This window comes from Mchenga conophoros, linkage group LG20, assembly GCF_057382185.1.
Source record: "Mchenga conophoros isolate Kocher_MC1m ecotype Shallow Benthic linkage group LG20, M_conophoros_male_GT1.1, whole genome shotgun sequence".
Classification (NCBI taxonomy): Eukaryota; Metazoa; Chordata; class Actinopteri; order Cichliformes; family Cichlidae; genus Mchenga; species Mchenga conophoros.
The window spans coordinates 24,519,348-24,591,436 of NC_140545.1; the positions used below are offsets into that span (position 1 = coordinate 24,519,348).

Here is a 72,089-nt window from a genome sequence, read left to right on the forward strand (position 1 = left end):
TTCAGTAGTGTGTACAACCAACTTTATTAACAATAATCTGAATCTTGTTCTCTGTGACTTTGTTCAGTCTCTTATGTTGTCATGAACACTTTTTGTCCCACTCTTCGTTATAGGGTCGCTTCAGTTGATTGAGTTTCGAGGGCTGTTTTTTATATGCAGCTCTCTTAATGTCCCACCAGAGTATTTCAATCAGGTTAGATCATTGTCTTGTTGCATCACCGAAGTTGGAGCAATCTTTTGCTGTCAGACCGATGGTCTCACATTTGACTCTAGAGTACTTTGCTATTGAATGAGTTCATGGTGGACTCAGTGACTGCAAGGTTCCCACATCACGTGGCTGCAAAACAAGCTCAAATCATCACCCTTCCATCTCTGTGCCTCGAAGGTGATACGCTGCATTTGATTTTCACCAAGTATGGTGCTGTGCATTTTGGCTAACCATCTTCACTTTGGTCTTGGTCATTTGTTCCACAGGTCTTGTGGTTTGTTCACATGCAACTTTACAAATCTAGAGCTTAGATTTCTTTAAATTACTTTTTAACCTTTATTAAATAGCACAGTGACGAGAGAGAGTGTGGGGGGAAGACATGTAGCAAGGGATTGCATTCAGTCATTGCTGCACTCATATGGTCACCTGCTTCTGAGCTAAACTGTTGCCTCTCCTTTTTTATTTTTAAAGAAGTCTATTTCTACTGGCAACCTTTCTGAATGAGCCAAGCTTCAGTCTTTTTTTTTTTTTTTTTTTTAAATGTACTGTCATGAACTTTAATATTTAACAAGCTACCTGAGGTCTGAGATGTAGGTCTTGGGTTTGTTGTCATCTTTCTGATCTTTGGGTGAATTTGTTGGGAGATTCACTTGCGGGAAGACTGGTAACTCACTTGAATGTTTCCACTTTTAAAACTCCTTCTCCATGTGTACACACCTGAATGCTCCAGACTTGCAAACTGCCAAAATATCTGCTTTTATAGAAGCGCTCACACTGATTATCACACTGGCTGATGATCAGCTAATCAGCTGCATCTGATAAGCAGCACTGGCTCCTGCTTAAACTGGAAGCAGCGAGGGTATAATTTATATTTTACAGAATACTTCTTCACTACTTTGGTTTTGTTAAACAATGTTTCAGCATAATATGGTTGTATTTACCTATGTAAAACATTAAGAGTTGAAGGAAGATGTATTTTCTTTTTATCGTGACTGTATATTTGATGTAATCAAAGTATTCAAACCATTTCCAACTCAATTATAGTTGTAGCTACTAAAATTCATATACTGAATCTTATAGGTCTATTGTAAAAAACGAATGTAGTTAATAGGCCAAATTTCAGACCTTTTTATGTTAGAAATTTATTTTTTTTGTTTATTAACTGGTCCTTGTTATATTGCTGAAGTGGCCAGTGTCAAAGTATTTCTGATTTACTCTGTGACTCGAACACTGACACGGCTCAGGCTGGATTATCACTGAAGTATTGATATTCATTTAAATGTGACCAGTGACAAGAAACTGCAGCACAATAATGCAAGAGATACATTTTAACTTTTTTCCAGGCGCTAGTGTAACAGGATTAACTGTAAAATGTCGAGCTCTATATAAAGTCTTGAGTCACCCCGTTTTTGGTTTTTTTTTTTGGTTTTTTTAGATTTTGTACAGTTCTAAGATGCCTGAAAGTCAAACTTTTGTGCTTGAGTCATGAATGAGTCATGGATCAGTGGCTTAACAAACAAATAAATGAAAGAAATTCCTTTAAAAATGGTCAAGTACAAGAACTGGACTGAAGATAAAGTAGCCAATATTTAAAAAAAATATGAAAGACCTTAAGAAAGCTTGGAGAACTCTTGCTCAATACCATTTCAAAAATGAAAAGAAATTCTGGCTCCTTGAAAGCAAAATATAGAGAAATGAAAGGAGGCCCCAAACTGCACAGTACTGTAGACTGAACCAAAACATTATAACCACTCAGCTCAAGTCATTACCTGGTTATAACGGCGCATTTGAAGGTCTGGAATATATTAGAAGGTAAATGAATGCTCGGTTCTCGTAGTTAACCTGTTGAATGTGCGAGAAATAAGACAGTGAACTTCTCATTTTCAGACTCCTCGGGTCGGGTCAGGACACTTGACCTGCTGTGGAAAGGCTTGTGGTGGTTATTATCTGACTGACAGTAACACTGCTGTGGAAGACACTTGATGGAACGTTTATTCAGCAGAGCTTTCCTTGCAAGGAAAGTTACTTTTTCTTTAGGAATGGTAGAATGGCTTAGTGAAACATCCTCTGAACTCAAAACCACTTTAACCAAAAAAAAATATTCCTGGTTGTTCATTGACATACACTTTATTTTCAGTATGAGACAACAACAACAAATTAACATGCAAGCCTCCCTATCTCTACATCATGTTATACAAATAATGGTTCTTTAGTTACAAAATATATAAATATTTAAGACCATATGTACAGGACATTTACATTACTACATCCATTATTAAAGTTTATTACTATATATACATCTAGTAGGTATTATTCTTTAATATTCTTATAGTTATTATTTGTGTTATCATTATTATTGTTAGTGTTATTAGTGGTAGTATTAATCAACTATAGGTAACTCTCAAAAAAACCAAAACAAAGCATGTTGCAGAAGAGAAAACGGGACCATACCTGACGTTACTGTGCCTGAATGGTCAAGGAGCAGAGGCTGTCTGGCGCTCTGTCCTTGGTGAAGCAATGGAGAGCCGGCTATGCAGAGCACAAGGTTTAAAAGACTATTTGTACAAGGTGATAACGGGGCTAGCGAGCCAACACTATATTCCAGCAGCATTTGGATTCCACTGAGGTAAACAATGACACAGCTTGGAATCTAGCACGTAGCTTGCACTATCCCAATACAATTTCTCGTTTGTCCACACAGAATAAGTTTACTGCCCAGGGCTTGGATCACTGAGCGGCGACGTGAACAGTCATGTCACTGTAGTTTGACCACTGGCCTTTTCCAGCTGGAATAGTTCAATCTCTCTGTAACATGGGGTTCACGCACAGACACGCACACATGCCATGTTATTTTACCTTGACCACAGTTTTTGTAGTTGTCAAATTCTTCAGTGCTTCCCGGTACCATCAGTTGATCTCCATCAGCGTAAACACTCCCGTTGTGTAAGCCAGCTGAGCTTCCTCTTAGGATTAGATCATTCTGTGTAGGTGTACACAAACACTACATGGTGTAGAGTTGTGTAAGCTCACAAGCACAAAAAATAGGCCTTTTTTTCCCTCCTCAACCCCACCACTCACACACAAAAGCACACACACACACACACACACACACACACACACACACACACAGAAACTCTCTATTCACTCTCACTTTCAGCTGTCTCACTCTCACCTTCCCACTCCCTCTGTTCCACCATCTCTGCTGCTTTACACCGTCTCCTTACCTTTCTCTCTTATATCTTTCACTCTCCTGCTCATCCCTCCCCAACTCCTTGCTCTATATCTACGAAATGATGCAGTTTTTGCTCTTCCTCCTCTGGCGGGTGTGCAGCTGGCCATGAATCGGTCCGTGAAGAGGTCCGTGATGGCCACCTATCCCAGAGGGACTGTAGCGATGGCGTCGCTCCTCGTTATTGATGTAGCACAGCTGCACGGGCCGAGGGATTGGTTCTCCCATAAAATAAGCCTCTTCTTCCTCAGACTCGGAGGAAGAGGAGCAGCTAGAGCACCAGGGGTCAGCAGCCTCCATGTACCCATCGCCCCAGCACGGCCCGCCCAGGCCGACAGGTTGCCAGCCAGCATTCTGCAGGGTAAGATCAGAAGTGGTGCGGGGACAGGGCCGGTGAAGCTGCTGCCTGTACCCGCCCGGGTCCAGCCCGAACAACTCCCGTGCAGCATGACCAGAGGGGAAACGATCATAATCCTCCTGAACGCGACGGTACGGCGGCTCCATCATTTGAGCAGGCCGGTCTGCCACCAGGTGCAAGGCGTTGTCAGAGCGAGAGCGGCGAGAGCGTTTGTGGTGGCGGCCACTGCGGTGCTGGCCGTTGCCGTTGTTCCCACGATGGTGTTTGCGGCGTCTGGGTTGTGGCTGCTGGTTCTGGGTCACAGATTCCTGCCCGCTTAAGCTTCGGCGGGGCATTCTGTCACTCATGGGAGCCATCCGCAGATTCCCACTGCTGCCCATCACCCCGACACGACCTTTACCATCAAAGCCGAGCGGCTGTGGGCCATCCCAGTACTGCAGTGGGTAGCCGACTCTCAGAGGGGTGTACATGTTGTTGTTGTTGTATGGGCGGGAGGAGGACAGCGATTCTGTGCTGTGGAACTGGACTGAGGAGCTGAGGGTACCCATGTTGCTCTTTTCAGACACATTTACACCTGAATCTTTACTCAGGTCAGGCATGGAAAACCTTGACAGATGCTCCTGACGCTTGCTGACTCCATCTAGAGAGTTACCTGTTACAAGAAAAAATAAAAAAATAAAATGTCATTTTTTTATATAATCTCATATAAATGACCTTAACTTTAGGCTTTTTAACCCCATACCTGTAGCATTAGACATAGTTAGGGAGTCCATGGATCCACGAGGGGTCTGTTCTAGAGGAGTGAGGGGCTCGTTAAAGCTCATGGCATTGATAGGGTTCCTCCTGGTCAGTGGGGGTCTTCCATTTCTCTGGAATCCATGCAGACTGATACTTCTCTTGTCAGAGAAACCCTGATTCTGGCTAGACATCTCATTGAAGCTCATCTGGGTGCGCAGCTTGTTGGGTCTGAACTCATCCTGGCTGTGCTGCATCCAGTTTTCATTAAAGGAGTAGCCTCTCAGGGCAGCCATAGGGGTCCTCTTGGCATTCCCTTGCTCCTTTCCCCAGGAATCAGGCCTCTTTCCTGGGTTGGCAGGACTCTGGGCTGGTGGATGAGCATTCGCATTAGGATTGTAACCTTGCCTAGCATTACACTGACCCAGCAGATGAATGGGTGTAGGGCTAGGGGAGGGATCCCGCTGAGGGCCTTCATAGGAAGGAGGGATGTAGGGGTCATCTCGGCTCATCCACACCTGGTTTAGGCTTGGGGCTCGACTTGGAGTGCGGCTAGGGGTGCGGTTAGGCGTCCTGCTTGGAGTCTGACTAGAAGTGAGGCTTAAGCGATCCATCTGACCAGAGAGGGGATCCATATCAGCAGAGAGACGGTCGGGCATCGATGGAGGAGCTGACTGGCGGGGTTCGGTGCTTCGCCTATCCTGCTCAGCATTCCTGCGCTCTTTCTTTCCGATCTTGGTGCTGTGGCGGGACTCACGTGAGCGAGCACTTTGGAAGGCAGAGTCTGAGGAGTCAGATTCCTCGGGATCCTTAATTGTTAAAATAAACAAAATATATATGTGCATAACTAGAAAACTCTTAAAAATGTATACTAATTAACAGCGGGTATATACATAACTAAATGAGGAGATGCTTCAGATGTATTTTCAGTTTCCTCACCTGTCCCGCACTGCAGGACCGTGAACAGAAAATCTGCCCCTGCTTTGGCAGGAAGGGGCGTCCAAGAAGGGAGCGCTTGCAACGGGCACAGCAAAAACATTCCTCAGTTGCATGCCAGTGCTGTCCATCATAAGTCATCTGACCTTGGTCAATGCCTTTAATAAGATGGGAACAAAAACATTTGACCATTTTTAGTATCGACACATGACGAAAAAACATCAAAAACTGATGTTAACCTTTAGCTATTAAGCAAATTTTTGTCAGATATGTTGATATGATACCTAATTTTTATCCGATATGCTGCAAGGCACTATTTACGTTATGAGCGAACAGAGCCCTTTGTCTCTTAAAGTAAAAATATTTATGATTTCATGCCCACAGATGATCACTCAGTTTGTAAGATAGCATGAATAAATTTCACCAGCACTACTCCCCAGCAAGAGGAAGCACTCATCTTTCACAGCTTCCATCTGGATACAACATGGGAGCACCCTCTGAAACACACTCTTTCACTGTTACTGAAGCTTGGGATGATAATAACTATCCGCATTTCACTGCACTGAACCCGCCTCTCCACAGCTGCGGCACACAAGGCTTCCAGAGCTGATAAGAGTCACGCTTACAATAAAGGGCTGTTGGAGTTTTTTTTTCCACGAAGCAAGTACAGGAATAGCATGTCTGTCACTCTTGATAGCAATTCATTTAGATATCAGAGGACTTGAAACAACAATGAAAGTTGTACCTATGTGTTCTCCACATGCGTCACAGTACTCTGCATAAAGGGACTCGAAGCAGTTGCAGCAGTGTGGTCGTCCATCCTTCATGATGTAGCGCTGCCCGCCAAGGGTGGTCTCACACTCGTAGCAACAGAAATGCTTCATGTGCCAGTGCCGGCCCTCCGCCTCAGTGCACTCATCAGCAAAGATGATCTATATGATTAACACATTACATTTATCAGCAAGCAGATAACACACAATATCTACATATGTTGCTATCCTGTATCTCAGGGTCCTGTATTTTATTCGTGTCACGTCCTAGAATAGGATCCTTTTTGACATACTACCCCTTAATAGGATCATCTACCTCCACATAAACTGACAGGTAGATTAGTAAACTGTTAGAAATTCCACCAAAGTGTGAGTGTTCTTAAGTGTAAAAGTCAGGCATATTTCAGCTGAATAAAAACGATGATCTAGGCATCCTTTGTGCTTGCATTTTATAATATTCATGTAATTATTTCACAAAATTACCTTATAAAGAAACTAACTTAAAAGGTATGTACGTGACATCAGATTTATATCTTCCAGTTAAAGATAATTAAACAGTTTAATCAAATAGAAATTCTCTTTCCAATACTTGCAGAGCACTGTGGCCTGACTTATTATTCAAGCCCGCTCACTATAAATTACAGCGGACTTTCCAAGACGTGGCAAAGACACTGAGACATCTTTTCCCTCCAGACTGATTCCAACCCCATCCAAGTCTGTGAGCATGAACCATTCAGCCATTTCCAACCCCAAAGGGCTCCAAGCCCAGACAGGCGCACCTCATCACAGGCACAGCAGCGGGGTTTCAGCCTCTCGGCATGGTGCCGGCCACAGTAGATCTTGCCATCCTGGTGGAAGTATATGAGGTCCACCAATACTTCCTCGCATGTGCCGCAGACAAAGCACTGAGGGTGCCAGCATTTTCCATGACCCGCCCTTGGTGCAAAAACTACAATGTCCCCTCCATTTATCTGACCCCCACACTGTAGGAGAGGAAAGGAAAAGAGAAGAAATAAAATTCAATGAAAAGAAACAAAATCAAATGAAAGGTACGAAAGAAAGTGAGAGAGTCAGGTAGTGTTGGAAGAAAAGGCAGACAAAGAAAGAATGAAAGCTGTAAGGTGTGAAAAGAGACAGTTTTGAATATTTTCAAGACTAACATGCTTTTATGAAGGAGAATTAAAGATATTTGCTACACAGACGATGGCCCAAGTCCGGAAAAAGTAGGTCATTATGTAAGGAATGAAAAGATGTTGGTTGCGTGGTTTACCTTGTCACAGGCGGCCCCATTGATAGTTAGGGGGAAAGGACGGACATTGCCTCGGCCCAGGTTATCTTTCTTCCGTTGATTGCTGAACAGCTTAAGCTCTCGTTTCTCCTCCTCGTCCAGTGCATTACAATATCGTACCTGAAACAACACGACTCATCATTAGAGCTGAAACACCACCTAACCTCTGGAAATCATAAGAGTAAAGAAAAGCCTTCATGTATTACTCAGAATTTTGTTGTGTAGTTTTACCTCATTGTCATGTGGTGGCAACTGGTGAAGCAATTGCTTGATGCGGTATTTCTCTCCAGGGCTGTTGATATAAGGAACCTTCTCCTCTGGTAAGCAGTTATAATACTGATGCACCTGAAACAGAAAATCAAACATGTGGTTTTGCTCTTGAGTGACCTCTCAATTTCAAAATGTGTTTCAGCACATTTGACAAAAGGTAAAGTAAATATTTTCTACCCCTTTTTCAGTGTGCTTAGTCTCAACTCACCCCGATATAAATATTCTACGCGTTTTGTTACAAAATCCTTGATTATGTTAGTTGCTAACCTCATCTGTCTGCTGTTTGGTGCTCATAACAACTTGGAAAGTCGGAGAAAATGTTTCTACATAATTTGCCAAGTTCTTTACATCACACACAAAAGCATGATGGATGAAGTAAAAACATCTGTGTGGAGGTTGAAAGTTTTGATTTATGACACAAATTTGCATATTGCACACAATTCTTTTTTATTTTAATTTGCACTAAAATATAAGGTTTTGTTGGATAAGGAGTTGTTTCAGAGTTTTTCTTTGGACATTGACTGCTTTTTTTTTTTACTCATTTCCAGTCCAGGTCTTGTACCTCACCATTTTAGGAGAAGTCTTTTTTGTTTGTAGAACAACTTAACACTGACCTATAAATCATTCAAGCTTAAAAAAGGGCACCCAATTCAAGGTACGAACCAGTGTTGTGTCTACACATAAAAGCAAGTTAGTGAATTGTATCATCGGGCATTTGCAGCCTGTTGCAAAAAACATCTTTAGTTAAATCTACAAAACATGCCAAAGATAACATTGTTCGACACATATTAATTGTATTTTTGCACCAACAACATGAATACCAGTTATTAGCCAAAAACTTGATCAGCATGGTGCGGTGTGTCCTTACAAAATTTGAGGAAACTGGACAAAAAAAAAACAAACACTATCCAAGAAGCTGATTAAACAAGAACTGGACTGAAAATCAGTGGCAACAGGTCTTATGGAGTGATGAATTTAAATTCAAAATTTTGCTTCAAAATGTCATCAATATCAAAAGATAGGCACCACAGTGGGCATCTACAGCCATCTTTAAAAACACAGTGGAGGTTCTGTCTTGCTTTGGGACTGCATTTTAGCCAGTGGTGCTGGGGATCTTGGCAAAACTAATGGATGAATGCAGAAAAGTACCATCCTATTTTGATCCAGCATGCAAAACAAATCTGGAAAGCATCTGGTTGGCAGCAGCTTCATTTTTCAGCATGACAATGACCCCAAACACACTGCCAAGTAATGGGTTAAAAACAAGACAAAAAATAAAACAACACAGAATGAAAAGCCTATCAGTCATGGATTGGCCTCACACACCTCAATATTATTCAAGCAGTGTGGGATGATCTTGACAGAGAATGGAGCAAAAAAGGCAGCCAATATTCAAAACAAGCTTTGAATGTCCTTCAAGAAGCCTGCTAAACTTCCCCTGCAGATTAAAGAAATTAAATGAAAGCTTGTCTAAGAGCGACTGTGTTGAAGAATAAAAGGTGTTGATACTGTATTTATGTTCTGTAAATTTATATACTGTAAAATTTACCGCATTGTTATCGAAAGAAACAATACAGTAGAGAAATGAGAAAGGAATTCCTATTCAGTGCAGCTCTGATAAGAGTAAACCACAATAGTAAAGGTGGGCAGAAAAAGAGCAAGAATAAAGCACTTATGTGATCCACTGTAAATATAAAAATATTAAATGGAAAGTACTGTACTCATTTTAAACTCCTGTTTCTGATCTTGAACTTTCATAGAGTACTTTGCATGAGTCAGTTCAAAATAATCTTTATTTAATTTAGACTTTTCCTTGATGGAACTCCTCAGTTCACTCTTCATCTAACAAACATTTTTAGTTCTGTTTCTAGTTCCTCAAAGACAACTTCCTTCTGCTCGGCTGGCACTCACAAATAGATGGTTTAAACAGCTGATGAGTTTGGGCTGCTGTGCTCACAGCTGGAACTGTGTGTCTGAGATGCCCATGTCGAGGATATCTACTCTTTTTCACATCATACAGAGGTAAGAGTAGAAACCGATCGTTTAGTCTGAAGCCTGGGGTTGTGGCTTTTATAGATTACAACAATGAATTTTAAATCGTGATTGATCTGTGAATTCTAATTATAAAATTATGATAGACAGAAGAAATAACTATAATTTCTTTAGTTATGTCAAATTTAAAGTATATTTTAAAGCTGGCCTATACAATAGCATCCAAATATCCACAATTTGTTCTTTATACAAAGATAAAAGTTGGCTGTTTTAAATAATCTACATTATTTCACTGATTCATGGAAAAATTTTTATGTCTTTCCCTTGGAAGTTGGTGTCTGGAATTGAAAGTGTTCAGCACATTGAGATGTGTGCTGCTGCTGCAGGCACAACCTTGAACAGCACCAGGTTCTTTAAATTTTCAGCAGCTAATATTCGCATTGCTTAAAGGAAATCTTAAACTTGCACTGCAATTATAATTCACGATGCAGTAGCACTTGCCATCCGTGCCCTGAACCCTCTTTTGTAATTAAATGCTAGCCGATGAAACAGAGAAAAAGCCTTGAACGGTGTTTGAGAAGTAAACACTGAAAGGATAGAAAGCAATCTTGTTACTTGTCTCGGATTTTCAACAAAACAGGCTTTCAACGCAAAGTGGTTCAGTGTTCAGTGCAGTGTAAAGATCTATTTTACTGAAGTTTCTGCTCATTCAATTTACTTAATCAGTAGGGTGGAGAGTGAGGGAGAAAGGTGGTTCTTCTCCGTGTTGCCCGTCACGCTCGCTCTTTACTCTGTGCTGAGGAGGGTGACGCCGACTCTTATGAGAGCCAAAATCATTTGCCTTGAACCACTTTTCTCTGAGAACTGTCTCTCAACTGTGCAACAGGTGGACTTTAAAATATTAAGCACATCGACGAATAAGAACTTTCTTCACTCTCTTCGAAATTTCTTTGTTAATCGGGAAGCAAAAATACTTTAAATCAGGGATAAAACTTCACATTCATTCAGTGTAAAGACATTTTCTACATGTTAAACGTAGAAATGCTGCTGGAGTAAATGAATGACGACTCTTTTGGCTCAAGTTGTAAGAAATACATGTGTAAAAATGACAGATGAAGCTACAGACTGTCCTGTAATTATAAAATGTAAAATTGATTTTTTTGGTGTTATTTAATTGTTTATTACTTATTTACTTTGGTGTGTAAATAGCCAGTAGGATGCTGTTTTTAGTAGGAAATGCTGAAATTTATGCCTTCAGTTATGTCTTTCCAAAGCCGCCCAGTGGGCCAAATTGAAGTCGTTGGCGGGCTGATTTTGGTCCTCGGGCCTTAGGTTTTACATACCTGCTTTAAATGGTTTAAATGTGATCCATTTCATGCAAATTTGTATAGGAATGCAGCTTATTTTCATTACTGGTTACCATGTTAGTCATCTTGTCCAGTCCAAAAACCACAGGTAAACAGGAACAAGTGACCTTGACAATAAATTTAAAATTGATAAACTAACTAATTAAACTAGCAGTTATTCAGCTCTGAATTTACTGGAATCTCTAGCCCACCAAATCCTTTCTTTTCTTTTTTTTTTCTTTTTTTAACTTGAAGCTCTTAAAGGAAGTTGTTTAGACAAAAAAAAAGCAAAAACATGTTACAACAAATATTGAAAAGATCTACTGTTAACAAAGTTCATTCCTCCCATCCAATCCTGATACAACAAAACATTTTTGAAACAGTAAATGTTTTCAGCTGGGGAATTTGAGTCCTGACAGCTTGATGAACTATGCTGCAAAATTGTGATTATCTTTTAAAATGCAAGTCTCTTTAATTGTACAGAGAGAAATCAGATGTGACGGGCTTAAAATTCATTACGTTCAAGTGTATTAAAAAAAGAAACGGGCAGCTTCAAATTGCCTGCACCTCCTGTTGGATGACAGAGGCTGCAGCCTCTTTCAGCATCCTGTCAAGATGGCTGACTGGAGAAAATGACTGTTATCAGCCCATCCTGTCATCTGTTAACAGAGTACTAGGAGGCCTGTTGCATTGGAGTCCTTCTCATACTAAATAAAGACAGAAGTGTTTATACCGAATATAGTTGAACACAACCGTGCTTATCTTATGTCAGAGCTGACAAAAACAACAGGCAAAAATAAAAAATGAGGAGGAAATATCTTCCTCTGGATTTACAGAGCCAATTGCATTAGCTTGGTCATGCATGCAATTAAAAGGCATTTAAACTGCAAATGAGTCCAGACAGAGAATTGCGAAACTGGTACGCATAAACATGCTGCCACACATTTCCAATTAGATTCATCCAAACATTCACTGACTCAAATTACTTCCAGTCCTCTGGGTTTAAATTTGCTAAGTTACAGTAAAAAACAGAGCAGACTGAGGCTTAGTGTGCCTAGAAGACCACATAGTCATCATGTTTACTCGATACTGATCAGTGAAACAGCCTTTTCAAAGTGAATCCTCCTATATATTTGAAATTCTTGTACTTTAAACTCATCAGAGAGCATTTCAACATTTCATCAAATCTTTTGCTGCTTCGCATCTGTTCTTCAGACAATGCAATCAACTAATCAGTGTGTGGTTGCTTTTCATGATTTCAGTCATGGTTGTCAGTCTGTCTGACTCTCAATTTGGTTTCTACACAAAGTCAGATTAACACTGACAGCTGTAAAATGTCCTTACAATTATTGCTCCCTGAAATGCTTGACAGCATAGCCTTAGTCTACTGTAAGTCATCCCTGCCCTTCTCCCCACTCTAACCCGTAAGAGACTACAGCACCATGAAGGGGATTTCAAACAATGATGATATGTTGTCGTGTTTTCAGATGAGTGAATTTTCCAGCTCGGGATTACTTCGATAGATACTTTATTATCCAAATAATTAAATTCTCTTGACCGACTTGGTTCAATTTGATACGGTCTGGCACTGTTGAACAACAACAGAGAATATCTAATGAAGTACTTATTCACGTCATAGTTTGTTTGTATCTGTAACTATATACCTGCTCAGGACTGAGGCCAGGGGGAACCCAAGCATATTCCTCCAGTGCACATCCAGAGTCATCATCAGAGGTGGAATTCCTCTGGAAATCGTACATCAGCTTGGTGATGGTCTTCTCCATCTCCAGAGACATGGCTGTCACAACATGCTCCACTACCCAAACCGCTTGAGTGGACACAGGTATTCCTGTGGAGGAAACAGGCAGGAGAATGAGGGCGAGGCAAAAAGAGATTGCAATAACAAAAAAACAAAACAAAAAAAGAAAGGAAAAGACAGATGATCTAGAGCAGCGGTCTCCAACCTTTTTTGCGCCACGGACCGGTTTATGCCCGACAATATTTTCACGGACCGGCCTTTAAGGTGTCGCAGATAAATACAACAAAATAAAACTAGTACCGGTACCGAAAAAAAGAAGATTTATTTATAAGACACGTGAAAAAACCGAGTTAACGATAAAAATGATAACAAAATAACGCTGAAAACCGATAAAAACCCTGAAAACCATACATTTCACACCTGAGCCTCAACTCTGGTGGCCCGGTACCAAACGACTCACGGACCGGTACCGGTCTGAGGCCCGGGGGTTTGGGACCGCTGATCTAGACAGATCAATCAAGGGATAGAAACTTTAGCATTGAAGGAACTGGTAGTGGTAATGTGTAGTGGTTTGCACGTTTGCCTAAGAATTCCCAGTTTTATTCCTGGTAGAAGACACAAATGGGGCATCCTTCTTGACGGGTAACAAAATCTGCCCAATCAAACATGTGGAGCTACCCGGCACGGTGACACTTTTTGAATAAAGAAGCAGCCATAAGTAATTTGTGGAGTTTGTGTGAAAAAATATTTGCTGTCTGTCTATCTCTTGTGTTTTTACAAATCAATACATCAGTCTGCAGCCACTACTAGCTCCTGATGGGTTTCACAGATTAAAGTTTTATTGTCACTGGGTGATTGTACTGCACAAACTAATTAAAATCCACTAAGAAGTCAAGGAGGCTGACGGTCACATCCAGGCCAAATTAATGTCACTTCACCCAAATCTGACCAATGCACCACGACCTATAGTACTGTCTGATTTTAAAGACTACTACTAGTCCAGCAACTGCTGTGAAAATAGAAAAGTGCTGACAAAACAAGAAAAAACAATATGACGTTGACCTTGAGCGCAGTCATCAGATGACCACTGTGTGAAAGTTTGACTAAATCCTGACCAGTGTTCTTGGATGAGCAACGATTCTTGCAAACTGTGGACAGATGACAGACACCTCGCTATTACATAAGCTCCTCGGGTCCCCAGCCAACAAGATACCCTTTTTTACAAAAATAAAAACATAAATGTAAACTTCACAGTGGATAAAGCTAGAAGCCCCACAAAGTAAGTAGAATTAATAGGAAGTCAGTGGGATCTTTGTACAGATCTTTTAGAGATAAAGTTTGGAGAGCCCCAAAGTCAGTGGGATTGATCTGCTGGGGGTCATGGCTGGCTCTGTGGGAGTCTTCAAATCTGGCAATCCATCCAATATATAAATATTTCAGTCTGTAAGCGGTGTACTGACCAACAGCTTAAAATTTTAATCAAGTCTGTGAAACACATTCAGAATAATTTATTCCAAAAAGAAATTTACAAATATCAAAGTTGCTCGCCAGTCCCAGGACTTTATTATCAGCAGACAGTGTTTCATCTGCATTTACTGTGTTACTCAGAGGTATGGACAACAGATCAGTTCAATCTTCTCCTCCTTCTTTCTGTTTGAGAGGAGAACAGCTGCACACATTACTGGCCCATGAATAATTAACAGCAGTAAAAATCGCCTCCACCAGCAAAGTATGAAAATGAAATGCAACTCATTTCGCAGGATATTTAGTGAGCCGGCAATGAGCACAGGATGGAGGTGTGTTTACATCTCATGGATTGTTATTTCAAAAGCTGATGAGTGGAGAGATATTACAATTAATTAATGCAAATTGGGAGAAACAATTGTTCTTTATAATGCTGTCTATGTCTCATATAAAAATGAGAAACCCATTGTGTTGCAATTAAATAGTGCTGTCTGACCAATGCGGACATGTACATAAAGATGAGACAGCAGATGACACATTTGTTCTGTGTCTGTAGGTCGTGCATCAAGGTCATAGCACTTGAGTGAGGAAAACAACACTAGATGATGGTCGCGGGAAAGCGTGAACAAGCCCTGACATTTGTGATTCAAAATGATTTTTCTCAAACTATGATACAGGTCTTCTCTGGCAATTTCAGAGAGCAACACCATTTCCTGCAGATTAGAAATCACATAAAAACACAGCTTAAGCAGTGGCCAAGGAACAGCAGACATTTCTACCGACTGAGCCAGTGAGTCAGCCTCCTTCCAAGCAGAGCTGAGTACTGTTTATCTCTCTAAGATGGGTGCTGCTGATTTCTTTGTGAAGAAAGATCGCAGGTATGTAACCTTGAGCCTCTAGCCTGGCCCGAGGCTGTTCGTCATTAGTGCACAGAGGCTGAGTAAGAGTGGGCCTGCTGGGTAACCTGCAGCCTGTTGCTCCAGACAGGCATCACTTCAAATGTGATGTCCACTGGCAATGTGAAATCAGATCAGTGATTCAGTGCTGAATTTTAACAAGATTCTGTCATTATTATTTATATGGTGACAAATTCTCTTGATACCATTGTTTCTATTGTCAATATTAAAGCGTCATTTGTACTCTAAGTCATATGAGATTATGATCAGTCTGATATGGCAGTCGATATATATCACATTGACTGCCATGTGTTGTTTCATTGTTTTTTATTATGGTTGTTTTCTTATTTAAGTGGCGCCCACAGTCACATATGGCGTCACTTGTTGCACATTACTTTTAAGGATCAGCTGGTCATTGGTGGATAGCCCAGGCTCTGGTTGCCTAGGTAACCCTCTAATGTGTTTAACAGAGCTGTTGAATGGAATGACTCATTCGAAGGCTCTGGTATTTAGTACCCTGTCATATGTCAATCATCGGTATCCTGTGTGTTCAAAAGTCTATCTCAGGACCCCCACATTTTGCACTGCCAGCATTTTTTTACCCACTGACTTTCTGTGATCTTTGGTCACCACGTCACTGCAAAATTGCTTTCTTTGTGTGACTGCAGCTTTATCAAAAGGCAAGTAGACTGATTTGTACATATAGCCAGCAGCTGGGGGGAAGAGGTATAGTTCAAAGTTAGAAAGAGGTTCAAGAAAACTAAAAACATAATAGACTGTATATAAAAGATAAAAAGCAAAAGCAACACAGAGGTGTCCTGGACTTGTAACCTTACAAATGGCCAGCACTAATTGCTCTCTTAATCTTTCCTGATAATTTTAGTATTTCATCTGCTAGTTTTAAGCTGTACTGAATACAATATGATCTTAAATTGATAAATCACAGTCCTCACTAGAGTCAAAAAGTACAAGGCAGGTCTGCTTTGTCATTGATAAGTTTCCCTATGAACAGATGGTGCCATTAGACTTCTATGCCAGATCTACCTTCTTGCTTGTCTAGCTTCTAAACAGCATGATGCCAATGGAGGTTTCACACGGTGACTTCACTAATCAATGACTGAGGTCACAAAAGCCAGATCTGTCTTTTTTATATCAAATGAAAGTTTATTACATGGAAATAAGCAACGACACCTCTGTTATAACTGTAAAAGAAAAGTAGCAAGCACTCCAAGTAGTCAAGGTTCCTGGCTAGGGATTAGTGACAACACTTTTTGTTAATTAAAAACAACTATAGATCTCATTCTAATGTTCTATGCATAAAATATACATCAGTAAGACAAAGCCACTGTGATGACGCGCTGATTGTTTCTGGTTTTGACATTTTTAAGTGAACCTCTTATCCCAAAGCAGCACACATGTCTGCTGATAGCGCCTTCAGTTGATCTTATGGGCCTGGTGTCAGTGATTTGTTTGGACACGTAATGAACACCTCTGAGACCCCGATCTCCGAGTTATCTAAAGAGAGATTGGCTTGGTTCAGCCAAGTATGTCATAAAGACTGAAGGCAGGGGGAAACATAGCTAGCCTTAATCTAATGAGGAATGATATGACTTCCCTCAGCTCCAATATTACCTTAATTACATGTTGTGTCTTCTAAGCTAACAAGGCAGCCATAATTACAGAAGAATAAACTCGGTTTTACTCAGATTTTACAAACGTAAAAGTGCAGAAGATTTTAATTCTGTTCCTTTGTTATGCTGTCATTACACAAATACAGTGTGTCATTTACAGTGTGTAAAAGAAAGCAGCTTATATTTTAAAAATTGAATACAAAACATACATAAGGTGTAACAAACAAACATGCAATAGTGATCCTGTTCCCTGTGCCCAGTATTTGTGCTACTGAGGAGCATTTGGGATTCATTTTGCAGCACAAATTGTTAGATTGAGAGGACGACAGCGTCACTGTTCGCACCAGTGCTTCGATTAATGGTCCCTTCACACCCCACTTATTAAGATGTACTGTAAGTCTCTACTGTGCATTATTAAACAAAGACACAGTGTCCAACTGTTTGACAACACAGGGTGTTGTCTTTACACTCTAACTTTTGACTGAATGCACATTCAGCTGGTACAGAAGGCTGCTGATGAGTGTGTGACTTTTTGACGTAATACACACTCGCCAGGCCGACTGGTTAGTCATAGCACTCTCCTCTGTTCTTCCCCAGCAACACAAAGAGAGAGAGAGGAGAGACAAGTTGTGAAGTTCTGTTTCCTGGAGGAGGCAACTTCGGCATAATGCATTTTCAGAAAAAATGGGTAATGTATTTAGAGATGAAACAAACATTTTAACAAAGTTTTCTATTATTTTTTTTAACTTACATGTAATTGCCTTCTAGGCTTTGAACATTTATTTCACATGCCTTTGTAAATATTCCTGCCTCTTAAGAGAGTACTCTAATGGCTGATTTTGATTTTAGAAAATTATCATGTACTGCAATCATTTTTTTTCCAGTTCAAAACATGATGGTAATCTTTTTTTCACTAAAAATATATTTGCAATTTATTGCAAGAGAAAGTACAAAGTTTAAATGTTTCTAAACCATTTTCATAGATGTGTATTAACCATTTAAGTTGCCCCTATAATGGCTTTTCTTAGTTTTTAGTTCCTAAAGCTCTGTTTCAGATCACAATAGGAGAAGGTTAGCCTAATGTTGTCATCTCAGTCACACAGCTCTGGCTGTAAGAGCAGAAGAAGCTCCACCCCTCTCCTGTTCAAACCTTCTGTTTTGAGAGGGAGCCAATCAGAAGACAGGCAGCCTTAAAGGGAAAGGAGCCCCTCTGGGATAAATAAAGAATGTTGTGGTTGCTCTAATAGAGTCCAAGGTATAAAATAACAACCTGGAAATGAGCATAATAGGTCTACAAATATACCACAAAGCCTACTTAATGTACATTTAGTGTTATTTAGGTTTGAGGGTTTTTAAGTATATAGATGTTAAAGGGCTTTTGTAATTAACAGTGTGTGAAGATCTGAGGCAGAAATGACGTGCCATCTAATCGATACACTTTCAGTGAAATAGAAAAAGGTAATTAGAAATTAGTCACGTTGCAGGAATAATCATTACATTATTCCTACAATGTGACTTTCTTGACTTTCACTATAACACTGCATAAACATAAATAATGCAATATGGAGCTGATTAGATTAAAACAAATGAAGAAAACAGAGACTAAAACAAATACCACATTTTCCTTACAGTAAAATGTAAATATCTTATATTGTCATGCTTCCACAATCCCACAATGATTCACATTTGTAGTATACTTTAAAAAATAATGGTCCTACAAAAAGTTCGAGCTTTACTGAAGAAGGTTTGATGTGGATTAAAACCCCTTCAGTGTTATTGTGAGTGTGAGAAAAGCTTTCTCTTCATTCTCTGATGATTTCAGTCTGTGATTGGTGAAGCCTCAGGCCAAACAGAGCCGTTCAGAGTCATTTCAGGTCTCTTGGTGACCTCCGTCGCTGGTCTTCTTCTTAAAAGGTCACTGAGTTTGTGAGGACAGCCTGCCTTGTGCAGAACTACAGCTGAGTGTAATCCTTTCATTTCTAAATAATTTATTTAGGGAGGTTCACTGAGCTGGAAATGTTCTTGTATCCATGACCTCACTTGAGCTTGTCAGATTTATTGTGGACTATATCAGACTGACACACCTTGGCACCCACAACTAATTATATGGCATCTAAAATCTGGTGGCTGCATCTGTGCTCATTTGGAGCTTCATAATAAATACGGGGAACACTAATGCAAACAAGTGTTTCTTATTGGTAATTAATTGGGATAATTAAGCAGAGATATTATCACAGTGATCTAAAAAAGGGAACTTAATTCCACATGTATTAAATGTTGTTAAACTTAAAAGTGTGTGTGTGTGTGCGTGTGTGTGTGGAGGGGGGGGGGTGGGGGGGCTATACTGGCAATGATACATAGAAATAGAAATATCAGATACTGACGAATGTTATTTTAACCAGGTGCAGCGGCAAGTATACAGAAGAGAAGACAACTCAGCTGAAGTGTACCACAGAGAGGCTGCAGTCAGCCAACTGTAGGTCATTTGGAAAAACTCTGCAAGTTGCCATAGCAACCAATTGGTGTGCAAAGTCTTCAACAACACCCATCCAATGCGTGCCTGTAGAAATGTAGGCCCATGATTTTATTGATTTAATTATAACGTACAAAGATGGAGAATCTCCCCCTTCACTATATTTTCTCTTAACTATGTTGACATTATTAAATAATGGACAAGGCACACTGTGTTTCACTCTTAAATAATCTCTGAACCTGAATTTAGTTTTTCTATAATTTGCCTCTTCTTCACTCGAATCCAATTAGCGGAGCCTTCATTTACACATAAATTAATCGAGATTAATCCACATCTCTTTGCCAGAGGACAGAAGATCCTCACAACAAATTGGGTAATTTTGAGAACAAAGAGAAGAGGCTCGACGCACAATAGCTCCAATATTATTGAGAGAAGCGACTCTTGAAAGCATACGTTATCGGGAAACCGAAGGAAAGAGGCAAGATACAAAGAAACAATAGATAAAGGGCTGTAGATGCAGCGTTAAGAGCAATGCTTTTCCTTTTTCACGTGTCATGCTTCACCCACCTCCCTCCTTCCTCCTCCCATCCTCATGTGCCTCTGACAGGCTCTGTGTGGGTGTGCATGAGAGAAAGAGAAGGAGAGGGAGTGATGGAGAGAAAAAGCTCTTATTTATGTAAAAGCTGACATGAGAGAAGGTGCTCGGCTGAAGCACAGAGCCTGACCGAAGCTCTGTTAACCCTTCGCGGTCAGAGAAATGCCAATTAAAATGGACTACCTCCATGCCGGCGAGAAAGATGCTAAGCTGACTTTTAATCTCTTTATCTGTTCCCGATGTACAGAATGCCAAGAGTAATTACAATGTTACATTAGCTAACAAATTCCCTGCCTCTTTGCGTTTACAATCCTCTCTTTAAAACAACAAGCTTTTAATGGAGCTCTTCATATTCAAGACATTAGTCTGAATATTAGATCTTACAATCTGAAAAAACTGTCTTAAAGTGAATGCAATCACTCCCTTACTACACAAAATCAGGACAAAAGAGGCTTGTAACTGTCTCAACAGCATCTTGATTGTCAGCTACCATCAGTGCTGTATGCAGACAATTATGTCATTGTAAACAAACAGTGTGCAGAATTATAATCCCAGCATAAAGTAATTAATCACTTTTGCCTGTTGTGGCTTCTGCTGCAGTGTTTCAGCAAACTGTTCAGGGTTTAGGAACAATGTTAAACCTCTAAATATGTGCTTGAAACAATCAGTAAAATCAGATGCAACATATCCTCTCCTCTCTATTGGTAATGGCAGCACTTTGCCACTTTCAACAGCATCACGTTCTCAAAGACTCAGCACATCCGATTAAATATTAAAGGGCAGAGTACAGTGGGAGGTTTGAAGCTTGCTGCTCACACATTTTCTGCTGTGTATATATACTAGCTATACATATGTTAAAGAATGGGTAGTGGTTTAGTTAGCCTCTTTCTACATGCATAAGACAATACCCTGGGAAGGGCTTGGTACACAAATACACAAATTGGCATGCTATACGCAGTAGAAGCCAGTTATGGAAAATCTGAAACACATTTGCTTTTTGGCTTCAGTGGAGCTGTAAGGAAAAATACAAAGTAGCTGGTTTTGATGACCAGCAATTAAACATCTCAGCCAGGCCTCATTCATTTACCCATTCATTAGACGGATACTGCTAAGGTGGCACAATTATGCAGATACCGAGTGATCAAAATGCAAAATGGAAAACTGATAAAGAACCACTGGCTTACTTTGCTCATATTTGTTAAGTAGTTGTGCAAATTTTCTTAAACAGCTTCGCTGTTATTTTCCTACTTCAGACATCTCGTCTTAGCTCTTTCATCATACGCGATGAGGAGGACATCCAAAGATGGCGTCTCTTTGTGTCACTAATAATTTTCTAGTGACTTTCTAGTGACCCTCATTCTCAGAGTTCTTTGGTAATTATCTGCCCAAGGCCCTTACATGTCTAGGTTTAAAACATGGAGGTGTAGGAACTGGACAGTAGAATGTAGTTATAAATTTAAAAAGTAAAAAAGTAGTTAAATAAACTATGCTGTCAGTTTGTTGGTTTCATCCATTGACATCCGGATCCTACGAACTTGCACCCGGTGCTGCACTGTGAAACTAATTTGGTTGCTCATCTCACTCCTCGCTTGCGTAATCAGCTGATATAATCAATTTCACGGGACCACAGATGGATGAAATCTGGTATCGTCCTCCTCACCTCGACCGGCTTCCTCATGCAAATGGCTTTTCAGCGGCTCGGCAGGTATAGTTTGGTTTGGCACTGACTGAGCGTGTTCGGTTACACTCAAAGACGCAAGAAGAACTCTTACTCGTGTTGAAATCAGCCACGACGTGATGTCCTTTCACAAACACTTAACTGTACTCAGACAGATTCATGGTGACACAACAAAGCACTTTTGGCAGGACTGAAATAGTAACCTACTGCTCCACTGACGCTGGTGTGTGTGAGCCTCCCTGCTGGACTAACAACAGCCCAAAATGTCAACCCTTGGCCTCTTTCCCCTCCCCTGCTGACCTCACTGTTATCCCTGATTAATAATAAAGGGTTATAAACACATGCACAGTCTGCTCGCACACATTTGATATTCTTGAACGCACAGCCTTTCCAACCTGTCACCCAACGACAGACGGAATTATCTGAAGCAGCAGGAAGCAAGTGTGCCAGAGCACAGTTACCTTCCATAGGGGATAATGGCACGGCAACAGGTTGTCACAAGGTAAGTGTGGCTGTGCAAATACAGAAACTCTTAGATGTATACACTCAATGAAAAGGAAAGCCTCTGCAACAGCATGGCAACTGGGCAAGAGGCTTCACAGGAAATGTGTTCTTTGTTTTTCTAAACGTAGATACACAGATGAATAGGATGACAAGAAGGCAAAAAATTTCAGATTAGCTTTTACTGGGAATAAATCTTGAAAATGCAATCTTTCAAGTTATTTCAGCATCCTTCATTCCTCCATCTTGTTTCTTAAACCACACACGCACAGACGGGGAGGTGTGTGTGCGTGTTTGTGTGTTCAACGGCTCTCTGAGGCCTGCGTGAAGAATCATTATCAAGGACGCTCATAAAAAACAGCCAACACACTGCTAATTCTCATCTCCGGATAGAAGCTAGAAATCTTGAAGAGAAGTTTATGATTTTACACATGAACGATTGGTGGCTGTCAATTTGTCATCCATCCACAATTATATAACCCTTCATTTCAATAACAATCGGCTCTTGTAGTGCCAATCAGCTCATAATCCAGTTATGAGGATTAAATTCTTACTGCAGCTTATTTGGATCAGGACTAACAAGAAATTAATTGAAAGGGGCTGACCCTATAGGAATAATGTTCTGCAGTTCAGCTGGCAGAACAGACTGAGAAAAGCTCTGAGTAAGTGACAATACTGGTGATATAATTGGGAACATAACACACACTCAGACTGGCTGTTTGCATTTTTCACGCAGTGTTGTCATCAATAGCTGGAGGGACAGGATTTTCATGTGCCGAAGCTTTGGATCCTAAAAAGTACAGGCGACTAGACCAAAATGCTTAAAATTAAAGCAAATAAAGCACTCTCTCTATCGCTGTCCCTTTCTCTCTCTCTTTCTCTCTCTCTCTCTCACACACACACACACACACTGTTCATTTTCTTGATGTGCTAATTGCTGGAGGTGTGTTTCTGAAATCCAAAGTAGGACTCTTTTACCTACAGATGCACAAAATTTCACAAGAACCTGAAAAGCTGTAATTAAAGGGTGACACATTTCTGCTCCTCTCCCACTGTGTGTGGGATGGCCTGAAATAGAATTGCAGGGTTTCAACAGGCGAATCACACTCTACACCGCTGCACAGGCACCATCCGGCGACTCGGGGAATGGAAATGGATACTGCCCGCATCCTCGTATTTGTTGGAATTTTAACGAATGATCAGACAGACAGGTGCAATCGGGTACGATGACAAGCAGAGCTCTGAGGAGCGATGGGCTGCCACAGGCGCAGTGACTCTATCTGAAGTTGTGATATATATATATATATATATACATATAAACACACAAAGTGAATCAGTCTCCAGACCGAGCCTGTGACCTGTGCAAGTGGGGCAGCTGGGCGGGCAACGGCGCATGTTTTCCCTCAACAGCTGCTGGTGATTCATAAACTGAGGCTAATTCCTGTGTGTGATGCCATTTACATCATTTGCCTGAGGGTGTACTCTTTAATATGGGACCGTTATTATTCCACAGCGCCTTGTGTTGCTGGTGGGGTAGAGGGTACATGTGCGCTATATCTGTGCTGCCTTGTATTTGTTTGTCTGTGCATGTGTGTGTGTTAATGTGCCTGTGCGAGTATGTGAGAACGAGAGAGAGCGAGAGAACACGAGAGAAAGAGTCTGTTGCTATGCACTTTTACACATCCTCCCACTGGTCTCTTCACATGAAAAATCATGGCAGAGAGAAGATGAACACACGTAGCTGGGCCATTTTCCTGTGATACAACAACATTTTAGCCACAAAAGCACGGAGAGCTTCAGCGGAGCATCAGAGGTCGGCCAGAGCCCAGAGCCGTCTTGATGCTGTGAGGGAATAGGGCTCGAACCCCTTTAAATTGCTTGTTGTTTTGCCGGATTGCTCCATTACTACAAAGGATTCCAGGGTCAGAGCAATGAGGAAGTCACTGCTGTGTTTTATTGTTGAGTCAAGGCAGTATGTAATTTTGCGGTTAAACCTAAGGTGGGGAGTAATGTTATATTGGCTATTATGTAAGTTCTGATTTACGTAACGATTTACAAACTAGGTGCATGTATGACTGAAACAATTGTCCTTTCTCCTACTGACTGTAAACAAAGCGATGTGCAAAGTTTCCATGAAGAAAACAAATGTTGTTGCTTCTCAAATAAGCAAGTTTTCTTGGGTTTTTTTTGTTTAAATTAGAGTTCAGATAATTGGTTTGGTTACAATTAAGATAATGCAGTTAGGGCTGGTCACCTTTGTTAAACTTTTATTTTTTATTTTTTTTATTTTTTTTATTATTTTTTTTCTCCTTTTATTTTTTCTCTGCCAATCTCCTCTCCTCAACCCCTTCCCTTTGCAGAGTTTCACTCCTTTGCACCTGTCTCTATTCCTTCTAGAGTTTTTTTTCAGTTTTGGTTTTTGGTAATGTTTTTCTCCCTCAAATGACTGACGCTGTCATTTATTTTGTTGGGAGGGCAGTAAATGTGCCAGAGCTAAATGAAATGGGGCACATTTGGACAGCAGCTTTATTGGCTTTAACAATAAGTTCAGATAAAACGGTGCAACACTGCAGATTAAACACAACTCAGAGAGGAACTTGACATAGGGGTATACTGATTTAATTGTAGTTCCCTTAAAAAAAGCAATTTCATCGTGTTACTTCTTTCCTGTGTAATTACCCAGTGTTATTATACAACCTACAGCTATGCTCATTGGGTTACGACCGGCGCTGACAATTGCACACATATGAAACACCAGTATATGTGCACCCCTAAAGGGATGAATTATATAAGATGAAATATGTTTAAGGCCAAGAAAGAAAACCCTTTTCTTTTTCTGAAACTGGTTGGTTATGATGCTACGGCACTCTATGAATTTCACAATCTCATCGCTCCCTCCAGAAATAATGTTAAAAATCTCAATATATTTCCATAATCTCCCTTTTACTGGCAGCGAACTAGCCGCAATGTTTTTTTTTAAACCGACGCAGAAGGGCTGATGAATGTGTGGATGCTGCCATATGGGAAGGATTTACTTCTCACAGTGCATGTGTAAAGTGCTGTCCATACGAAGAGTCGTCTTTTCATGTTCAGACCAGGGCTTAGTTGTGTGAGTGCTTTGCAACGTTTTGGATCACCTTCCCAGTGCAGCCGTGATTAGTTAAGTATAAGTGGTACAACGGTGAATAAATCACATCTTTTCACACAGCTTTCTAGCAAATAGTTGGTGGTCCACTGAGGTAGTAGTAGATGCATCATTTTTGCTGTAAACAAAAAGCAAGCAACAGAGACCTCTGTGCAGATAGCAATGTGCACTAGCAACATTTGCTCCCCGCTGGACCCGGGTTTTACACAAAGGAAACACAGAACTGAATATATAAATTACCCAAAATCAAAAGATTGGAGAAAGTAGCCAATAGAGGCATGATTCATTTGACACCCTCTGTCATTGCTGTAGCACTTTCCCAAAACCCATGCTTTGTGGAGCGACTCAACAATGGACCTCATGTAATGACTCACGCCAGCAAACAAAAAATGCAAGTTGACTGTGACAGGACAAAAGAAGCACACAACAAGATGAGACAAATTTATTAGCTCTCAGTAGAGCCAGACAAAACCGGGGTGAGATGGTCTAACGGTGCTACAGGTGTTCCCAGTGAAAATGCAAATCTGTTAACCCTCGCATGAATGAAAAACTTGCTGAGAGAAAAAAAAAATATGACTACATATAGACCAGCAGTGGCTACCATTATTTCTGATAGAGCCTTTTTTTTTTATTAACTTATGACCTTTAGTCACAAGCGATATGATGCAGCACAATAAGACCAACACCAGCTAGTCTGTGTGGCTAAATGAAGAATAAAAGATGGCTGTGACATTGCTTGAATAATAAAAAAGCAGGCCAATCTTGATCCGTGTACCGAGGCGATCAGTTACCATTAGCCTAAAAGCCATTCAGCTAGCAGCTCAAAGCTGTAGACATTATCACAAAACATAATTAACTAATGAGAAAAACCTGGTGGCCATTAGCCGGGATTCTGCAGCTGAAGGGCAGTGACAAGACGTCGGACTTAAATGGGTTATAGCACCGGGGACAAATATAGTGAGTGCGCGTGTTGGTGTGTGTGAGAGAGAGAGCAACCGTTGGGCTTACAAAGGGTGAAATAAGAGGAACAATTATGATACCTCATTTTGTGATAAGAGCGGCTTCCCAGAAGGAAAGAAAAATAAATATATCAAGCACCTTAATAGAGGGTAGATAACTGAATAAGGTTTGGTGTAAGAAAAGGCAGACAGTGAGATGGAGATTATGCAGGGTAGGATAAAAAGGATAAAAATGATACCAACAGAGGTGAGGAGACAAGGGGTCCAAGGGGAGAAGTCTCCGTTCCTGACTGAACTACAAATGGAGCCCAATCAGCCTCGAAGTTGCCAAGTTTCAGATTTAAGAGCTTTAAATCTGTCAATCTGTCTGGTGAAAGAATGATGTCTAACAGAGTTTGTACTTAGACTACATTAAGATAAGATAAGATAAGATAAGATAACCTTTATTAGTCCCACACGTGGGAAATTTGTTACACTTATCTTGCCACTGATATACTCTTACAGATGTGAAAGCTGACTATTAATGTAACCTTGTAATCTGAGGTGTCAAAATGATAACTACAACTGCAAAGTTATACAAAGTGAGCAACTCACTCTTCTGCTAAAAGATCATTAGAAATCCATAGGTGTGGAGCAAAAGGTAGAAATTAGCAGACTGGTTAAACAAATTCCCTTACAGACACAACGATCCAAGCCAGAAAACAAACAAATTGAAATGCAAAGGTATAATAAAACATCCTGATCTGGTTGAGATTTTTACAGTCTAATTGGCTTTTAACAGTACTGCTCTTGTCCAAAGGCAATAAATCTACTACAACATCTGTTCAGCGAAGCCTATAAAGCGACGCAAAATGGAAAGCTCTGTATGTTGTTGGATTAACAAGTGCCATTAAATCATGTCTGTTAAAAGAGTAAGAGGTACTTAGCTTCTCTAAAGTCATTAATGGATGATTTAGGGCTTGCCTGAGCAACGCTCTGCGGAGACCATGCATGACGCTGCGAGCCCTGAGAATGGGGGAGCATCCTGCTGTTGGAAAAATCATTAGCCGAAACCTCAAATTCAATTACTTCCTCGTTACTGGATCTCCCCTGATGGTGCTCTGGAGGACTTTGCAGCCAAAATAACTCCCGTAACTCCTCCACCTTTGTGATCTCCCCTGCCAGATGAGAGGGCCAGCATTAGCAGCTGCCATCAGGGATCAACACAAGCAGAAGGAGTCAGAGAAACATTTGGGGGCGTTAGCGGGGGACAGCAAGTAAATAAATATAAATGAAGTCCAAAATGATGAGGTACGATTAGTTTTTGACCAAATAACACCAAATAAAGTTTGATTCAAAAATAGAAAGCGCTTGTTTTTTTGTTTTTTTACAGGTACTCTGACATTTACTTCGGTAAAAGTCATCAGTATTCAAAATCCTTCATTTCTCATTATAATGGCCAAATCAGAGATGCAATCATTGTTGTTCCAATATGGAAATACAGTTTCAGAAATTCTATTTAAGTTTTAGTATAGCATTATTGCATCTGTAGACCTGCTAACAAATAACACATTTAATTTAATGTAATTATTATTTTTAGCAAAAGCAAAAATATGCAAAATGCAAGGAAAACCTTAATTTAATCTTAAAAATGTATCATAGCCAAGTAGAAAATATAAATACTCAAATAAGGTAATATTTTAAGTACTTTTAAGTACTTCTACGTATTTTAAGTGAATACCACTTGTCCACTAACTGCATTAAGTTAAAAACCTAAATGAAGGCGTTAATAAAAAGATGGAAAAAGAAAGTGAGCGTGTAGGCTGTGAGCACCTTTCTATACTCTTCTTGGCTTCCAGGAGTCCCAGAGGGAATGGTTGAGCCTGCAGAGAAAGCACTGTTGGGCTGAGACAAGTGGATTAACAGTGATCTTATTTTGCTTGATGAGGGGGTTGATGAGAGGCAGGTGCTGCAGCTTTGGAGCAGATTTGTTGGTCAGAAGTATTTGAGTTTGAGTGGTTTTTACAAAGGGAGGCATAATAGCTAACAACTTTGCCCGCATTATGTTCTCGTGTTGTCAAAGCTGTCCACATTGATGCAGAGCTCATAGGAGGAAACCAAAGATTTTATCTGTGAAGTAATTATCCTGCAGCTTCACAAAAATGAAAGGTGTTTGATTTCAGTATAGTTTTACATTTACCTGCACTACATGATTTGTGGATATCCATTTAGTCTCTAAAAGGGCTTTCCCAATGCCTCTGATGAACCCCTGGGCTGCATAAAACATGTCTATTGGATGGATTGCCACGATATTTGATACAGACATGCCCTGTTCCGCTCAGGATGAATTTTATTCACTTCTAGCAACCATGGGGAAGTCAAAATTTCTTGGCATTATGCATGTGTTAGAATAGGACTGTGAACATGCTAAAAATGCTTTTACCTGACATTAGGATTTATCTCATAGCATCTCTATTAAAAAAAAAAAAACAGAAGTACAGCCTTGCAGAGCTGTGGTGTGACTATTGGGACAGTTTAGCTACCCTAAACTGGCAACTATAATCAAAACTCAGCTACAATATAATCACCTTCTCCTGGTTGAAATTGTCTGAATGAAACTGAATCCTAAACCTCCTGAGAAACCCTCCTTCAGCCAACAGAAGAGAGAAGAGATCACTTTATTGGCCAAACTTCCCAAATCATAGAGTGAAAATGCAAATATAAGAAGAAATATGGTTCACACTGTTTTTATACAATCTAAATCGTATTGGAGTTGAAGGGGGTATAATATGAGTTCATGAGATGAGATTTGAGGAGAGAAATGGGAAAGTGAAAAAGATAAAATAAGAGGAAAAGTCTGAATTTAGATATTTTCTTAAGACGACAGCTAAAATTCATGGAATGGGGAGGTGACATAGAATAGCAAAGGTCTCTGGATTTAGATCGAGGGTGTTTGGGTGATGGGATTTCTGTCTGCTTTTTATGCATTTTTCTCCCTTCTCTGCAACCTGGGTATCAAGTGAGAACTGCCAATCAGTAAAAAAAAATGCCTTTGGGTACTGACAAAGAGCACAGAAGACCTTGGAGCAAGAACCGCATCCTATGCATTTTTAAAAATCTAGTATGCATTATTTAAAATGAAGTCAAGCAAAAGCAAAAAAAAAACTAAGACTGAATTAATATCAAGATCCAAAAATTTAATGAAAATATTTTATATAATTTTATTTATTTCAGATAATTCACTGTTTATATATTAACATTTATTTAATGGTTCAATTTGTGAATGTAGAAATTATGTTTGAAGTTATCTTTCATCTTGCCATTACCAAGTTAGACAGAACTGCCTTAATTCCTAATGGCACAAATTTAACAAGGTGCCGGAAACATTCTTCAAAGATTTTGGTCCATAATTACATGAAAGGATTACACAGTGTTGTTGGCTGCACATTCATGATATGATTCTCCTGATGCACAACATCCCTAGAAAGGTGCTGTACTGGACTGCGATCAGGTGACTGTTCATGTTCAAGAAACCAGACTGAGATGATGTGAGCTTTGTGGCATGGCGCATTGTCCTGTTGGAATTAGCCGTAGAAGATCTTAAAGGAATACTCATGAAGGCCGTGGCATTTAAACAATGTTCATTTGACATCAAGGGGGCTAAAGTGTGCCAAGAAAATATCCCTAACACTATTACACCACTTGAACCACTGTAGTGGTTGTAGTTGGAACCACTAATACAATGCAGGATGGGCCCATGCCTTTATGTTGTTTATGCTAAACTGTGAACCCACCATCTGAATTTCACATCATTAATCAAAAGTCATCAGACCAAGAAATGGCTTTGTGGCCTTCTGTTGTCTGATTTTAGTGAGTCTGTGCAAACTCTAGCCTCATTTTCCTGTTATTAGCTGTCAGAAATACAGCAAATTGCTGTAACCGATTTACTACAGCAGAAGACCATAGCAAATAGGCTACGGTCTTCTGCTGCAATAGCCAATTAGCTTTAAGGTTTGATGTGTTGTGCATTCAGAGATGCTCTTCTGCATACCTCGGTTGTAACAAGTGGTTATTGTGAGTTACTGTCTGACCATTCTCCCCTGATTTTTTATATCAAAAAGACATTTTCTCCAAGAAATCTGCTGCTCGTTGGATAATTTCTCTTTTGTCTACATTGAAATTCCTTTAAATCACCTTTATTTCCAATTTTTATGCTCAGTTCAAACTTCAGCATATTTTAAAACATGACTTCAGTGTCATACTGTAAAGCTGCAACGCTGGTCATTTTAAACCACTTCAAGGTCACATTAAATCATTCAACTGTAAATTGTACATTTAGACTGTTATTGATATTTTTTTTACCTTAATTTTAAAGTGTATATTTATTCCTTTTATATTTACCTTAGTCTTCAAGTATATATTTATTTCTTACTCTTCTTATATTTATTGTTGTTTTTTGCACTGAATGGAACTGGAGCCTCATCATCTCATCTCTCTATATACTGTACTGTATATAGCAGAGATGACAATATAGTTTACTTTGACTTTGACTAAATATCTCTGTTATATGGGCCCTGGCTCATCACATCATATCAACATATATTTTTATACTGTTCAACTCAATCAAATTACATTTCTAAGACACTTAAGTCATTTGTTGTGTATATAAGTCATGTTTAGTTCTTCAAATAGTGCTTAAAATAAAGATGTAATTTTGTGGCATTTGCGATATTCACTTTTAAATATCGTAAAATTAATTAACTTTAAGAAACTTTAAGCTAAGCATGAAGTACTTTAAATATCCATGTCGTTTACCATCATAGAGCCATGAGTGCATAGACTTCTCACCCAGGCTGATTGAATATGCTTTCACTGGCATTTTATGACCATTTGAGATATTTTGGATGTTAAAATGTGCTCCATGGGTCCGTGTGTGTTCAAAGGCATTTTCATAAACATAAAAATGCTATTTCAGAAGACCAATGATGATGCCATTAATATGAGTATAGAGTGAGTATTAAACCTCAGGCCACAGCATAACCACAGATGATTCCCCTCGAGTTAACGTTTCTCATATCCATCAGTTAGTCAGGTCAAACTTGCACCACCATCTACAACAGTAACACCGGCGGCAGCATTTACATCATGCTGTCACTCTCCCCGGGCAGTAATCCATACACCTGCACTACGACTGCAGCCTCTGTTTGTCCCTTATTCTCTCTGTAACTATTAATTTCAGGGAAACAGCCTTTCTCTGACTAAGCACAAACTGCGAGTTGTTCTCTTAGTGATCCCTATTGTATGCCAGTCAGCATTTTGCAGGATACACACTGACTGGATGGAAACTGCTGAGATGCAAAGTGGCGCCGCACTGAAGAAACACATAGTGGTGAATCGAGCTTAAACCCCAAGCTGTACAAGTCTTTCTGCCTCTCTGTCCTCCTTGTCTGTTCCTTACTTCTTCCATCTTCTTACTTCTTTTCGTCCAATAAAAGTATGCGGGGGCTGTTTGAACTAGAAGCATCACAAATGGCCAATAGCAAAACAGAAGAGCAGATGGCAGGAAGAGTGGGTCCAGATGGGAAGCTTTGGCCAGATGAGCGAAGCTGGTGCAGGAGCATACTGACACTAAGTGCTAAGGAATCTTTAAAGAACCAGTGAGTCAGGATGTTGGTGTTGAGTAACTAGGGCAAACAGGACCACGATGAAGCTTTGGGAACAATTACAGAAGTTTGGTCTGATCAATTCACAATGGTCTCAGCGCTACAATAAGCTTTAATGAGCAAGTTAATGATTGGTTTATTCAAACCAATTAAAGTGCTGTAATATGAAGCTTGGGAGAACATTAGTCATCAGACAGCAGGCAACCACAGGGAATCATCGAAGGTGCACTTGAAGAGGAGCTTGATTAACGACTAGTTTGAGGGTAAATATTCACCTTTCATTCCACATGGAAATAAAATCACTTTTTTCTCTAAGTCAGACATTATAAGGAACATGATTCACATGATTTCCTTACTGTGTATTCTCCTTTTAGCAGTCAGGTATTGAAACCTACCGTCTATTTTCTTTTTCTAAGATCATCTTTTGGATGTTCTACTACATTTTTATTAAGCTTCTTCTTTGGCTTTATTTGGCTACTCCCTTTAGGGGTCACCGCAGCAAATCATCTATCGCAATCTCACCCTATCCCTAGAATCCTCCTCTGTCACGCCAACCCTCTGTACGTCTTCTTTCTCTACACCCACCCACCCACCCACTTTCTCTGTGGTCTCCCAGCTCCACCTTCAACACCTTTTGTTCGGTATATTCACTATGCCTCCTCTGCATATGCTCATACCATCTCAGCCGTGCCTCTCTAACTTTGTTTCCAAACGGCTCAACCTAAGCTGTCCCTCTGACATACTAATTTCTAACCCTGTTTCCCTTTGTTCACTTCAAATGAAGATCTTAGCATCTTCCTCTCTTGCTGCTATCCTTCTGTCACAGATCAGGTGGGTCAGGTAGGGTGGAGTTGGTCCATGAACTTGCTTCTTTAACTCTTTTGTCTGTTGCTTTGGATGGTTGATCCCAAGTATTTAAACTATTTTCACTTCCTCTACTCCTGCATCTTCAGTGTTATGCCTCTCTTTCACATCCATGTATTCTCTCTTGCTTCTACTGACTTACTCCTTTCTCCAGAGCATACCTCCACTTTCCCCGGCTCTGTTCCACCCATTCCCTAATCTCACTGCAGACCACAATGTTTTCTGTGAACATCAACATCCACTGAGTCTCCTATCTCATCAGGCAGCCTGTCTTTCAAAAAGACAGACCAGGTAAAAAGGTGGTGGGAAACCTATCAAAAAATAAATAAGTCTTGGTAAAAGCTGTATGTAGTAAAAGTAAAGCTACTACAATTAAAAAAGCAACACTCATTTTAGGTTTGACAGCGTTTTAGTAGGTAAAAGTGACATGAAGTGAGCTGCGGTTTGGGGAAGGCCTTGAAGGGGACTGGCGACAGCTCCCGGGCCTGGCAGATCCCCATGTACTAAATAGAAGTGAAGAAGTTGAAGAATGGAGAACAAGGAGGGAGGGAGGGTGGGGCACGTAAACGAGAATGATCAGCTTGCAGAACTGGGGGAACTTATATAGATGACAGCCGAAAGGAGCGTGTTTGGAGGCGTGGTCCTGCTCCTGAAATTACAACACAGAATCTCCAATAATAGTTAACCTACTCATGAAAGCAAAGGAGTATAATCTTCCTACACGGACATATAGACTTACTAGACACTTCATTTGGTAAACGTTCCTCATACAAGTCGAAACCTCTTTTGGCTTCAGAACTGAGTTAATTTTTCTCATCATAGATTTAACGTGATGATGACATGATAGCATCATACAGTTGCACATCCATGATGAGAATCTCCGGTTCAACAACATCCCAAAAGTGCGTTCCTGGATCGAGATCTGGTGACTGTGCGGGTCATTTGAAATCAAGAAACCAGTTTGAGGTGATCTATGCTTTCTAACATGTTTTTTTATCCTGCTGGAAGCAGCCATCAGAAAATGGGCAGTCTGCAGTCATAAAGGATAGATATGGTCAGCATCAATACTTTGGTAAGCTGTGCTATTTAAGTAATCCTTATTTGGACTAATGGGCTCACAATGTGCCAAGAAAATATCTCCCACACCGTTACAACACCACCAGCCTGAACCACTGATACAAAGTAAAATGGATTCTGGTCCTACCATTGAATGTTGCTGCAAAAATTAAGACTCAGGTGTTTTTTATCCATCTGCTGTCCACCAGCATTGGTGAACCCGTGTGAACTGTAGCCTGGGTTTCTTGTTCTTAGCTGACAGGCTGTGTGATCTTCTGTGAGCCAATCTTGTTCAATGTTTGAAGTATTATGCATTGATAGATGCACTTCTGCATACCATAGCGGTGATCCGTTGCCTTCCTATTAGATTCAAGCAGTCTAGCCATTCTCCTCTGACGTCTAGCATCAACAAAACATTTTCACCCAGAGAATTGCAGCTCATTAAAACTCAGAGATGGTCTCAGCAGATCAGCAGTTTTTGAAATCCTTAGCCAGCCTGTCTGGCACCTACAACCATGCCACATTCAAATGTGTTCACAGATGTTCTTCTGTCACTTAAATCACCTTTCTTCCCCATTCTGATGTTTGGTTTGTACTCAAGCAAGTTGTCTTGGCTGTGGTGACTTTAAAAAGCCATGTGACCTTTGAAGTAAAACCAGCTTTTTAAGCTTTGCCTTCAGAAGGCATTCAGGACTCACTTCCTTCTCATGTTCACTCACTGGTTTTGTATGTTGTAGGGAACATTTGAAGCATCACTGTTATGTGTGGTAGTGGGTTCTTGGACTAAGTTGGTCCACATTTTTTGTGGTAATTCACTGTATTCATAAACTTGTCTGTACACAGCAAAAAACACCCCATAATAATCAATTTTACTGTACTTGTGTTTCTTTTCAAGATATTTGAGTTATTTGGTAATAAATATTTCCACGATTGTTTGCTTTTGCTTTTGCAAATCTGTAGCTATGCGCTTGGGGAATCAGGGTGGAGACACACATGATTAAAGTGCCTGGTACCACTGTTTCATCTGTGAACTTCTGCGTGCCCATTTGTTTTCATGTTTATGAGAATAAGGAAGAGCAATATATTCAACAGTGAACTAACAAGGTCCCACCTGAGACCTTTAGTGCCACAAGGTAGCCGAATGAGTCAGTTAGGTCTCAGCACATGGTGTCCTGCTGTATTGTATGTCACACTTTGGTGCCTCAACAGGCTGCTTCTGTGTTGAGTTCTTCTCTTAGATGACAGTGTGCGCTCTTTGTTCTGGCTGTGTCTCGTGACGGCTCTGCAGTGTGCTGTATGAGTCTCGGGCTGCGTCACCACTGACTGTAATAGCTGAACACTGCAGGGTGGAAAAAACACTTTAACCTGCATGAATTTTGTAGCTCTAAAAGAAGAAAATAAAAAACAGAACCCGACCAAATAGTGCTATAAATCACAAATTAATGACTAAATAGATGGCTACACTGTGCTCTTCTTGCATTTTGAAAAGCAAAATAAGATGAACGGCAAATAACTTTTTTTTCCCTCAGTAGCTACATCGTCAGCGATATGCCACAGAAAGGCTGTGACTCGGTAATCAATAATATGCTTGTACAGCGAACATAAAAGCATCAAAAGCTCGATTTTCACGAAGCTTCTCTCCACCATTATCTCCTAAGTGAATACAATTCCCATTTTAATTTAATCAGGCACAGCAGGATGAACTCATGGGGTCCTGCTTGGAATTGACTGCAGTAAAAACACTAGTTTCATTTCCTGTTTGGAAGCCTTTTCCAAAGGGTGGCGTTTTTAAGCTACTGTACAAATTATCACCATGGCAACCAGAGCTATCTGGAAAAATGCAACAAAAATGGTTAAAACCACAACACAAAACAAAAAAAACACTTCTGTTTAATACGCCTGCAATTACAGGAGCTAATCTTTTATTTGGTGTTTGAGTGGGAGGTCAACTGCAATACATGTGTAAATTAAATAAATAAGTAATTCATACCAAAAAATAAAAAGTCTGCAGATCTACCTACTCATGGCAATCCTTCACTCCATCACTCTTATTCTATTTTATCAACCTTATGTAAGAGAAAGGTCATAGAATATCTATTATTTAACGCCTCAGTCATGGTATATTACATTATTAATCACCTCAGTATAGTCTCTAAACACACACAGTGTGACTCTGATTCTGACCCAGGTGCCACATAAAACAGATCTGCAATCTCCCTGGATCACTTAATTAGAAGACCATAAAAAGACAGCCGCTCACTTCATAACCACAAATAATGTCTGCACAAATTTAACAAACAAACCATTAAAAAAGAAATCTGCCACCACTAGTGATTTGTCAGCGGGCAATCAAGAGGCTTCCTTGTGATCCATTGTTAGAATAAAAACTGAACATGAATGGCAATGCAAGTCTAAATTCTGAACATGTCCTTTGAGGGAAGTGAACAAACAGGCTTTGTGTAGCTGATACAATTGTATAAGATCTGACTGAGCCACCTGAACTGTCAGCATATCAGGGCCATAAAAGCAGCACAGAAGCAGAAATGTACTGTGAAAGCGCCGCATGGGGCAGAGCAGCAAGAGCTCTGAGACACCCGCCCACCCTTCCTGAATCAGCCGTTTCTGTGGCGACCAGAGCGGAGAGGGGTGGAGGGAGGCGCATGGTAAAAGTGAAGAGACAATTTCAAACCTGGTGGGAGAAACATGGATGGATGGATGGATGGATGTCGGTACATATATACTGGAGGTTGGGTGAAAAAAGGAGGTGGCACAGTCAATGGGGAGCTTGGGCTGTTTTTTCAACATCACAGCAGTGACAGATTGACAGTTGGAGGCAAACAACAGCAGCAAACACCGAGGGGAATTTTCGCTGTCAATGGCAGCCCAGATCACGGTCATGGCTCAGGGGTTTAAACCATCTAAACACTGACAATGTGTCTCTGTGAAATCTCATTCAGCCATATGCTTTTATTCAAAGGATTGTATTTCTCTGTCCTCTCTTTAAGCAAATCATACAGGCTTGAAGTTGGTCAGATTCAGGCTTAGTTCAAAGACAAACTTCAAAAGAACTAAAGTCCATTCAGCAAGTTCTGCAGTGGAGAAAATAATTCTAGACCAACCTGCTGATTCCCTGCGGTAAACATTCATGAGCTGCCATTACACGTAATTACATCCCAGGATGCAGTACAAGTGACGAGTGTTACACACCAATATGGAGGAGAAGGTGCTAAAGAGGAATCCAGCTTTGCAACACAGTACAAATAATTACGTTTGGGCTCAATCAGGGCAAAACAAATAAAGAAATCAGCACTGATATGATACACTAACACAGACAGGAGAAAAGTGGACATGTGAGCCAAAAAAAAAACCTTATTCCAAATTAACAGCAGACTGTTTGCTGCATATAACGCCACAGAAAAAAGGCATGCATGATCTGGCCCATTAGAGAGATCTTTGATTTGATGTCAGCTCTATTTTTGAAACCAAGCCAGTATGCTGAGAACCTTATTATGTAACAGATTAGATGTTAAAGCGAGAATATTGCTACAGTCTTAGACTACAGCGATCGCATTCTACCAATGCTACAATAATTAGGGATGGATGCAGTCGTTCTCTTGCGCAGTTGAGACGAAAGGCTCACGCTAAGCTCAAGAAAAACAGCGTAAATCTGAAGTGTAAACTCCTGCAGATATTCCCGACAGTTGTTGATAAACTACTGTGTCCACACGGACAAATTGCGGGCTGGAACGGAGGCGCAATCTGCATTCCATCAAATACTGTAGTCCGCCTGAAGCACAGCTTCTGAGATGAAACTGTCTTCATCTTGTGTTGTTGTTTTTTTTTTTTTTTTGGGGGGGGGGGGTATCTTGTTTTTTCTCCCCTGTTTCTAAACTACACTGAGAGAGCAGTGGCAGAAACAGTTTCCACTCCACCCACTCTCTCTAGCAGGGACACATGGACACATGGGGAAACAGGGATGAAATCAAATGCATTTACTCCTTCCAGAGGCAACGCTTTCCCCAAGTCCCAGCGGTCTTTCTCACCTGTCAGCGAGAAGGTAAACAAGCCTTCATACAAACTAACGTTTGCGCGAACATATATGTGAAAACACCCCCACCTGTCACATCGACGCGCACAAAACCAAAGGTGGATACACCTCATTTCTTAAGAAGAACTTTTGGCATTTGTGAAATCATTCCTGTATATACTACAATATTCAAATAGTAACATGCATACATTACAGTAAAATAAACACAGACTGGTGGAAATCATAATAATAATAATGATAATCACATGGATACATCCAGTGCAGTCTTTAGTGAGTCGAGTATTTTGTCATGATTCTGTTGACACTCACCTGTTTGTGTAGCTGGTTTCAGAGTCCTGGGGTGCGAGGCAGCTCAGACAGAAGTGCGCAGGGACTCGGCTGAGTTGCTCACACTGGACACATACCAGAAGACTGACTGGCTCTGCTCTGCACTGCACAGCTCACAGCGCTCTGCTCTTCCCTCCGAGTCTCAGAGTCAAACAGCAGATCTGCTTCTGCTGCCTCTCCCTCTTCCTTTCACACGTACTGTAGCAGCAACAGAGGGAAGGCTGGGGGGCTGCAGACTCTCTGATCAACACAAGTCTCCCTCCTCTCTCTCACTCTCTTTCTCCCTCCTCTCTCTCACTCTCTCTTTCTCCCTCCTCTCTCTCTCTCTCTCTCTCTCTCTCCTTCCGGCTCTATGTCTCTCCTCAAGTATGGCTACAGGCAACCGCGGCTGAAGAGATGAGCAGAAAACACAGTGAGTAAGTGTATAGATGAAGTTGACTCCGTTTGCAAGTATTTATGTTGTGTGCTTTTGTGCGAAACGGCGCGCTGTACAACAGCACTGCACATAAGCGTACACGCAGTGGGAGAAAGCTTTACTCCCACCTCCTGCTCCCCCTTTTCACCACCACCTACCCTCCGCTCCTTTGCCAGCCCCACACCAGCCTGTTGAAATGAGTCATCAGCTATCAGCCAATCACACAGTGGCACACAGCCTCCGATAAGAATAACAGGAGTATTTATGCACTCCTGCTTTAAGAAGATGGAAATGACATGGAGAATTGTCTGGCATACTTTGCTCTCAGTGGGGATGATGACAGAAAATCGCTAAAGTTTATTTATTGATTTTTGTAATAATATATAATAATATATTTGTCCTTGTCATGTTATATATGCGCTAAACATGTGCAGTCCATCACCTCCTTTAGTAGCTTACAAAGAAATACGGCATGAATATAATATACGATTGGAAATATAATAAAAGGGTACAATGATCATAACTGCATCACTTGTGAGATGTGAGTCACTGTGGCATATGATTCATTCAATCAAGGCTGCAGACACATCTGAGTAAAAGAAGGTCTGACCCTGGTAACTTTCCTTGTAAAGTGAGGAAAAAAAGGCTAAAACCAAGCACAAAATTGCCGTTCTACTACTGCTTTGAACAGCCTCTGAACTGATCCAGCAGCCTTGTAAGCAGTGGGAGGAGATATTTTGGGCTTTCAAGGTTCCAGAAGTTAAATTATTGCTCCTGCATAGCCAAGGTTTTGTGACAATCAGTGGGAGAATGGCCTGGATTGACATGAAGTTATTCTGGTTGAATTATCATTCCCAACAAAGAGCTGAGAAGATGAAAAACCAGTTTAGAAGGCCACATACAAAAATCAAAAAACCAAACTCAAGGATAGATTGAGACTATGCCCTTTAAAAAACCCAAACTTTCACATGGAAGTTATTTCCTGTGTGAGTTATGACACTATTGTGACAGAAGCAAGCAGCACGGAAGTAAAGCAGACGTCAACAAAATATGCACCTTTGAACCTTTTTTTTATCCCCCTACTACTCAAGATTAAAGGTACATCAGGGAGATTTTAATTTTAATTTGTTAAAATCGTGCAGCGCGGCGATTAGCACTGTGGCCTCACAGCAAGAAGGTCCTGAGTTTGACTCCACCATCTGGCCACCATCCACACAGAAAATGCCTTTCTGTGTGGAGTTTGCATGTTCTCCCCGTGTTGTGTGGGTTCTCTCCGGGTTCTCTTGCTTCCTAAAGACACGCAGTTAGTGGGGTTAGGTTAATTGGTCAAAACCGGTCAAAATAAATAAATTGCCAGGCAGAGCTAAGTTGAAATTTACAGTTAATATTTCAAAATTTTGACTTCAGAGTAAGATATCACTTTGGAGTGTGGAGTATTAAGTTAGTAATTACTGCTAGCCTACATAAACTGTGCAGGCCATGCACGGATAAGGGCACATGTTAGTTACTGTGCAGTAACAGTTCAAATTCACCTACTAGAACTTTACTCACACAAACTGAAGCGCAAATAACTGGACCACATAGCAAGCTATGTTATTTGTGATACAATTCGATTAAAATAAATTCCCCAGCAGCACAATCAAGATGGAGAGATGAAGTTCCCTGACTGGAATTAATGCAGATGAGGCCAAGGAAACACCTAACAGCTGATGTAATAATATGAGGGAAGGGAGAAACCACTGGAGGAAATGCAGTTTTAGGCGCTCCACGACAACCCAAGCAGTTCCTGCTTCGGTCGGTACCTCAAAGTGTTTGTAAGATGGCTCCCTGCTGAAAAATAGTGGCTTGATCTCTTTGGATTGGGGGAAAGTTGTTGGAGTTTTTTTCGTAAGTGAAAGAAAAAGAAAGCGTGAGAATTAAAGGTTGACTGTCATCAGCAATAAAGCAAACCTGAGCCAGAGCAAAAGCTTTTATTTACCTGTCAGACATGTTCCAACCTATGGCTCTACTTTGGGAAGTGACAAAAAAATTGGGTGAAATTAGTTTTGTCTAAGGGTCACCCTTAGAGGAAGTTTAAAGAGCTCGAACACCGAGCTGCTGGAGCTGAAGCGATTTCACAAAATGCATAAAAACACAATTAAAAATTGATTCTCTGCTAATTTGTTTATTATGTGACACAACACTGGTCCATCCCTTGAGTAAGGCATATTTTATTGTGCTTTTAGGTCAGTGTTCAATGTTTAGGTCTCTCTTGCAAATGAGACACTAGGTCTCAATGGAACTACATGTATAAATAAAGGTTAAATGAAAAATAAATAAATAAAAAGCTAGGCTAAGTTCGATTATATTTTTCCTGCTGTTATTGCTCCTTTGCACAGTTGTGTCTAGGAATATAATTATTAACTAAAAAGCCATTGGCACTCAGTTTTCTGAGCTATAAACCTTTCATCGGCCCCCTATATATTATTAATTTCAATCAGCATCTTACTTGCTGAATGCATTTTTTAAGGTTTACACTGAAACTCATATGACAGCAGCACTTATGGCGAACACAAGATTCAATTTGCAGAAAATCTCATATTGGCCTGTAGCATGTGTTCAAATGAAGGTAACTCAATAACCGTCACCAAAATCTGTTTTTAAGACTGTAGATTCACAACTATAATGGTCTATTGGCATGGTCACACATCCAAAACACTTTCTGTAATCTCCAGTCTAGAAAGCAGAAATAATTTAAGCCAAAGGGTCTGATGGTGAGGAAACATAAAGGGTAAGGGGGCTGGTGATTCACATGCTTGTGTTCATTTGTCTGCATGGAATATTGTATTTGTTTTTTAATTGTTATATTGTTATGTGTTGTATTTGTTGTAACGTCTGCTATCCTCTTGGCCAGGTCTCTCTTGGAAAAGAGATTTTAATCTCAATGAGACCTTTACCTGGATAAATAAAGGATAATGTTAGTGACATAAACCGATCATCTAAGAGCAGAACAACAGGAAAATGAGAAGCATGTGAGGAGATCAAATGGAGGTTATTCCATATGACTCAAAGGGAAACCGTGGTGGAGCTGTTCAAGTCATTTCCGCTCCACAAACTTTCTGTCTGAAACTAGACCCTTTGGCTTTGTTCTCCTCAAATTACCATTATCTACACAAAAACCACTGATGCACAGCAAAATTGATCCGTTCCCCACTGTTGACCATTCAGTGCAGTGATGTTTTTCTACCTTTTGGATTCCTGTTTCTACTCCCCATCTCCATTTTATCTGTTCAGAAAATGGGACATCAAAAGTCTGCATATGCTAACTCCAAATCCACTACCTGCATTGAGACACATTTTCTTATATGTTGGTTCACTGGACTATAACACAAAAACTCTGAATCAATAATCAATAATTATAATTCTTTGATTTTAAAATGATTTATCCTTATTAGTGACATTAGTCGGGGTGGGGGGGTGGGGGGATTACTTGATCCCCTGCTGAACTTGTAATTTTGGTCACTTACAAAGAAATGAACAGTCTCTCATTTTTATGGTGGTTTAATTTCCAGTTTCTTCCAGTTTCCAATCTCTCCACCACCATGGGCAAGAAAAAGAGCTGACAAAGGACAAGACTGCATATTTGCACAGGGCTGAAATGGGCTACAAGACCATCAGGAAGTTTGGTGAGTAGGTGACCACTATTGCTGCAATTATTTGAAAATGGGAGAAATATAACATGACCATCAATCCCTTGGATAGCCACCGTACAGAACTTAAGTTTGCCAGTAATCATCGAAATTCAGACAAGGGCTGCATTGGGGCAAGACACATGGACAGTAAATCCACTGACAATCCACCCACGTTCCGACTGGTAGGTGACTCGCTCTACAACACCAGCTTTCTCTTTCATCACATTGGAACAGATGATTTGTACAATTTGAGTTGTCCCATTGATGTCTATGGATGTCTAACCAGTGGCAGAGAATATCCTACTTAGTGTGTGTCAAATGGATGTCTTCTTTTATGAGTTACTTGATCCAAATACTTGGTTCATAACAATAAGGCTGATAACCTAAATTACCAGTAAAAATAAAAAATTAATTCAGAAATTGAGACTTGACTTTTAAAATGGCAAAAATGAGAACAGGCATCAGTGTTCTGGTATTATAGGAGTTATAAAAGCATTTGCAGTTGTAAAGCAGCAGGACTTTTGACACTTACAAAAGACCTCTGCAGTTAGGAGAAAGAGGTTTAATTTTGGCCTGTCATTGAGCTAATCACGAAAATACCACTAACTAGCAACAGTTCCTTTACATGTTATTTTTGTCTGTGTGTCAGATTTAGATGATTATAGAGTAATAAGTTCTTGATGGTGTGACAAAATACAAGCCGATCACTTGACCAGTCTTAATACCTTTTCACACATGAATCTGGACATTGCTGTCACAGTCGGCCACATGAGCACGTTTTTACTTTCTCGTGTGTATCACACAGCAGGAGACAGTGAACATCAACCCCATTCTCGCTACCAGAAATACTTCACGGTTAACATTCTTCCACCACAGAGTTTAGACAGAATAAAGGTTGATTGTAAATTTGAAGGATTACCTCTCTATTTTCACATCGGCGCAAAGCGTTGCACTAGGGCATCATGCTGCACTAGAGTTGACTGCACTGGATATCCACATTCTCACTTGCACACCCATACTGCTGTAACAGGGGTTGTATAAAGGACAGCAGCTTTAAAAATGCATCTTACATCTGATAAAACAAGAAAGGACAAAATGTGTTTCTCAGATAAGACTTATTTAAATGTACCTTGGCTTTGGCATTTCTAGTTTAACTCTGAGAGGACAAGTCTGTTATCTTTCATTCCAGGGATGTATCAGAGAGTTGCAGAGAGTGCATAAGAATTAGAAAGAAAATGTTCACATCATGGCCTTATACAAAGCAGGAAACGGGTCTGTGCTTATCCTTACACAATACAGGACCTTGTAAAAGCAGCTGTATCCAACTGAGAGTGATAGATGGCATGACAACCACATAAAAGTGTGCTTGACATTTACATTGGAGACTTGAAAATATCAGCCGAGATGCGAAGACATTACTCATCCAGCTGGATTGCCTGTTATTAATGGAGTAATGTTTCCCAGATCTTTGACACGGAAATTTTTTTTAAGTGAAAGTGCTAGAAAGACGTCATGTAACACCAGATATTTCAATTTCTTCATGAGCAAAAAAAAAATATTATGCAAGAAAGACGCAAATTTTTTTAAATTTTTTTTTTGCAGCTCATGGTGCCATTCTAGTTTAAACCAGGGAGCCTTGGCATCTTTTCCATTAACAACATTATTTACAGTTACATGTTTTGCATCAATTGAGCAACTACAATAGTAAAATCACTGGCATGATATTTTTTCAAATTACTGTTGCCCTTTAAAACCAGTATTATGACCCTAACACAGTGATTTTTCATCATGCTTCTCTCTGCAAGGTGCGAGTCAAAGTAAACAAAGAAACACACACAAAAAAACAATAAAATCAGATTGATAAGAGAATATTCTGACCAGCACTCGCTGGTCAAGATCCTCACACCACATGTGAGATGTTTCTGTCTCTCTCATGCATTAACCCACAGGAGACTCCCTCAGCTCCCTTGAGGACCACTACATCTGATACCAGCATACTGATGTTAAAAGCTCTAAGTCGGGGGAACCTCCATCCTGCCATACTCCATGTCAGTTACTGAGGAATGTCTGCGTAGCTCTGGGGGACTGTGAGTAAGAAACATGGGGGTTTTTATCTCCATCACTGTGTGGTGTCATGGGATGACAAAGCTGTCAGCCTCCAACCCTTAAGCCTTTCTTTTGAAAGAGAGTGTGTGTTAAGATGTGCGTTCAGAAGGATAAAGCGCATACAGCTTGTGTGTCCATATCTGTGCCTATTTCCAGCACAAAATGTGTGGCACATACGCAGTACTCAGTACAGCTAGATGTAGGTGTGATTCAGCTCCACATTGAGAAAATTATTTACACTTTAATAGACTAATGGCCCATTGTGCTGGGTGAGCAGTGTTACTGAGGCAATGAGGTCAATGGAGAAGGGAGATAATGAGAATGACAGTGATGTGTTGCCTCCATTAGAGCCCGTGTCATCCTGCTTGCCCTTTGATTTGATCACACAAAAAGTTCCAGAGCTTGATAAGCGAGACCCTCATCCCTCACTGTCACTGTCAAAAGAAGTCCTAACCCACCAACTCTCCCCAACATGGAGGCCTAAACAGAATAAACGGCGGCTAAATAGAAAATAATCATGTTGCTCTGCTTGAATTACAACAAAACTAAATTATTTCTTCCCAGCTGGAAAAACGATATATTTTTGGGTGAGTCCGTTCGCTTTCATCAACCCAGTTTTTCAAATGATAATTGATTACATACAGTAGAGGCATGTAGACCTAACTGTACGTAGGCGGCTTTATTGTTCACGGTGTAGCCTTTGCATTATTTCATATACATTTGGTGTGTTTGCTCTTTTATTTATAGTTATTGTTAAAATTAGAGTTTGGCCAATTATCAAACCATTTGTCAATCACTTCCCCACAAAATAAATTTAAATAAAAATGTCCATCTTTGGCTCTCATTTGGCTCTGTCTTCCTCTACTCCCCGCTCTCACGACAGACCCAAGTTCAACCAAGCCCCATACTCCCCACCATTCTCGTCCATCGGGAAATTTCAATGCAGACAGAAGTAGACAGACACTGTGCAACCCTACCCTTCAGATTTTGTATCAAATTTAGATGCCATATTCTCTCAAATATATGCCAATTCATTTAACCAGTGTGTTATTAATAAAGTTAGATGACATCTAATCCATCAGCAACCTAGATTTCGCAGCTGGTCCAAAAAATAGGAAGTCAAGAATGACAGCCAGCTGTAACTTTTATAATCAGATTGGGTCCAAATACACAAGCTGACATTACTCAGCTGAGACCCGATACAATTCACACTGCTGCTCAAAGGGTGAACAACTTGCCATCCCCTTCCGGAAAAGGCAGGAAAAAAACAAGATACACAAAGACTAGCATGAAAAACATGCATGTCCTCTGGGTGAAGACACATTTAGCTGTAGAGTGAAAGCACATGATGTTTTCATTTGTGTTGGGCTCTGCTTTTTATACTCCAGATGACCTTGTCTATCTGAACAAAACATCACCATTTCCAGGTAGCGCTGTTTTATGCCTAAAAAGTGTGAATATCTACAAGCCGTACGAGGACTGTGATAAGAGTGAGTGTGTCCCAGTGTCCCTTTTCCAATTACCGAGCCTCTTTTTAGCCGTCAAAGGACTGTTTATTTTTCCGGAAATATCAAACTATTTCAATGGAATTTGAAAACATACAACAATAACTCTTTTTATTTTCTATTTTAAACACATGGCTAAAAGGGATTATTTATCCAGTCTAGTAAATATTGTCCATATTATCTTACCATACATTTCGGTCTATGGCATACATGGAATGAGACATTCTATAAATCATACTGTACAATTCAAGATTAAGTAAAAACTATTGAATCAAAGCTATCTGACGTTTCACTTATGGCTACTAAGAACATGAATTTGAGTCAATAAGGGACTTACATTCAGTCATAACTAGGGATGGGTATCAAAAACCGGTTCTTGTTGAGAACCGGTTCCCACTGTTTCAATTCCTTGGAATTGTTTGCCATTTTTGCAAACGATTCCCTTATCAATACCAGTCGCCCCGAATGACGTCACCACGTTGCGGAGCGTCATTTACCTGGCAGGAAACACGGCGCCTAAGCGGCTCAAACGCTCAAAAGTTTGATTATACTTTACGAGAACGGATGACAACAGGGCAACTTGCAATACTTGCAAAGTAGATATTTCATTTAAGGGAGGAAACACTACGAATATGCAAAAGCATTTGCTCACAAAACACACAATAACCTTAAATGTCGTGATTTTAATTCCGCTCCGGACTCGTGAATCTCAACCCAGCAGCAGCGGTAACGTTTGCACGTCCTCTCCCGTTAACACGGCAGGTAAATAATCAACTAACAGTGCATATTATGTTAGCGCAATCTGCCTTATTACAAAACCTGCCATTACTGTGCATTTAGGTGACCATGATGAGACAGACAGAGTCTGGCTGGCGCTCGCCGGCAGTTGTCGCTGCAGTCTACCGGTAGCGTCTCCTTTCAGGCCAGGATAGACGAATGTCACCGAGCAGAGACTCAGTTTGTGGTCAAAGGCTTGCACCCATTTGCCACAGCAGATGCCCCGATTTTCGGTAAGTGAATGTGTTTAATTGTAGGCAGGGACATTACTGGATATTCTTGTGTAATTGCTACAGAATAATTTATGTTATACTTTGTTATTGCTACAGAAGAATATTTATTTTATTATTTTACATTTACAATTTTTTTCCCCGGGGACCCTGTGACACCCCATTGAAGAGCCGTAGGCTGTGGATCTCTTAAGATCTCACTGTTGGATATAAGGCCATGTTACTCCTAAATTTCTGTTTTGTTCAAAGAGACGATATAAAACAAAGTTCTAAGCTAATCGACCTTAGTGTTCTCCTTTTTAAAAAAAAGAATCGATTAAAGAATCGAATCGTTAAACAGAATCGAAAATGGAATCGGAATCGTGAAAATCTTATCAATACCCATCCCTAGTCATAACTACTCATGCTTATGACCAAGGAGAGTTTTCAGCAGAGCCATTGATTCTCTGCTGACTCAATGCACAACTTACTGTCACAATACTGGAGTAGGAGGGTTACACAGCAAAGATAATCCACTTTCATGGGCCAGAAAAAGCCTATGGATCACAGGATACAATTCAGACAGAAGATTAAGGTAGAATTGAATGGCTGTTTGTGCTGTAACCTAGCATTCACACTGCATCACTACAAGGAATAACTTGCTGAAATAAGCTTCCTTCTCCTAGCCTGACATCAAAACTCCCTACCTTTCCATTCCTGATCTTTTTATTCTATTCACATCTATCTCCTTCACATATTCCCATGTCCACCTGTTACTTTTAAAGCCACTGACTGATAAACAGCCCTCCCCCAGAGGTACTATGTGTTGTAGTATCATAGAGGGGAAGATGTCAAGCTGCAGACATATTTCTGTGATAATGTTCTTTATCACAACCCCCTGGGTTCTTGTGCTATCATTTTTCCCCTGAAAAAACACAAAGACTCAACCGAAACACAGACACACCCATGCTGTTCAACATACAAATGGATACAGTGCTCTGCAGGCACCCAAACTGGATTCAAATACCGCTAAACAACAGAATGAGGTACAGACGTGAAGTAAAACATATAATACGTCAAGCATGCAGTCTATACTTTACCTTGCTGTGAGTTCATTATCCATAGATTGAAAATGTAAATTCTATGAGACTTTATCCTCTGGTGCTAAAAAAAAAAAAAGCTTATGAAGAGGGCTCTTATTCAAGGATGTTGGAAGTGAAGTAAATGGAGGAATGATAGGCTGATGCTGATTTTCTTTCAAAAACTATCCTTGTTTGAACTATACTCTCCCTCTGTCCTATTTCAAATGAGGCAGTTTAACTGCAGCAATTAGATTTTTCCCATAAATTACAATGAAATTCAACAAAAGCAAACCAAAACAAACACACTAAAGTGCATTGCTGTTGCACTGGTTTATATGTTTGTTTTAGAAATCAGAAACAATTACTTTGCACCTAATAACTTTTACAACCAAACATCATATGGTTTGTGTACATGAATCTCTTTCCATTTAACACAACAGCATGACCTCAGTTGTTTGATTTTGCCACATTCAAGTAAGTAAGTAACTACATAAAACACTTAATGACAGCATGTTGAAAGGATGAGATGGAAGCCACATGGGCACTGTGTGCAGTCTGTTCTGTAATTCCACGTATCTGTTACCATTTTCACAGGATGCCACTATAACAAAAAATGCACAAGAGACTATTAAAAAGGCTCACCAGCCTCCCTCTCTCAACTGTGTCCATAAATGTCGTCTTAAACTGAACAAAGACCCATCTGCAAAGGCTCAACGTTAAACTAATAATTGTAAAAATTTGTCTAAGCATAACTATAAACCTGTATTCAGTTTTCACTCTGGTACCATTTGCTGTTCTTTGAGTGCAATAAAACACCTCTGATTGGTCTCATATGCAGCTTGTGAAGTGCTAACTGTGCTGTGGTTATCACCTCATAACAACAGGGTTCTGGATTTGAAATCAAAGCCTTTCAGTGAGGCGTTTGCATGCTGTCCTTGTGCCAGTCTCCTCTGGGTCATGTATTTCCTCCACCAGACTAAAGACACTCTAACTGCATTGGCACCCTGATAGACTGATGACCTGTCCAGGGTGTAATCTGCCTCTTGCACTATGACAGCTGGGATTAGCTCTGGGTCCCCCCACAACCCTAAATCGAATAAGCAGTTAAGAAAATGGACGGATAGCAACCACAAATCTTTATACATTTTGTACTCCATGAATAATGTGCCTATCACAATTGTTGAAAACAAAAACTTATTTGAATATATTCTCTACACTGCTCTGCCAAAAGGCTGCGGCACATAAAAGTAAAGAGATCAGGGTAATGATTTCTATATGAGAAGTTATGAAACTGTCACCATCTGCATTTCTATTTCTGTATGCTCTCAGGCTTGTCTCCATGACTGTTATAGATTTTCAGTTTCTGAAGGATGTTACTTTAACAAGCAGGTGGGCCAGGTCATCTTAACATTGTTAGATCCAGGGTTGAGAGTAGTCATACGGCAGGGGTAAGCCCAGTGCTACTCCCTGCCAAATCCAGGTATTCTGATCATATCTCTTTGATTACTGCCTACTCTTTTGAGAAAAATAAAAGCGCATCTCCTTCGGCACAAACCTGGTCAGTGCCTCGGTATCACATGGAAATGGGGTCAAAATTCTCAACCAAGAGTTAGGGTGAATTGTTTATCCTTTTTGCTTGCGGTCATTTGTTGTAGTTTGCAACAAGTTGCACACACTTTCCCTGAGTAATTCTTCTTTAGTACATTTCTCATGCTTCTCCAGATTTGATAATCTTATGGGATGTATTTTGGTCATCAGGGAGCAATATATTTTTTTGGTCTTTGACAAGCTGAAAGACAAAGGGATGACCACAACGCTTGAGGTTTTCTTTCTTGACTCCTTCGTGGCCAAAGAGCTCTATGTTTTTCCCAGCATGCATACTGTAATCTTTCTCCAGGTTGTCCTTAGCATACTCCAATTAACGACTTGACTAAGTCATTCACTAGTGTCTTGGCGGTTGCTCTGGGGTCTTTTCGACTAGTTCGCCCACTAGTTTTATTTCACGAGTCTTTGAATTCTTTTGGTTTTTACCTCTGCCAGGGTTGTTCTACATTGTTTGGTCCTCTTTGAATATCCTGATGATGCTCTTTTCTCCAGTTCTTGACACTTGGAAATGCTCTGATAACTTTTTATATCCTCCTCCTGCTTTGTGAGCATCAAGAATTCTTTTCTGAAATCTAAAATAGTTTTTGGCTTGATTCTTTCTCAAGTAACAGCTCAAACAAATACAAAGATACGTTTTTCAGGGCTGGCAAGTTTTTGTTTTTAGTAAATAATTTTGTTATTGTGTGCAAATAGAAATAATTTATGATTGCAAAGAAGACTAGTAAGTTTAAAAATGCTCTGTTAATAATCCAAATAAAAAAGCACTTGGGAAGGGGGGAGGGAATTATCTGGTGAAATAGTGAAATACTGGCCATTAAAAAAAAGAAGTATATATTAATACATCAGGCATTAGCCAGTAAAAAGGTGGCACCTCTGCCACCTGAGACATCTCTTACAACAGACTGCAAGCTGTCCTTGATGTTGAAGGGTACATATAGACCCACTGAACAGTATTCTGATTCTTTCATAACTGCTTCAGTTCTTTGTCTAATAGATCATAGCATCACACAGCTGCTGCAGAAGATTTGTCACCTGTGACGCAAATCTCCAGTTTACTCAAATCCCAGAGATGCTCTATTTAATTGATATCTGGTAACTGTGGAGGCCATTTCAGTACAGCGAGCTTGTCATGTTCAAGAAATCCGTTTGAGAAGATTTGAGAAGCTTTGCAACATGGTGTATTGTCCTGCTGGAACAGCCATCACAAGTCAGCAACAACACTCAGGTAAGCTCTTATACACTGTTCTGCATACCTTGCTTATAATGAATGATTATTTGGGTTACTGTTACCTTCCTATCAGCTCGAAGCAGTCTGCCAATTCTCCTTTCACCTCTGGCATGAACAGATTACTTTTTTTGTTAGACCATTCTCTGTAAACCCTAGAGATGGCTGTGCAGGATAAACCCAGCAAATCAGCAGTTTCTGAAATGCTGAACACCAGCATCTGGCACATTCAAAGTCATGTAAATCACCTTTTCCTCCCCATTTTAATGGACAGTTAGAAATTCAGTGAGCTGTCTTGACTATGTTTACATGCATAAATGAACTGAGTCACTGCCATGACATTGGGTGACTAGATATTTGCCTTAACAAACAGTTGAACATGTGTACCTAAGTGGCCAGTGAGTGCACAATGTTAAGAAAACCTTTTTCTCAGCATCTCACTATTTGCTTTATTTTTGTTGTAGTTATTGTCATCATCATCACTGCAATGCTTTACAGTTTAATTTGAATCCAGATAATTTGAAATGTTTTTCTTTCTTTCTTCCTGGCCACACTTGTGGCCTACACACCTTGCATCTCCCAGTGTAAACTTGAAAAATTTAACAGTCTGACATTTCCCCTACCTACCTAACAACAGTAAACTTTATACAATGGAGTATGAGGGTCGCATTAAGAAAATATATATACATTGTTGATCATTTTGAGAAAATAGTCAAAATTTTGAGAATGAAATTGAAAATTCAAAATACTATTTGGAGACAAAGGTCGAAACGGTATTTCAAGAAAAAAGTCAAAATGTGAAGATTTTTGTTGTTTCAACACAAACTGACACGCCTGCTATTCCCTCTACAGAATGTCCTGTTTAGGTGAGTTAATGAAACAAGCTGATCAGTTTTTTGTGACACAACCTACATCCTCTTTATTGCACGAGGGTGTAACCATCGGCAGCCTTGTATCTGTCCATTACAAGCCATTTCATGTTGTACAAATTGTTGCAAATCACTCTTAACCTCCGATCCTTTTGTCACCCAGCTGAAAAGAAACACTCTGAAATCACAAACACTTGCAATGCTTTTATTTAAACCAAACCTCTGCGGAGAGGGAGATCATGCAATGTCACCAGCAGATCTGACGGGGAAAACCTTACATTTATACTCGGTGGCCACACCCCTAATGGTCATTTACAGCATCCAACACAGCTTTCCTAAATGACCATATGTGGATATACGTATGTGTGTCTGCGTGTGACACCAATGCTCAAGCCCCTATCAAACAGGATGTGTGGGGATATGCCGTACCCTCTCTGCACCTCAGGGAGAAGGGTAACAAACTTCCTCTCTCTTTCCTAGCTGTTCCATACATTCCTAGCATCCCCCAACTGTGGCTTCCTATTTCCTTTTATGACAGGCAGACCCCCACTGTCAATAAATTCCTCTCTCTCTACACAATTACACACACACTCAGGCCTATAGCTAAACCAACTTAAAACACACACACACATTCACAAATCCTTTCCTATTCCTCTGATCTACAGCTGGACCCCCTCATCTAAGCAAACTTAAGCACATTTTATTCTAATCATTGTTTTCTTGTGCTCACAAAATACAGTCTTGCAAGTTTGTGTGTTTTTCTGTCTGACCAGATACAGCATTCTGCACCTTTTCTCCATATTTTCAGCCTCCTTATACATTTGCCATTTGTCGAAATTTAGACTTTATTCTCAAAATAATCAAGATTATTTTTTAACGCGGCCCTAATACTCCATCGCACACACTTTCAGCACATATTGATGTGCTAAAACAGAAATTATTTCTGTCCTTGTTTTTAAAACCTAATCTGAACTCCGATGGTACAGCAACTGTGTTTGCCAGGTTGCCTTGAAATAACAACTGTAATCTTCACATTTTGACTTTTTTCTTAAAACCGTATTATGACAAATAATATCGAAATTGTTTTTCTTAATATGGCTCTAACACTAATATTAAAACAGACTTTACATTGATATCCAGCAGATGGCATCAGGACCAGATCCGGGTAACATAGGCCATTCTAGCCATTCATTTGTCTAAATTAGGCAGTCATGTGGTCATTTGAAACTTACGGTTCCTCTGAGGACGTTTCGGGAATCCACAAACAGCCTTCTCTTCTAACTACATAGATAAAAATGTTTATGAGCAAAATATCAAAATGTTTTTTTTCATAATAGCATGATAACAGTTATATGGAATGATACATTTAGCCTACAATTAACGATGCACTACTAGACGGGGCACGCAGTGACACAAATTAAACAAAATTAAACAAACCCTGAATGGAGACACGTGACCAACAGCGAGGAATGGATGCTTTTATTCAGAAGAGAAACAAAGTGTGAATTATCAGTAAATCAAATCAAATCAAATAAATAAGAAAATGTGGAATAGGAATACTCAGCATTGTTATTATTTCCTTAACTGTTGTCAACAAGTATTGAAGAGCAGGCTGGGAAGCAACGAAGTACAAATACTTCCTTACTGTACTCAGGTAGAATTTTCAGGTATAAGTAGCCAACTTTACCTGGTAATTTACTTTTCTGACTAGTAATGGGATTTCCGGCTCTTTTTAGAGAACCGGCTCTTTCAGCTCGGCTCACTAAAAAGAGTCGTCACTTTCGGTTGTTTTGTTGCTTTAATTAATTTATTATTAACAATAATATAAAATTATGCACAAAAGGAATTACTAATGTAAAAAAAAAAAGAAGTGGTTTTATTTATATATGTTTTTATATAAATATATGCGGTGGCCCCTAGAGACAAAGCACGTACAAACTTCAAAACATGTACAAACTCCAAAACACATTTCTAGCGTTAACTGAACTTCAAAACACAGCTACTAGATCACTTAAATTACACAATTGAAAGCATGTGTGTATTGTTTGTGTATTTATACACAAGCACTCATATATATTCAAATAATTAAAAAAAAAAAAAAGTTAATTTGCCTGTTACTACCACACACCAAATCCGGTTGTTGGTACTTGCTGGCTTGAGTAGCCACTAGGTAACAAAGCTCAACACTGCGCCCAGCATCCTGGAGCACTTCTGTTGTATTTTGTACGTGTTTTGAGTTTTTATGTGCTTCTGAGTTTTTACGTATTTTGGAGTTTGTACGTGCTTCGGAGTTTGTACGCGTTTTGGAGTTTTTACATGTTTTGCAGTTTTTACGTGTTTTGTCTCTAGGGGCCACCGTATATATACTTTTATTTATTCACTCCACATAAAATGTAATAAATAAATCATATAATACAAAAACCAACTATTCACATTTCAACTTTTAACTATTTAAATTTTCAGCTTTTTCCTTTTAAACAAATTTAAAGTGAAACAACACAAAACACTGCAAACCACAACACAATTAAATATAAATTAAAATATGAAAACAAAAAGAACAGGCATATTCTCTGTCATTTGGACCTGCATGAATAAACTTTCTGAATCCTTTATCAGCAACTGAAAATAGTTGTGGATGATTACTATACCTTTCTAATGTGATGTTGTTGTCCCTGGTTCTCTTTCCTCTCTTTCCCTCCTGCTCTGTTCCTGTGCTACTGCGAGTGTAACTACCGCCCCTCCCCCCTCTTCCCAGCTCAAAGCACAAGGCTCGCTGCGGAGTGACAGAAAAAAAGTGCGAGAGAGAGAGAGAGAGAGAGAGTGAGAGAAAGAAAAAAAAACATGGCTCCCAATAAGGAGCTGGCTTCTGTCATTCACGTCAAAGATTCGGCTCTAAAAGCCATTTCGTTCACAACCAACACATCACTATTTCTGACAGCTTTTTACTTTTACTCCCTACATTTTAACACAAATATCTGTATTTTCTACTCCTTACATTTTTAAAACAGGCTTGTTCAGCACTACATTTATGCCATTTATACTGTGGAGTTAAAGTGGGCAGGGACAAGTGAAGGTGTCCGTGTATTGTAGTCAGCATCTAGCTAGCGCTACAGAAGAGGAATGAGCATAAAGGGAGTAAACGTTTTGCAACAACATTTCTGTCAGCTCAACAAACATGAGCAAACATTTTTCTCAGAATTCTGAGCAAAACCTGTCTTAATGCATCCATTTCTGCGCAGTGTGTTTGGGTTTTTTTTGTCATATGTAGATCATAACGTCTTAGGATTCTTGATCTCCAGAAGAAGATTTCTCCATTATGCTTGTATTAGACCAATGTGGTCAATGTTGAAAAGTGCAGCAGGGTTGGCAGAATACATTTGTATGTACTCTGTCAATCTTCATGGCATAAACCTCAATACATATCTGGGACCTTTCTGAGTGGATCTTACACATTTTCTCTTTTCCTGCATGGGTGTGACACGCTGATACTGATTTATGCCAACTTTGATTTTCTTTCTATGGACGATAACTGACAACATATACAAACAAAAATACAGAGGTTCGGCTGGATTAAGGTGATTTTGTTGCTGAATGGTTTTTGCGCTTGCCCCCCCTTGGTTTACTCTAGTGAACTTTAAGTCACTCACACTGAGGTGCATCCATGCTAAAAATGTTACATGTCAATTGCACATGTTACTATAAGTGTGCATGCAATTATTTTCCTGCACCCCTGTACCCACGTTGTGGGTGCATGAAACAGATCAGCTTGTAACCTGAGATGCGTCAGGCTGACTGGCCAAGCACAGAGAAACCAGCCTGGTCAGTTGATGAATTCATCTCTTTTGAAATACCTTAAAAAAACATTTAAAAACTGGTAACTGTTGTTTCTACCAGTACTAGATGTAAGAATTGTACAAATGAATTTATTGGACACAAGATTAAATTGTTATCTCATTTGCCAATATGCCTGTCACAGTCATCAAGATGAAAAATAATTGATAGTCTTTGTAGAATATCATATTAATTAAGGTATATTTCATTTCAAAACTAGAGCTATATTTTTTCCTATGATTGTGGCTTTCACTGAACATTTCTTTTCATGCATATCAGACTCTCTTAATATCAGTTTAGAGAACTTGAAAAACAATTTTAATGGAGCTGAGTAAATGTTTTATTTCATGCTGGTTGACATCAAAAGACTATGCTACTACTGGCACCCAGGAGGCTGCCACCACAGGGAATGGTTTAAGTGGAGTTAAATGCTTTCAGATAAATTTGTAAAACATGCCTGCTCCAGAGACTTCCTCAAGTGTACAGTATAAAGAAGCATAAACATTTAACACAGGAGGATTTGTCATTTGGGGTTACCAAATTGCCAAAATTGCTGTTGAGTACGATTCCATTGAATATGTTAAACATTGCAGAGTGCTGTATAATCTAAATAAAAAGATAAACAGATGAAGGAACACGAGGATTGTTTGATTTATCACAGTGCCTCTGCTATGTTCTGCCAAACACTTTTAACCCACGTGGTCCAGACACAATCAGTTGCTCTTTATTTTGTATTTTGAAAGGGACTCATTGAACATGGAACATAACCCCACCGTTAGTGGCACAAAATCAGGCTGTGTTACTGGCAAGAGCTCCTGTTGTGGGTGTCTGGAATATTAAACTGGGCCGCCTGGTACTCTGTAAGACCATGAGCTCAGCAGACATGAGCACACTGTTTGGCCATGATTTGTTAGAGACTTCAGCAGACAGTGAGGAGCTCTGTCTCCTAGATGAACATAGAGCTTTGGAGCGGTGTTGTGCCAGTCGGTTCAAAGACGAGCAACAAACAAAGCTGAAAGTACGGAGATTAAACTGCATAGCAGCAGAGGGTGAATGACAGCTTTACTTAACCACTCTGTGTGTGAGAGTTCCAGCACTTACGCAACTGTGTACTGTATGATCACGTTAGCATTTTGGTTATTTAGTTCTGTTCCAAGCCTCACACGGATTAGTGATCATATTTTTGGCAACATCATTTAAGAGGAATTATCTAATATGGGCTTTGTCATTAAGTGTGCGAGTAGGAAGAGACAGAAGGAGCCCAATTATGTGTTTATATGTGAAGTTGTGAGGATGAGTGGATGTGCACAGCATATTACTTTATGTCTTGTCTAAAAAATAAGCAGGCTTAAAGGTTTCACTAGTAGTTAAACATAATCATGACGGACACTACAAGATGCTGTGCAGGTTTTATACATGACCTCTTTAATCTTACTCACAAACACACCCACATCGAGGCTCTGCAGGCACGTGGCCATTACCTACATGCATCTTGTTAACTGTCCACAATTTTGGAAGATTTTAGACATCCTGGACATTTGTGTGATAATCATGGTTACAGTGTAGGTTGGAAACCTCTGTTCATGAGGATAAAAATATATACTCCCTGACTGGATAACAATTGTTGATAGAGGTTGCTGGGAAAATGATTGCTAAGCCCTCGTCATTTAGGCCTACAGAACGTGCAGTGACCCCTGAGAACTAGGGACAAATGTTTGTCCCTCAGCTGATTGGCAGAAACCTCCTTGTGATTGCTTTGATTGTTAACATATTGCTGTGGTTTGAATGGAAGTGACAGACTTGCCTACAAACACTGTCCAGCTTATCTATGAGCTGTAATAAAACTGTGAAAAGTCTGACACATACAAATGGAGACCTTTTTCCTACAAAGTGAGAGTTGCACCTTTGCAAATATGTTGGCTGCAGTGCTGAGATACTTCTTTTACTTTGACGATGAACCTTCTTCAATTTTGGTTTGTGCAGCACTTTTTCAACTTGTACTACCGCTCAGCTAGTAGTTAGCAAGTGTTTGAAGACAAACATGAAAAACTGCAGGCAACCAGGCCACTCTGTCAGCAAACAAATCAATCACTAGGATGTTTTTGGTGCAGGACCTTCTTTGGAAGTGATTTCATCCAGTTTCATTACAGTCAGCATCCTCCAGGAACCACTGCCAGCATGTGTTGGTATGGTACACTTTTCTTCATAGCATGGAGGCCTGGATCAATTACATGTAAAAAAAAAATTAAAAAAAAACACTGCCACCATCATGCAAAAGACTTATATTGCATAAAGGTCAGGATCGTACGTATGTATATTGGATGTATATTGGATTGGTGCATCCCAAGCTCATGGTGGACTCAGTATCTGCAAGGTGCAGCAAGGACCTGTGGATCCACAAGCCCAAAACGTCACCCCTCCACCACCGTGCTTCACACTTGACATAAGGTGTTTGTGTCAAACATGGCACTGTGAATTATTAACAAATATTTCTACTTTGATCTTGTATCCAAAGGAACTTGTTCTTGTGCTTTAATCAACTTAGCAAACCTAAGCTATACTGCTATGTTTTTTAATGCATTTCTGGAGCTCATTAGATGGCAGAGTAAAGAGAGAAAGGAAAGCACGGAGCGAGAGTGTGGGGGAAGACGTGCAGCAAAAGATCAGATCAGAATTTAACCTGAGCCACTGCATTCAGCCTTGCGACATATGGTGTTACACCCCGGCCTAGGCAACCGGCGTGCAACGTATGAAAATAGAAATAAGAAAAAAAACACACGAGAAAAAAAAACTAAAGCTCTCCACCAAAATCCCAAAACGAAGGTGTCTCTAACGAAAATATTAACAAACCCATTCACAGCTATTTACAACAGACTATTTATTTACAACAAAACACCAAACTATTTACAACACGGGGGGAGATCGCGACCATGACCAACTGACACACAGGGCTTAAATACATAGAAGGAGCAATCAATGGCGTGTCCAGCGGGGTGGCCTGGGGGGGCACAGGCCACCCGCCCAACCAGACTGGCCACCCCAGGTGCCACCCCAAAGGCAAAACAATAAAATTCAATCAAATGTCCGATTATGTTTTCACGGTGACGCTCAGATATCCGAGTGTAAGTGAATGCAGCATCGGCTTCTGCGCTATGTGCATCACGTTAGCAAAGGTAGGAGAGCCAAGCACGAAAGAGGCACTGCAGGAAACAATTTTTCGGTGAAAGAAAATGAGGACAGAATAAATGTCCCGGTAAGTAATATTAAGTTTGTTGAGTTTAGTAAACTTCTGTGAAATTAGAATACCAAGGAAAAAAATAACACTTAAAGAATTATTGCAGCTGATCGGCTTTTCTCTCTTGTTTGTTTATCGCCCACTTTGCGCCAGAAAGAGGAAACCAGCAGATGTCGCGCTAAACAACAGCAGCACGTTTAAGCTTGATCAGCTGTTGTTAGAATGTATTTAATATTAATTTCTAGTATCAGCTGATGTTTGCTGGAGCCACAGCTGTAAAGCTGCTGGTCATGATGTCAGTTTGGATATGTGGTGAGAGGGAAACATGAAACCAGGAGATGTCCTTACTGAACCATCAGAGCTGAACAGGTGATGGAGAAACAGGTTTACCTTTTAGGTGACATGAATGAGTTGAAGGGAAGTTATGAACTGTTTCTGAGAGACAAATAACACCAGGATCCTTTTCTATGTAGCTGACAGCTGGTAACTGTGCAGGGGCGGGTCTAGCAAAGTGTTGCCAGGGGGGCAGGTAGGGCATTAACAGGGAGAGGGGGGCACAAAGAAATACTTTTCTTTCTTATTCTCATTTAAAATACCTAGTTTTTATTAAATAATTATCTAAATCTTACAACCAAAGTTTTTATCTGACGTAAAATGTATAGAAATCATACATATACCAACAAGACTGTACATCACTGTCACCACAGCGTTTGTTTTCATTCAAAGGCTTTATGGCTTTACTACCTGGTGGGTCGGTCAGTAGTCAAAATGCCCGATTTTCTGTCCCAGTCCAGCCCTGCAGGTTATACTGGCAGTGTCACCATGCCAGCTGAATGTATTTCATCATCAGCCAGTGCTGTTCTTTATCAATATTACCAAAGTTTACCATAAGGCAGCATAGAAAGTATTTACTTGCTTTCAGGTTTTATTCAAATGTTAGTCTTTTCAGTTGTTTCTCCACTTTTTTCCTGTTTCAAAATCAAACACCAGTTTGTGAGAAGATTATCTTCTTTTTTTAACAGGCAGAGAAAGTTTTGCATTGGCTAATTTGTCAATTGTTTGTTACAAATGTTCGTATTTTAATAGTCAAAAATGTTTTTGCCCAAAACATATGTGCACTATATGTCAGTAAAAATACTATGCAAATATTGATGTCCTTGAATGCTGAGTAAACACTGACAAAGCACTGATTGTATCTCTTGTACTTTATCAACGCAGTATCTAAAAACTTTGCACCGTAGTGGTTAAAATCTCATTCTAATAAGAGTTAAAAGTGCATTTGGTTATTAGGTTTATAGGATTATTGAATTATGGTTAATGGTTGGTAGAATTTTTTTTTAAAAACATTATCTGCCAATTAAATCTGCCACCCTTCTCCAAATCTGTGCCCCTACCTGGCCCCCCCAACAAAAATTTTCTAGACACGCCACTGGGAGCAATCAGGGAATGGACCACAGGAGGGAAACACAGCTGGGGCAAATTAGACCTGACGAGACAAGGAAACGTAAACTGAACACACTAAGATAACAACAGACCTTCAAAATAAAACAGGAAACACATGACAGTCACGCAAAAACAAAACACTGACAACACCGAAACGTAACATTTCCCCCCACCCAAAAATCAAACATGTAACCCCAAGTGAAATGTTTGATCAAAAGCGGATGAAGGCTGGTGGAGGCTGGAGCGGTCCCACGGACCCTCCAGCAGACGACGAAGGCTGGAGCGGTCCCTCGGACCCTCCAGCGAAGGCGGATGAAGGCTGACGAAGTTGATGAAGGCTGGAGCGGTCCCACTGACCCTCCAGCGACGACAATGAAGGCTGGAGCGGTCCCACGGACCCTCCAGCAGACGACGAAGGCTGGAGCGGTCCCTCGGACCCTCCAGCGAAGGCGGATGAAGGCCGGAGCGGTCCCTCGGACTCTCCAGCGAAGGCGAATGAAGGCTGGAGCGGTCCCACCGACCCTCCAGCGAAGGCGAATGAAGGCTGGAGCGGTCCCACGGACCCTCCAGCAGACGACAAAGGCTGGGGCGGTCCTCGCAGAGGTGGGACCAAGTCATTGTTTTGCAAGTCTCAAGTAAGTCTCAAGTCTTTATCCTCAAGTCTCAAGTCAAGTCTCAAGTAATGTCAGGCAAGTCAGAGTCGAGTCTCAAGTCACTGGTGTAAAAGTCCGAGTCAAGTCACAAGTCTGAAACTTTGAATTTCAAGTCCTTTCGAGTCTTTAAAAAAAAAAAAAAAAAACGAAAAAATAATGTTGCAGTTATATGCTAAATGTAAATGTTAGACCATGTAATTTTTAAATCTGTGTTTTTCTCAACACATGACAAAATAGTGAACTTAGAAAATATACACAAATTGTGAAATTGCACCTCTTTAAAATGCAGCTCAATTAAACTTAGCTCCAAGAATAGTTTTCACCGACAGTTCTGAGATAAGCTGCATGTTATTCTTGGATGCGGTTGTAGGACTGGCTTTAAAATCGCATGACAAAAATATCATACACATTAAAAAAACTGTATCACCAACGTAGCCTGGACAACATTTGCTAGTTAGATGAAGTCAGCTATCTCATCGTAGCATATTTATATGCATATTTATAATCATACGGTTCTTGGAGTGAGTGCATACACTCATGAAGTTTAGTAACTTCAGGTCACTGCAACAAGTCCAGGTACAGTTTACTGACGGATGGGTACAGGACCTTGAAATGCACCGTGTAGAACGAAAGACCATCGTACGTATCATAAGTTTACCAGTCTCACAAATTGTCGTCATAAATACACATTCCTTAACCGTTTATTAATAGGACCTTTGAGCTCAACGGTAATTAATTAGTAGTGGAAATAATTTCTGGTACGCGTTACAGAAATGTAGCAGTGACAATAATACTGTATGCTGTAATCGTACTGGGCAATTACTGATACAAAAAACCTGTTTTATCCTGTGAATAAAAGTATATGTTTTTGTCAATGTACCATAATAACAGAAGCGAAACGCAATATTGTGTCAGGACAATTCACTATTTATGCACAATAAATAAAGGAGCATAGCGCGACAATTTCTGTTCAGCGCCAGACTTGCTTGTAACCTATATCACCAGTTATGTTATGAAAATGACGTATTAACTACTAAAAAACACTGACCTTCGTGTAAATGCTTGGAGCAGACTAACGTGTGAGCTGGAGGGTTCTGGGACGTTATATTTGATCTTTGAATGGCTGTAATCCAGGCCATCCGTCGCGTCTTTGTTACTTCGGAAACATGGCTCGAACAATTTCTCTTCAACGACATAATCCGATAACAACCGATCTCTTTACCCGTCGGCTTCCCGTGGCTGTCATGCGACCGGCTATTGCAGTTAATAATACAACGGCTTCTTGTGTTTCTTTTTATCGCTGTATAACTGATTTTAATTGAAAGCCTGTGTGCGCTAGTACCGCTTGCCACGAGTTCCCAGAATCCTTTGCGGTTCTACCCGTGAATGACGTCACATTTTCAATCTCTATATAATATGCATGTTAAATTTTGTATTTGGGGTAAAATATCAAGTCTTTTCAAGTAAACCGGTTCAAGTCCAATTCAAGTCCCAAGTCATTGGTGTAAAAGTCCAAGTCAAGTCACAAGTCTTACAACATTTTTTCAAGTCAAGTCTAAAGTCATAAAATTAATGACTCGAGTCTGACTCGAGTCCAAGTCATGTGACTCGAGTCCACACCTCTGGGTCCTCGGACCCCCCAGCAAAGGCAATCCCGGACGAGCCCCCATATGTTACACCCCGGCCTAGGCAACCGGCGTGCAACGTATGAAAATAGAAATAAGAAAAAAAACACACGAGAAAAAAACTAAAGCTCTCCACCAAAATCCCAAAACGAAGGTGTCTCAAACGAAAATATTAACAAACCCATTCACAGCTATTTACAACAGACTATTTATTTACAACAAAACACCAAACTATTTACAACACGGGGGGAGATCGCGACCATGACCAACTGACACACAGGGCTTAAATACATAGAAGGAGCAATCAGGGAATGGACCACAGGAGGGAAACACAGCTGGGGCAAATTAGACCTGACGAGACAAGGAAACGTAAACTGAACACACTAAGATAACAACAGACCTTCAAAATAAAACAGGAAACACATGACAGTCACGCAAAAACAAAACACTGACAACACCGAAACGTAACAATGGTAACCTGCTTGTGAGCTAAATTGTTGCCCCTTCCTTTTTTTTTCTTTCTCTCTCTCTTTTTTTTGCTCCTGGCAACCTTTTGTGGAAGCTTGTGGAACCTTTTTTTTTTTTTAAATCGTACTGTCATGAACTTTAATATTTAAAAAGCTAACTGAGGTCTGAGGAGTCTGAGATGTGAAATTGGGTTTTTTGCGACTTCTCTGAGCCTTGCACTGTCTGACCTTGAGGTGAATTTGCTGGTTAGTCCACTCTGGGGAAGACTGGCACTTATCTATATTATCATTTTTCACCTGTGAATAATCTTTCTCACTGTAGAGTGATGGACTTCAAACTGTTTGGAAACGGCCTCAAAACCCTTCCCAGATTGATAGGATTGCTTCTCTACAAGAATTCTCTCTACAATACTTCTTGATGTCTTTCCTCCTTGGGATTGTATCAACACACAACTGAATGCTCACCAGTGGTCACCAGAGGTGGGAAGAAAGTAAGGTAACAAAGCACAAATACTTTGTTACTGTACGTAAGTAGAATTTTCAGGTATCTGTACTTTACTTAACTTTCTACTTTTACTCCTTACATTTGTAAACAAATATCTGTACTTTCTACTCCTTACATGTTCAAAACTGGCTCTGCTTTATGTTTAATGGTATATTTTATAGTATTTATACTCAGGGGTTAAAGTAGTTCAGGTGCCCTTAAGTTATGTTTGCGGTACTTCAGCATCTAGCTATTGTTAAAAAAGAGGAAGAAGAAAGAAGGGAATGATGTTTTTTTTTAAGTGTCAGATAATTTCAAATGCAACATTTCCATCAGCTTAAATAATTATCAGCAAAACACACAAACTGTTTGTGTGGAGTTTGTAACACTGTGTGTTGTTAGCTACAGGTCTATCTGTTGTATTTCACAGAGAGAGAAAAGAAAGAGAACTTCACACTGAGACTGAGAAAGATATAGCAAGACAGGCAGTACAGGAGAGGAGGATATATTTAAAGGCAAGGACTAAGATAAGATAAGATAAGATAAGATAACCTTTATTAGTCCCACACGTGGGAAATTTGTTTTGTCACAGCAGGAAGTGGACAGTGCAAAAGTTATGAGGCAAAAATTAGAATACAATAAGAATAAATACAGTACACAACTGTACAGAATAGAATAAAATAAAATACTATATACAGTAGAATAAAATAAAATAAATATACAATAAGATAAAAATAGAATACAAATACAAATACTATATACAACTGAGTAAAAATACAACGATGACAGAAAGGATTATTGCACTTGGTATTATTGCATATGTATGGATGTGTGTGCTTGATCAGTTAAAGTCTTTATTATGGAGTCTGACAGCAGTGGGGAGGAAAGACCTGCGAAATCTCTCCGTCCCACACCGTGGGTGCCGCAGTCTCCCACTGAAGGAGCTGCTCAGTGCTGTCACAGTCTGCTGCATGGGGTGGGAGATGTTGTCCAACAGGGATGACAGCTTAGCCGCCGTTCTCCTGTCACTCACCACCTCCACTGGGTCCAGAGGGCATCCTAGAACAGAGCTGGCCCTTCGGATCACCCTGTTCAGTCTCTTCCTGTCCCCAGCAGAGATGCTGCCGCCCCAGCAGACTAGGGCTGAACGATATATCGCATTTGCAATAATATCGCGACATGATCAAGTGCAATTTTCTAACCGCAAAGGCTGCGATTATACTGCGATTATATTATACAATTCATGGGCTGCATCCTCCTGAGGCCGCATTTGTAGACCGATTACGTCACAGCGACGCGCCGAAGGCTGTCCAAATTACTACCATATCCCAGAATTCATAGCGCGGCCCAGCCAAACTCCAGTTTCCAGCAATGGCGGCCGCTACTAAGTTTTAAAATTACTCATACTAATCTTTCTGGGTCACAAAATAAACTTTTAACATATTTTCAGGCGAGAAAGTAGTTGTGTAAACATCAAATATCTGCTCGGTTTATCAAGATATCCCATATTTGCAAAAGTGCTTCGACGTTTTCAGAGGCGTCTGCTACCCACCAGCTCGACAGCTAGCCGGGAGCTCGAGGGTTACTGATGTGGCCGAGAACGGCACAACTCCCGGCACATCATTTTCAGATCACCGCGGAGTTTCGCTGCTCGGGTTAAACGTAATATATAAGTCACTTAGACAACCTAAAAATGTTATTGTTGGGCTTTTTTCAGTGTTTTGTTTGTTCGTGAGTAAATCGGTTTGGCTGAGATTAAAGTTATTAGATTAGATAAAATAAAACTTTATTAATCCCCCGGGTGGGTTCCTCCTTGGTTTTCACACAGCTGACTAAACGTCAAACAGAAAACTTATTAAACAGAAGTATGAGACAGTCGAGAATTTACACCAGTGTCTGGTTATATTTTAGATAGCAAGAAGCAGACGGCCGAGTTTATTAAACTCCACCGAGACAGAGGTGACGCTAATCAGAACTAGCCTTCTGATTCAGAAGGCTAGACCGTCCAATTTCACGCCTTTAAACTTTAAAGGCGTGTTTGTGTGTGTGTTTATACAATTGCTATTATGTTTGCACTTTATGTGTAATGTTACTGACTGCAGAGATCAGTAAGATGTGTGTATTTTTTATTTATTAGTTTTATTTATTTAATATTATTTTTTAATTGAATGACTGTCTAGTAGTTGACAGATGTCGAAAAACTGAGTGTGGTAAAGCCACTGATTTTTTTTATGTATATTTCTGCAATCTGCACATTGCACTGACTTTCATTTTAATGTTTACACCAGGGTTCCTTGTCAGCACTTTATGCTCAGATGTTTGTAAGCTAAAAATAAACTATTGTGTATGTTCAAATATACTGTTGTGATTGAAGAAGTTAAATAAAAATGTCAGTCATCAATTCATGCATCACCTCATGTCATCATAACAGAGGTCTGTCTTCCAGGAAAGAACAGTTTAAAATTAATGTAATATAGTATTGGCCATACTATATGATGTATTGCTTGTCTTTGTTTAATAATACAGAAGACAAATACCTTAAAAAATAATCGCATCGCAATCGCAATATTGGGGCAAAAAATCGCAATTAGATTATTTTCCATAATCGTTCAGCCCTACAGCAGACCACACCATAAAAGATAGCAGAAGCCACAACAGAGTCATAGAAGGTCTTCAGGAGTGGGCCCTCCACTCCAAACGACCTGAGTCTCCGCAGCAGGTACAGCCTGCTCTGCCCTTTCCTGTAGAGGGCGTCTGAGTTATGAGTCCAGTCCAGTCTATTGTTCAGATGAACACCAAGGTACCTGTAGCTGTCCACAGCCTCAATGTCCATACCTTGGATGTTCAGTGGTTGCAGTGGAGAATGCTTGTGCCTGCGGAAGTCTACCACCAGTTCCTTGGTTTTACTGGCGTTGATCTGGAGGTAGTTCAGCTGGCACCAGTCCACAAAGTCTTGGGTCAGACCTCTGTACTCCTTGTCGTCCCCATCAGTGATGAGGCCGACTATTGCAGAGTCATCAGAGAACTTCTGCAGGAAGCACTGGGTGGAATTGTGGGAGAAGTCTGCAGTGTAGATGGTGAAGAGGAACGGAGCCAGAACCGTTCCCTGTGGGGCCCCCGTACTGCAGACGACCCTGTCCGACACACAGCCCTGAGTCCTCACATACTGTGGTCGGTCGGTGAGGTAGTCCAGGATCCAGGTAGTGAGGTGATGGTCCACTCCAGAGTTCACCAGCTTGTCCTTTAGAACCGAGGGAAGAATGGTGCTGAAGGCACTGGAGAAATCAAAGAACATGATTCTCTACTCAGTGGTGCTTGACAAACTGAAATTTTAATCACATATTAGATCTGTATGTAAAGTGTTTTGATAAATTGTGTATTTTCATGTTTTCAAAATATCCTGCAAAACAAACTAAACTATAATAACTTTGTGTTATTCAAATGTTGCATGAAAATACTGGGTGGCTTAGTGCAAGATAAACATTTTAGTTTGCAGTGTTGTGGTGAATTGACAGTAAAGCACTGTGTTGGACTGATGCACAGTGGATGTGGTGCTCATGGTCAGATTTAGATCACATTAAGTGTAGCAGAGATCAATTTGCATTTAAGCTGATGATGCTTAGATTAATTCCCTGGATTCCAACTTTATATCAATTAGATAAAGATAGTATAAACTATGTAGTGTCGATGTAGGAAATGAAAATAAGCCAAGATGTCTGTGAAACAGCTGCTGACATTTTGTTGAATTCGTTTGTGTAATTCTGTCACTTGATCAGGTCATCTGATCAGCTCATAATAGAAATTATTGTGAGCTGTGATTCTTTTCCCAATGCGGAGCCACTACACAGATCTTAGGGTTCCCCACCTGCTGCACCCCTGACTGTACTCATTTTACCATTTAGGTGTGGAGGCAACGTCAGCATCTACAATGTAAGCGACAGAAAACAGTTCTTTTCACTGCTTGTGTCCTACATAATGGAGCTGAGTACATTCATTAAAATTACAATTTAGATTTGAATAATATTTATATTCTCGTGTATTAATATTATTTTACTGTTATATTAATATAGTTACTTTTGTACAATATAGTTAGTTACCTTTGTAGAAATGTCCTTCAAGGAGCTACTTTTTACTTTCTTTTTTAGAGTCCAATTCACTGTACTGTTTAAATTTTAGTCGAGTAAAAACATTGCTTCAGTACTTCAACTTTTACTTGAGTATTTTGTTAACACAGGTATCTGTACTTCTACTTAAGAAAAAAAAGTTTGTACTTTTGCCACCTCTGGTGGTCACACTTGCAGATTGAAATAGCACTGACTGCACTTGTTTTTTGGCAGGTTCTGATTTTCTTTCTAATTCAGTAAAAAGGAGCAGATGTTACAGTCCCTGATAGTGCGTTGCTTTAAATGGAGAAAATCTTGAGGGATGGCTGTTATGAGGAAAGGTAGCCCAGACACTCTACCAGTTTGGGACACATCGTCAGTAGTGGACCTTGGAGTCATATGTGTCGGCCAGTATCACTAGACACCCTCATCCAAGGAGGCTCTGCCAGGGTTGATCAGGCCCTGGTGTGTGTCACTGGTTTATGTTAACTTATTATTTCTCTTCTTCTTTCTTCTGTTTAGTTTCCTACAGTTTAAGAACTATAACTTATAGCAAATACAAACAAATACAGAATTATATTTTCACAAAAAAAATTACTAAAGATGATTTAAAAATGTTACAATTTTCCCCAAACTAAAGCAAGTTACATGATTTTCTCTCAATTAGAAAAAAAAAGTGATCTGCTACTGGGAAGAGGTACAAATACTGAAAATGAGCTGCTATGTGTCTGGTACTTACATCATTTCCCAGCATTTTTATAACTTAACCAGGAAAATACATCAATCCTTTTCTTTTTTCTTTAGTCACCTCCATAATGTTTCTTTGTAACTCCTTTGGTTGCTCATACCGAGGCTGCTGGCTACTGGATGGCTCTGAGCTCTGGGTAGCTTTATCTTTATCTTTTTTGCCGTCGTTAGCTTCTTTAAAATGTCTGTGTTCAGTTAAGTGAGGTGATTTTAGTGCCTTATAAGTTTGTTACAAACATTTTCGTGATTCCTGTGGAAGCAGTAAGGATGTACTTACTGTATAAAGTCCAGAAAAACATTAAATATGAATCTGATCCCACTTTGTAGTCAGTCAGCAGACGTAAATACGTGAAGCATTCTGTAAGCGCATTTGTCTTTAGAAGGCAGTCAGAGTGTAGTTTGAAATGAAAACTTCATCCATTCTTGTTAGAAATGATCTTCAAAGGCAGGGAGGATATTTTGAGCACATGTGTGTATGTGTCCATGCAGCTGCTTCCTTTTCATGTTTGAAAATGATTATTATGTGGCTAATCCAGGAAATACACGCCCCTTTTCCGCTTATAGTTTTCAATGCAAACTGCATACTGATTGGTTAACGAAATGTAAATGTCTATTATTTGTTCTCCTTCCATTTCATTATTCTTGATTTTACATTTCACTATGTCCTTTGTCAACAAGCACAAGGATTCAATAATTTAGAAACACTTGCATCGAAGAAGAGTGGGCCATTTGTAGTTACAAATGGCTTTATATTTGATGGAACAAAAAGGATGTTCCACTCTGCATTCAGACAGTAGAAAATGCACAGGGTAACAGAACAGCAGACACATTCACTGAGATATGGCATATACATAATGCAGAAGGCAAAGAATACCAGAGAATGTATGATTAATAAGAAACCAGAATACGGGGCAGGAGGTTGGGCAGGAGGAGGCGTAAACAGCAGCAGCTGTGTGTAGCAGGTAGAAGCAAACTGCATAACCAGATCCCGGCCAACAGAAAAAAAGCTAGCACAGTGTGATAATCTTCCTGATAACATACGTAAGCCCCCAATTTATATGACTGCGCAACAAACAATGATTATCATCATGTTTGCGTTAGTTCATTAATCATAAAGTCCTGGAGCTGAAAGTGTTCTTTCTTAATTCCTTATTTTGTGAGGACTCAACGACATTCAGTATTAATTATCTGAAATACTGAAGAAGCTTTAGTTTGATAAATGATCTCAGTAATGAGTCTGTTTTATAACTAAAACTGCATTTATCTTAAGTTGAACACTGGGGATAATATGCTATTGAGGAACCTAAAATCATAGTTTAAATATCTATACTGAGGCTGTTTTTTAAGGCTGAGCAGGAATTAGTTTGATCATGTGTTTGAGTTTTGGAGCACTGTTGCTTTTCCTCACCTCCATTAGATCACCATGTGGGCGAAGCCACCTGATGTTTTTTTTTTTTTTGCTTTCTCACAGTCATTTTCTCTGCAGGCCAAATGCTATGCCAATCATCAGACCCCCCCATGTAATTCAATAAACAGACCTGAGGCCTTCTGGTGCTGCTGCTTCTATGGGGAAGTCTGTCTAACTAGCGCACTTCAATCAACTCTCAGGCTGTAGCCGGAGCTCCTCAAATATAGCTGTCAGAATTTCCAGCCTTTAGAGATCTGCTGGAGTCTTTAGTAACAGCGAGTTAAAACACAAACTCCTCTTGACAAGAAACGCAAGTTTGATCATTTATAGTGTTTCCTCTGGTATTTAGAACAGTGAAATACTTAAAAAATTTCACAGTTACCTAAAGGAAAATACATCCCCAAAACATTAGATCCATAAATCAAGGTACTAGCTACAAGTCATTTTTTGTAGAGGAGTCAACTTCAGTTGCCAAAGAGATGAAGTGCAAAGCTTTTCTAGCCTTTCCCCACAGGGGTCCAATCCATCATCTGCTGATCTGCCTCTGAGTCTCTATTAGTCCCTCCCTCTCATTAGGGAAATAAAAGCCTTAATTGGAAATTGTGTTAATTCTCTGACATGTTTGAAACTGGATCTCCCCTTCTCTTTCTCTAAATTGGAGACACACTTGACAAATTTGGGGAGGCAGCTCCACTGATGCATATCCTGGTTTAAATGTTTTCAGCTTCGCCCACTTTCCCCTGTTCACGTCACATTATGAGCTCAATGATTAATGCCTTCAAAACTCACAAGCATGCTGGTTCACCAAAATTAATCGGCGGCGCATAAAAAGAATTTTGTTTTGAACAAAGAATAATCATGTTGATGACTAGTACAGCATAGGGGCTCATTGCTTTCGTCATGTAGGAAACACTCAGAAATAATAAATATATACTTAAAAAGATGTGGCTCGCAAAGGGCCTAGTTTATGGTTAGTATTGCTGTCAGGATTGGGGATGTTTCATCAGTCTCGAATGTGATCACTTGAAGCAATATTCTTTTTAAAAAAAATGCTCAGGTGAAACTACAGACTCTAGTTTCTATCATATCACCGCAGCCTGATGAAAAACATGTTTTTATAATGCAGTGAGCAAAGGAGACGGGACCACATTTGAAATGTTGCTGAAATGTTATTCTGTGTTGAGACAGTGGGGACGTAATATTGTCTTTTTATGTTCATCAAGAGGTTATTGAGAACATAACGGTGTATGCGTGTAACAAACAAGAGCAATCCTGAAACAACAGAGGCCATTGAGAATTATATATTTATTTATTTCAAAAAGCCGTTGTAAAGCTCTGTTACAAGTTGTTATTGTCATCATTAATTGATCTTGCTGTCTTTTCAGACACTTATGTGTCTGTGGAATGTATGGCTGGTATAATACCAGATATTTAGCAGTCAGTACTACTGAATTTCTGCTACCTATTACTGGATGCTCTTGCTAACAGTAACAGAAGAATTACACGACTCAACAGAATATCCCAGATACTTTATGTAAACTCTTTTATTAAACATTTAAAATCACTGGCTTGGTGGTGGCAGACTATTTATTTAAAACTGAGTGAAATGTTAGGATGGTTGCCAAGTATCCTCATCAGTGGCGTGCACAGACATTTTGGGGGGCAAGTGCTCCAGGGGGAAAAAAGGGCACTTTTTGCATATGTGGAAAACCTTTTCTTTGTATAATAAAAAAATCGCACAGGTTAAATGCAATTTGACTTTTATTTTCTCCTTTCTCAGCCTCTCTTTCCTAGGCATTATGCTTGCTGAAATTAGTAAATAAATAGACCAAAATGTATGAGAACGAATAAGACTGACTGTGGTCATTACAAGAACAGGGCAGAATGGTCGTTTTCACAGGCAATTGGGAACTGCCTATTTTTCCTTTAGCAAATTAATGTGTTAATGTTGCCAATATGTTACACCAAAAAAAATTAACATGTCTAACCAGTGCTTCTCAAAACTTTTAACATGCACCACCCCCAACACCGTACCCTTCAAACTACCAATAACAACGTCACTGTTCTGTCACAATCAGGTCACAACACAGTGCGTAAATGTCTGCGAGCATCGCTGAGTCAGTAACAACCAGTTAGGCTAAAGACTGCATCTTTAGACAGTTGGACGGTGTTCTAACTTTCTCACAGGAGACACCTACTAAAGACAGTCAAAGACATTAATTTCAATCTTACCAAAGTAGGACAGTAGTTGACGTTAGTTATGGAAAGGCTAATCCACAAAAACGGAGAAACGTCCATAATTCTATTATTCATAATCATGTCAAGGTTTTAGGTTTTTCTGCAGTTCCATCTCTAAAAAGTGTGATGTCTTCCCGTCACTGACTTCAGTTTGAAAACTTTGTATTTATTCACAGATTTCCGTGAGATCATCCTAAAATTTGTAACGAAAAATGGGCTCA

General features: G+C 40.0%; 1 protein-coding gene across 2 annotated transcripts; it reads right to left on the reverse strand.

Annotated features, from left to right (window-relative positions):
* Window positions 1–1,614: 1,614 nt before the first annotated feature.
* On the reverse strand, window positions 1,615–38,622 carry LOC146550885 (prickle-like protein 2). Of its 2 annotated transcripts, XR_014890278.1 has the most exons (10): window positions 38,153–38,622; window positions 12,797–12,981; window positions 7,756–7,869; window positions 7,507–7,644; window positions 7,016–7,219; window positions 6,212–6,398; window positions 5,470–5,624; window positions 4,538–5,339; window positions 3,433–4,447; window positions 1,615–3,188 (listed from the first exon to the last, which is right to left on the reverse strand). XR_014890278.1 is itself a non-coding variant. In XM_085260902.1 (9 exons), the coding sequence occupies exons 2-9, from the start codon at window positions 12,926–12,928 to the stop codon at window positions 3,492–3,494; spliced, it is 2,688 nt and encodes an 895-aa protein (XP_085117028.1). In that variant the 5' UTR covers window positions 12,929–12,981; window positions 38,153–38,622; the 3' UTR covers window positions 1,615–3,491. The 2 variants fall into 2 exon arrangements, 1 of the variants encoding a protein (XP_085117028.1); XM_085260902.1 differs by having other exon boundaries at window positions 1,615–4,447.
* Window positions 38,623–72,089: the final 33,467 nt, after the last annotated feature.

What these genes read in the sequence shown, in the direction of transcription:
- LOC146550885 (XM_085260902.1), bottom strand. Translation starts at nt 12,928, where the DNA reads ATGTCTCTGGAGATGGAGAAGACCATCACCAAGCTGATGTACGATTTC. An exon ending in TGCCACCACATGACAATGAG is followed by an intron (nt 7,645 to 7,755) that starts GTAAAACTACAC and finishes GTGTTGTTTCAG; the next exon opens with GTACGATATTGTAATGCACT. An exon ending in GGTCCTGCAGTGCGGGACAG is followed by an intron (nt 5,340 to 5,469) that starts GTGAGGAAACTG and finishes TTAACAATTAAG; the next exon opens with GATCCCGAGGAATCTGACTC.